Genomic DNA, 57,539 nt, shown 5'->3' with positions numbered 1-57,539 from the left:
TTGTGTATTTCTATAGATTTTCAATTCTGAAAGAAATAGAGAAAATATTAAGTTATTAAAAATACAAGTGAAGGGGTCCTTGGGTGGCTCAGTGGATTAAAGCCTCTGCCTTAGGCTCAGGTCATGATCCCAGGCTCCTGGAATCGAGCCCCACATCGGGCTCTACATCGGGCTCTCTGCTCAGCAGGAAGCCTGCTTCCTCCTCTTTCTCTCTCTGCCTGCCTCTCTGCCTACTTGTGATCTCTGTCTGTCAAATAAATAAATAAAATCTAAAAAAAAAAAAAAACAAAAAGTTGCAGAGTTAGAAGAAATCTCTACGAGCACTAGTAGTGTAGGTGTACTTGAGTTAGTGAGAAGAACTGGCCCACTGTGTGACCCACCAATACGGCCCAGACCAAGGGGAGACGTGAAGTAACATAGGAATATGTCACTGTGACCCACATACTTTGGCTGGAGAGTGGAGTCCCAGCCCTGTAGAGGTGAAGTGGCAGGACCTGGTACATGACCTTCACACCAGCGGCCATAGTATCCAATGTCGCTTTTACCTGTTATGCTTTACAAAACCTTGTTCCTATTCAAAAGGCCTTCCACCTGGAAGTAAAATGTTACTAATAGAGGGGCGCCGGTGTGGCTCAGCCAGTTGGGTATCTGTCTTCAGCTCAGGTCGTGATCCCAGGGTCCCGGGATGGAGTGCTGCATAGGGCTCCCAGCTCACAGGGAGTCTGCTTCTCCTTCTCCCTCTGCCCCTTCCCTCCCGCTTGCGCTCATTATCTCTCTCGAGCTCTCTTGCACTCTCTCTCTCTCAAATAAATAAAGTATTTTAAAAAGATGTTTCTAGGGATGCCTAGGTGGCTCAGTTGTTAAGCGTCTGTCTTCAGCTCAGGTCATGATTCCAGGGTCCTGGGACCGCATTGGACTCCCTGCTCTGCGGGAAAACTGCTTCTCCCTCTCCCACTCCCCCTGCTTGCGTTCCCTCTCTCGCTGTGTCTCTCTCTGTCAAATAGATAAATAAAAGTCTTAAACACAAACAAAAAAAGACTTTTACTGCTAGAAAGAGAAGCCAGAGCAAATGGATTGCCACGCCCCTGTTACCTGAGGGAAGGTAATGTGGTGGGCTGGCTCTCACTGAGGTTTATTCTACCATCTTGGCGGTTTGAGCCCTAAAGGAGGTGTCCTTATAGATGTCCCTGGTCTTCATTCAGGGACCAGTGGGACAAGTCTTCCCAATTGAGTTGACAGTCAGCCGGTAGTGCTGGTTCCCATGAAACTACTCTGACGGTGAGAAAAATAAGAAAAAAATAAAAGGAAGCCAATTGCAAGCACCCAGAGGAGATTTCTGCTCACTTGCGCAGGCTTGAGCTGGGAAATATTACCACGACCTGTTAGGATATGGCCCTAACAAACTTGCAGGAATAGGGGCTACATGCCCACAAAACTGGGTTATCACCCCCTACTGCACAGGCACTTCTTTCTGAGGCAACTAGCCTTACCTTGACACATGTCCTTCCCTGTCCGTTTCTCAGCCCTACCCCCGCTCCTCCCGCTGGCGATCCTGATCTGTTCAGAAACTACAAATCCCAGCATGCAACACAGCCAAGGAGCAGGAGGCCTTCTGGGATATGTAGTGCTCCCAGGTACAGTGATTCAAGTGGTCCAAACTTTACAAGGCGTTTTTTCAAGATAAGTTAGGATGCAAAAAAATCTCAGCACAAGGCTAAAATGCATCCTCAAGAATGTGAAGGGCTAGAGCACCCATCCCCACGGTATTCACGCTAGATCTCACTACCCCTATGTGGCTGTTTGGCTGTGGGTCTGTGGTCAGGCCCTTCACAACCTCATCCAATCTGGGAGGGGCCTTGCTAATGCATACATCTGTCATTATAACTTATCTTTCCAAACATCATCAGTGACTCCCTCTTCCTTATTGGGTTCAAGTTCAACTTCTTTGAGAGGCAGTCAAGAGTTTCAGAACCCAGCCCTTCCTGCAAGAGTTTATATTCTAACCCAATCAAACCCAAAGTAGCTCCCCAAAGTCTCTGCCCCTCTCCTCTTTATCTGCTCCCCACCCCATCCAGAAACTCGCACTGCCCACAGCCACTGGAGCCACTGCCAGCACCCACATGTTTGGATATCCGGGCCCCTGCGCTACCCATCCAACACCATCCCAAACCTACCCCCTCCCAACACCATCCCAAAACTACCATCCCAAACACCAACACCATCCCAAAACTACCCCCTCACCTCTGGAGTCCTGCCCTTCAAATCCTCCCACCTTTCCTCAGAGCCAGGCCCTCACTTGCCCCACAGGAGGCAGAAATCCTGCTGCAAGGAGAGGGCTGTGCTTCTGGCATTCTCTGAGGCAACTTGGCACAGCATTGCTTGTGAAACTGTTGTCTGGGGTTTGTTGGCATTCTAGCTAAGTAGGCTTTTGTGGATTGGCCTGGGACCCAACTGCGGCGTATAAATGTTATTTGAGTGAATGTATGGCATTGTTTCCATGGAGAAAATCCCTCTGAGCTCAGAGCATCTGACCAAAAGTGACCTTTGGGGACACTCCCCTTTGTGCCCTGGAGGCAACATCTGTGGGTTTGGCTCCAATTGCAGAGAGGGCCCGGAGAAGCCTCAGCTCTGGCCCAGCTTGGCTGGGAGTAGGTGTGGGCAAGGATCTATTTAGGTCGGATCTTCCCTTGAGCTGAGGCCCAGGAGGAAGGGGAGGGGGCTGCCCGAAGCCTTCGGGACTTGAAGATGAAGATGGAGGGCGTGAGTGATCCCAAAACCCCATCCACTGCCTGGCCCCGAAAAGACGAGATCAGGGGGGTTCGGCCTCCATTCGGCCTTTTCTTGGGTTAGGAGAGTGGGGGTTCAGGGGGTGACGAAGGAAGGAGCAGCATGTTAAGGATGCCTTATTCCGCTTGCCCTTTGGCGGGCCGAGGTCTTGGCGCCTGCACCAGGGGGCAGCAGAGGCGGAGAGATGCGCGCGGAGGAGGGTTTGTTTTTTGGAGGGATGGGAGTTTGTTTTCACCTGCAAATGGTTTTCCTGCCCACCATCGATGCCAGGCTGGGCTTCTAGATCCCATAAGAAAGCTTCCTTCGATCAACCATGAGCTAGCTCCACCACTCTAGGCTTTCAGAGACAGGAATTCTGTCCTCGGGGGCGGGGCAGGGGGGGTGATGATCAAAGCTGTGCCGTCGGGGATCCAGCGGGGAGGGGCGGGACGCTGCCTCCCGGTCCTCGGGGTCCCTCCCCGGCCCGCCTGGTTGCGGGGGTTGCGGCTGCCCGCACGCGCGCACTGATCCTCTCGCACTCGGACACCCGCAGCCACGCGTCCAGCGAAGAAGGGGTGTCCCGATTAGAAGGAGGCGTGGAGTTAAATTTTATTCTACTGCCAGGACTGGAGGGAGCCAGGAAATGCTGTATGAGGATGGGAAGCCTCAAGAGAGGTGGGGAGGTTAGCTAGGGACGCCTGGCTGAGCTGCTGCCCTGAACAGAAGGCCCTACCCAGACCCAGAGGGCACAGAGCTCCTGAGTAAGCCTTGAGAGGGGCCGCTAGGGAAGAAGTGGGGGCGGCAAAGCACGCGATGGGACGAGGACTGTGCACTTGACACAAAGAGAAGCCTGGATCGGGATAGCGGTAATACTGGCAGGTGCAAGCGGCCTTCGACCACACCCACAGCCGGGGGGAGGGGTGGTGGCGGCAGGAAACATTGTCTCGGACGTGAGCCTCAGTTTCCTCATTTGCAAAGAGTTGAGACTAGACCTTGTGAGGCCCCCTTCCACCCCTGAGGTCCCTAAAGATGGGAAATGGGGGTGCGGAAAGGTCGTGTTTGATCTGGACACAAGGAAGACAAGCACACCCTCACCCAAAAACGATCCAGCACCCATGTCACACGGAACCCTGTCTCCCCACACAACGTCACTGGGAGATCAGCTTGTGAGTCTGGACTTGTCAGCCAGGTTTCATGAACTCTTTCTGGGCCTTGACACCACGAAAGGACAGGCCCTCTGGGGAAAGGGATGAACCCTTCCATTTCTGGGAAAGCCTCAGCCAGCAAAGAGAGGTACAGGTCAGGGTCTGGGGAGAGGGTTGAAATAACAAGCACCAACACACGCACCCCGGAAGGAGATCACATTATTTAACCATCAGTTAGAAAGGACACTGGTCGTAGGGCTAGACAAGGTCCTGGGAGTCCCTTCCATCCAGACGCCACACATTAACCCTTCCATAGGGATCAGTGAAGGTGAGGGGGCACTCAGGGGTGGGACCAGGGTGGCCAGGAAGGCAGTGGGATACTGGGGGGCTCACAGCCATGGGATTGACGAGCTGATAAGGACGAATTTCCATATTTCAACAGTGCTGAATACAGGCCCTGCTCTCACCCCTCACCCTTCCGTTTCCCCCCACCCCCGAGGGGATGTGGCCTGCTCCCCAAGTTGCAGGCAGTTCCTGCAAGCCCCAGACCAAGTGAGAGACAGATGGTGTGTGGGTCAGGGAGCCCAACACCTGGAAGGTGGAGCAGGGGAAGCCCCACCCTGGGCAAAGAGAATCAGACCCTGAGGCAAAGGAGACCATATATTCCAACATTCACAGTGGGTTCTACAGGCGGGCTGTGAGGGAGGTGGGGTTTGGCCTGAAAATGTCCCCCCACAGTCACTGAGGAAAGCCCTGAGGCAAGGAGGAGGGGGCTGGGGCTCACCCTTGGAGAGCCCTGTCTCCAGAGTCCGCTAATTTTTGTTGGCGTTTCTCTCTTTATCTTTTTTTGTTCTTTTGTTCTCCATTCTTTAAATAATTAATATAATTACTTTTAAATACAAAATACACAGTGTCCTTTCTCTTCTCTTCTGCTTGTTTGGGGGTGGTTGGGAGGTGAGTTTTAAATAAGGGTCCCAGCTGTCTAACAGGTCACGGGCTCCAGGTGGAAGGGCCAAGAACCCCAGATGCCCCCCCCCCGGGGCGCCCAGCTCACGCTTTACCCCTCCCCTGGTCTGCCCCTGATTGGGGGCTCTCCGTCCCCTGGCCCAAAGCCCCCTAGATGGTGAGGAGCCCTCTTGGGAGGCGGCACAGAGCTAACGCTGTGGGATTCCAGGTGGGCCTGGTTTCGGTGCATGGGGTTAGACTGAGCAGGTCCTAGCCCATGAAACAGACAGGCCCCAACAGCACCCCTCCCCGCCGAGGGGGGGCCCCCAGGTCTGAGAAGGAGGCATCCAGCACTGGTAGCTGCTCCAGCACGGGCGTCCGCACCTCCAGCACCGTCCGGCCTTGCTGTGTCTTGAGGGGAAGACAGGAGAGAGGGAGCAGTGAGCGTGGTGGAGGGGCGCGTGCACACACACACACCCCAAGATCCCCCAGGCTTGGCACCAGGCTCGCCTCTCCTCTGAGGGCCCTAAGATGCTGTTCCTCCCAATCCTTGTCACGTGGTCAGACTTGATAGATTTTCTTCCTCAAATGTCTTCCAGGGTTGGGGTTGGGAAAGCTAGGGCAATGTGTGTGTGTATGTCTGCACACGTGCACACATGCATGGGTGCACACATCCACGTATGCTCACGAGCCAGTCTGTGTGTTTGTCTTTGAGACTATCCCCCTGGGGTGGTTGTGTGAGTCAGCGTGACTCCACGGGGTGTGTAAACACGTGTCTGCAGTGTAACTGCGTGATAACATCAGACACGATTCCCCGTGTGTGCATGTGTGACCCTGTCCAGGCAGCGCCAGGGGTGTATGCACATTCTGTGGGTATCTGTGTGCTCCTGTGCCTTCACGGGGCGGGGGTGATTTGGACCCCTGCGTGCCTTCATCCGACAGCCTGTGTGAATGTATGCACCAGCCTGCGTGACTCACTCTGGGTGATGTTGATGTGCGCACAGAGGTGAAGCCCATCTTCCATCCTTCCCACCCTCCTTGCCATCAGCACCTCCTCAGGTATATCTGACACCAAGAAGCTAGAGCCTCCTGCTCTTCCTGGGTGCCTCCGCCCAAAGAGTCTTCCTGCAGCCTGACTCGGGAATGCACCCTGATCCAGCTCTTCCTGCTTCCCACCTGACAGCCGTCTCTGAATTCTTTGACATAGGGGCTGGTCTCCAGGCTCAGCTCATCCTCATTGGCCCCCCGGAGCTTCAGGGGACCGCCTTGGGCCATCCCAGAACAGGGGTAGGAGACATCCTGATGGGCTGAGACACTGAGCAGCCGCAGGAAGGTGAGCTGCACCACACCGACTGGGGAGCCTTCTGAGTCGACGTAAGAGAACTGGCGGGAGAGAGGCTGGTGGTGAGGGGTAGATGGAACAGGGCTGGCAGAGCATCTACAGAAGCGGGGTCCCCAGGGCTGGGGTCACGGGCAGGGAATGGGTGGGCAGAAAGAGCGGAGGGAGAAATGGGCCAGAGCAGGAGGCTGGGACTGACTGAGGGTAAACAGAAGGCAAGCTTTGTCTAGGGTTGTCGAGGGAAAAGGCAGTGGGATGGTGGTAAGAAGGGAAGAGCCAAGGAAAGAAGGTGCCCAGGCTCTGTAGTGCCAGGGCGCCTGTCACAGAAACCCAGAAGCCACTGGGACTGTGAGTGGGGCAGGGGAGGGAAGGAGGGCAGCCCTCACTTGCGTGACATCATCTCTGGGTATCACACATGTTTCCCCTCCAGCTGTAAAGTTGCAGAAAACCCGGAAGGCATCCCGAGCACAGCCCTGGTTGGGGTCCACCCAGTACTCTCCTGTTGGGTGAGGGAGAGGAAAGGGTCAGGGTCCCCACAGGCGGGACCCAAGACACTCCTTGCCCCCCTTCCCACTCCCACCCCGCTGCTCCAAACTCCCACCCTCCCCACCATGCCCTCAGTCTCCAGGTCCCACTGTCCCCTGGAATCCCACAACGCTGCCCACCCTACTTCATGCCCCATCACCACCTTACACCCCTGCCCGTCTGTGGTACCCTTCCCCACAGTGGCATGCCCAGGCCCCCGATGGAGGGGGCAGGAGCACTGACACCTCACGTCGGTACAATATGTGGTGGTAGATTCGCACGCGTGCCCGTCTGTGTAAATGCAAGCACGTGTGTACACGTGTGTATGTTTGTCACTTCTTGCAGGCAGCAGGCTGATCGTGAGCCGGTCTGCACCGGGAGGACCAGATCAGTTGTCAAATATTGAAAACTCCCCACCTGGCTGGTGAAGAGCTGCCATTCCAGGCCCCTTGACCCTCACCCCCACCCCACCCCTTCCCCCAAGAAGTCCCTGCATCCACTCTGCTTTTCATCCTGTTGTAACGCCGTCTCCTGAGGCTGGCACTGACCGTCGGGCAGCTCCGGGTGGCAGAGCTTCAGGTCCTGGCATGTGCGAGCGGGGCTGTCCTGGGTCCCTGTCGGCCGCCTCATCTGCTCAATCTCCTCCCGCAAGGAGTCGAGGGAGCCAAAGATCTCCTCCAGCCCCCCAGCACTGCCTGGAGCCCCCCCAGTCGGCATGGCCTCATCCTGCATCAGGCGGCTTCTGTCCACGGAGCGCCGAGTCTTCTTGGGCATCTGGATGGGCAGGGGCTGGATCACCTCACCGGGGGGGCCCTGTGTGGAAGGAAGAATGGAAAAGGTGAGAGACAAATGGATAGGAGGTAGAAGCCAAGAATCTCTGAGAAAGAGAGGCAGAGGCGGAGCAGACAGAGGCAGGCCCTGACTTGCAACTCACCGGGTGTCCTGGAGGACCCTGGATGCCCTTCTCTCCCTTGGGTCCAGCTGGGCCCTGCCAAAGGAGTAAATGAGCTCATGGAGGAATCAAGGGCTCATGCATGCAGTCAAGGCCGCAGAAGGGTCAAGTCAGTCTCTGGGCTGGGAATGAGCAGCTCTGCTGGAGGGAGCATGTTTGCCCTGGAGAGAAAGTGTCAAGTCTGGCTGGGGGAAGGGGGCAGAGCTCAGAGCTGGCTGGGGGTCACTCACTGTGGCTCCTTTGGCTCCTTTGGGGCCAGCAGGTCCCTGGGAAATGAGGAAGAAGAAAGAGATGGTCACCATGGGGGCAGGGTAGGACAAGGAGGAATGGAGAGGCAAAGTCATGAGTCCACAGGACCCTGGCTTTACTATAGGAGGGGCAGGCCTGAGGGAACACGGGGACATTCCAGAGGCCCTGGAAGGATGGGGGAGGAGACACTGTGTAAGGACATATGGAGGACACTGGGGCCTGTTCTGCTTGGCTGGTGGTTGCCATGGATGCCATTGGGGGATTATGGAGGGAGAGCAGTAGGGTTTAGGGGATTTAGTGAGGAACAGATGGGGTACTCACGGGGAGGCCGGGAGGCCCTCCAGGACCAATAGGGCCAGATGCTCCGGGGATACCCTAGGAAGGAAAAGGACATGGTTCAACTGGGTCCCCCTCCACACCCCTCCTGACCCCCCCAACCCCCAGCTGAGTCTCCACCTCCACCCTCCCCACCCCCACCACGAATCCCCACGCTCATCCTCCCAGACCTTCCAGGACCATGTCCTCACCGTCTCTCCCTTTTGTCCAGCAGAGCCCTGAGGGCCAGGAAGTCCCCGATCACCCTTCTCTCCCTGTTCCCCAGGGGGCCCAATCAGCCCGATGAGACCTGGGTGACCCTGGAGAAAGGACAGGTGGCCGGTCGGGGGAGGCAGAAAGGAAGAAACACGCATGCAGAAGGAGGAGTCCACAGGGGTCAGAGCCCAAATGACAGGAGAGACTCGGGCAGGGGGCTGAGGACAGAGCAGGGCCTGTGAACAGCCCTCACTGAGCAAGGACCCCAGAGACTCAGTGTCAGAGCCCTGAAACACAGTGGTAGACACTCGGGGCCCCCACAGTCCTCCGGGCTGAGGGTAAGGGGAGATACCCAGCCGCAGGTCTGCACTCACCTTCTCGCCCTTGGCTCCAATATCACCTCGCAGGCCAGGAAGTCCCGGCGGTCCCTGTGGGGAGACAGAAATCACTCTGTGCATGGAAAAGTGGGACCAAGCTCTCCCCAGAGCCATGTCCCACCTCCTCCAGGGCTTTAGCTGGATGCCCACTGCCCAAGAGCACCACCAGCCTCGCCCCACCCACCCCACCCAATCCAGAGTCACTCACCAGAGGACCTGGAGGTCCTGCCTGGCCTGTGGCCCCAGGACGGCCTTGCTGACCCTGCAGATTCAAGGGGACCACAGAGATCAGGAGAACTGTCCCCACATGGGTACCCTTCCAAAGGCCCCTGACCCCTCCTGCCCTCAGCCAAGCTGCTCCACTCCATGACTCACCACTGAGCCTGGGAGTCCCCTTAGACCATCAGGACCAGGTTTCCCTGCTGGGCCTGCGGGACCCACAGGGCCTGTCTTCCCCGGGGCACCCACAGCACCGGGATCCCCCTGAAACATATACAAGGAATGAGTCTTAAAGGGCAGAGGAAAGGGGTAAGGGTGGAGGTAGGGGGTCCAATGTGGAAAGGATGAGACAGAGAGGAGGGGCCAAACCCCAGGAGCCCCAAAGCAGGAACAGGAATAAGTACAGGGAACCCCCCTAGAGAGAAGAGGCTCAATATGGGGTAGACATCTGGAGAGAGGAATCTGAGGAGCCAGAGGTGCCAGAAGATAGGGGGAATATTCCAGCACCCAGGATGGCCTCTCCCTCACCTTGGCTCCCTTCTCTCCTTGCCGCCCCTCAGGACCAGGGGTGCCGGCAGGACCCTGCAGGTAGAGACAGGAAGGAAAAGTCAGTGAGTCACCAGGCTCAGCTGCTTCCCCGGCCTGTCCTCCTGGCTCCGGGCGCCATGAGCCTGTGCATGTGTGTGCTTGCCTGCACGTGTGAACGTGCGCACGCGCGCACACACACGTGCATGCACCAACAGAGTTGCAGAAGCTGATTCCCAAACAAGCTGGTAGAGCTGTACCAGTTGTTAAAATAACGAGGAGTTCTGTATATTCAGGGAAGAGCCACCTGCCTGCACACAGTCTACTATCCATACACCTTCTATCCCAGCAACTAGAGGGTTAATCCGTGGCTCAGCAGGGACCCTCCAGGAAAGCTAGCCCCTTCCTCCAGGTCCATTCTGACCAGTTGATGAGTACCATCTCCCACACCCCCGCAAGAACATAAATAGCAAAGCCCAGAACAGACATGCTCCCTTACACATGGCATGCTTACAAATACAAATGTCCACACACATGCACGCTACCTCCAGGCACCTCCCTGCCCATCCCATCTCCACTGCCCCCATCTCCTATCCACCCAGCCAAGGACTGCTCCTCAAGGTCCCGGATGTCCACCTCACTTACCCGCTTTCCAAGTGGTCCAGGAGGTCCATTCTCCCCAGTGGGACCAGGGGATCCCTAGGGAGGGACAGGAGTGGATGAGTGTTTAGCCTCCAGCCAATGGAGTGGGGCTTAAAAGGGGGTAATGGGCCTGAAGGCTTGGGCTCTGTAGTGGAGGGATGGGTCACTGGTCACTCACAGGCTGTCCTGGCTCTCCATCCTCTCCTCGGTCACCCTTCGCACCATCCTGGCCCTGCAGGGATGCAGCAAGGTCAGGGATTGCCCAACCTAGCTGGCGTCACCTCCAAAACTGCCAATTTTCCCATCCCTCTGCCTGCCCTGCCTTACCCCCAGCTTCCCACACTCAAGCCAGTCAGCCGCACAAAGGCCCACACAGGAGCCCATCCTCTGTCTCCCTTCCCCTCCCACGAGCAGACTCACCCGAGGGCCACCTTCTCCAGGAGGACCAGGATCACCAGGAAAACCAACAGGACCCTAATGCAGAGAACAGGATCAAAGTCACCACCCCCTAACCCTACCCAGAGCCAGCACAGATGCTCAGAGCACATGCCACACTCTCCCTCTCCAGCTGGTGCCCCCGATGCCCAACGGCACACCCTGGGGAGATGGTCCCTGGCACTCTCTTTTCCCCACCTCATGTGCTGCATGCTTTTTGATGCTTTCAGGGAGTTAATTAGAAGGCATCTCTGACTTTCTTTCTCTGGATTTCACACCCTGCCATGGATTTCATACATCCCTGCCAGGAGACCTCATTCCAGAGCCTTCCACCCAAGTATCCCCCCATTCCTGGGTTCCTCCTACTCCAAGACCCTCCCACTCACAGACACCCCTATACCCAGGTCTCTCATTCACAAAGCCCTCCTCCCAGCCCCTCCCCTAAACTCACAGGGTTCCCTTTGGGGCCATCATCACCGGTGGGGCCTTTAGGCCCTGGTGGTCCTGCCTCTCCCGGTTGCCCCGACTCTCCTTTCTCCCCACGCTCCCCGCGTGGGCCCTGAAGGATGAGTAGAGGGTATGGATGGTCCCAAAGGGGTCTCGAAGATCAAGGATGCAGCCCCTGCTTCCAAGACACCTTCAGCCTCCCCTCTACCCCCTCAGTGACAGCAGGACGCTCACGGAAAGTCAAGCCCATAGGGCATACTCGGGTCCCTCCTTCCCTCTGAAGAGCGAGCATGGGGCTCACTCAGACCCAGGGGTCCAGCCTCACAGAGCGTTAGGAGCACAGGCTCCTGGGCTGTAGAGGAGCTCCAGCTCCAGGAGGTCACAGTAACAGGGGCTGGGGTTGAGGAGGGTGTTGGGGATTAGGGAGCAAGGGCTCAGAGATCTCACTCACCTTGACACCAGGCTCACCCTGGACCCCTGGAGAGCCTGACTCTCCCGGCTCCCCCTGCAAGGAGATTGGGTTCAAAAACCACCTTTCACCCCCAAATCTCGATATTCCCCATACTTCATTCTCTTTTGCCCCAACCCCAACCAAAGCTGGCAGAAGTCCAACCCTCATACCCCACCCCAAGACAAGCCCCTTCATTTACTCCCTTCCCAGTTACCTTCTCTCCAGGGGGACCTAGGTTTCCAACACCTCCCGGGGGACCTTGCGGACCCTGGAAGAGGAGCAGAAGTAGGAGTCATTGCTTAAGGGAGGGGGTAGACCCTGAATGAGCACCCCAAGGTCACAGCGGTGAGACAGCAGGAGGCCTTCCAGGGCCAGCGACTTCTCATGGCAGCTGAGATGAGACTAGAGTTTATAGTCTGGGGAAAGGGAGGCAAGACTGGCCGCAGGGATCTGAGAGGACTCACATCAGCTCCATTGGGTCCAGCTGGGCCTCGAGGTCCTGGGGGGCCGGGTGGTCCCTGGGGAAAACAGAGCAGAGATGGGGAAGGGAAGAGAAAGGAAGAGAAAGGCACACCAGGAATGCCAGAGGGTTGGGTGGGGTTGACATCTCAGGGTAGGAGTGCGGGTCTCAGGGGAGGGGGGCAGCCCCACCAGGAAGCAGCATGCAGGGAGCAGGGAGGCTGGGAGTGCTGGATGGGGGGGGGGCGGGGAGAGACTAGCAGGTGGGGTTGGGGCCAGGGGGTCAGTGGGGTCACTCTTACCATAGGGCCCACATCTCCTGTTTCTCCCTTCTCACCCGAGGGGCCTGGCAAACCCTGTGCGGGGGTACACAGCCCAGACCAGGATGACCGACCCACCAGAGAACAGCTCCAGGTACACTTAGCCTCCAGTGCCCTCCCTCCGATCCCACATGTCCCCCAGTCCTCAGCAGCAGGGGCTGGTCAGCAGACCCATCCTGACCCCACCTCTCAGCCCCTGCCTCTACTTCCCCCAACTCACCTGTAGGCCAATGGGTCCCGGGGGCCCATTGAATCCTCTCGTTCCTTCATCACCTTTGGCTCCAAAGTGTCCCTGGGGTCCCCGAGCTCCGGGCTCCCCATCGGCTCCCTGAGGTGGAGGGAGGGCAGGGACAAGGACACAGAGATGGTCATGGTGTGGGAGTTCTCTCTTCACAAACTCCACACCAAGCTGGGCATCAGGTCCAGAGCCCTTACTCCCACGCTCAACTCCAAGGGTGCAGGGGAACGGAGGGCAGACTAGAAGTTGCCAGCGCCCCTGGAGGGGCAGGGAGGGGAGCAGATGGGGCATCAGTCACTCACCGCGGCTCCAGGCTGCCCCACAGGACCAAGGGGTCCAGGGGGTCCAGGAGGGCCCTGGGGGGAAAAAGGAGAGTCAGAGACACCAAGACAGGGAGAGACCAGGTGGAAACGAGGCTAAAGGCCAGAGATCAGAAGTCAAAAGTCACAGTCACTTACATGTTCACCCTTGTTCCCTTTAGTGCCCTTCTGTCCGGGGTCTCCCACCTCACCCTATGGGGACAAGGCAGATGAGGTATTAGAGAAAAGACCCAGGTGGGGCAAGGAGGGGAAGACAGGGATGGGGATGGGAGGCATGCGCAGATCAGCAGTCTCATCGGGGAAGATTGGGCCCAGGGTCTGTAGGTTCCCACACCTTGTCTCCATCCTCTCCTGCCACACCGGGGGGTCCCGCAGGACCAGGAAGCCCCACAGGACCCTGCACCCCGTCTCGACCAGTTGGACCAATGGGGCCCTTCTCACCCTGGAAGAAAAGAAGAAAGGAGTCATGAGCCGGAGACGATCCCCCCCCCAACACCCTCACAAGGAACTCTCTGTAGCCCAGCAGCTCACAACTCGCAGACCCCTCCCCAGTGTCTCTCCCCAGGGACCCCACACTCACCGGGACACCTTTCTCTCCTGCGGCTCCAGGGGGACCCTGTGGGCCTGGGCGCCCTGGGGGGCCAATGGGTCCCCCCGATCCTGCTGCACCTCGCTCCCCAGGGGAACCCTGAGACAGGAAATGGAGTCAGACCCCCACACCCCACCCACACCAGAGGAGCCCTGAACATGGTTCCCAGGAGAATAGCCCCAAATTGAATACCCAATGGCAGATCCTAGACTCCCTCTGCCTAGTCCCACAGCCCTGCCTAGATCCAGATGCCCCTCTTCATCCATCCTCACCCACTCTTTCCTGGTTCCTCCCTCCCGCCCCTCATGTCCCCCACACTCACTGCAGGGCCAGGGGGACCTGCTGGACCTTCATTTCCCTTCAAGCCGGATCCACCCTGTGAACCAGAGATTGGGAGTCACAGATGTGCGTCGGGAAGGCAGGGAAGGATGGGGGGGGAGGCAGACTTGGAGAAATGGGTGTGGGGGTGACACTGAGCGACTCCAGGATGCCAGGTGACTTGTTGGGGGACTGAGCTCTCACTCACAGCAGTGCCGGGGAGGCCTCTCTCTCCTGGGAAGCCCCTCAGACCCGCAGGTCCATCCTTCCCTGGAGCCCCTGGGGGACCAGGGTCACCCTAAGATGAAATGAAAGGTCATGAGCCACAGCCATGCTCCCGGATTGGACAGAGAGATCTCTGGCTTTTCTCAAATCCCAACTATCTGTTCCATTGAGCACCCCAACCCTGGTCTCCCAAGTTCCCCTCTGCCCGACCCTTTACTGACCTTTGTTCCTTCTTTTCCAGCTGTTCCAGTCAGTCCCTGCTCTCCCGGGGGGCCTGGGGGGCCCGGGTGACCTCTCTCCCCCATGGGCCCAGTTTCTCCTGCTGCTCCCTAAGAAAGAGACAGAAAGACTGATCCTCTGATCCTCTGCCCCACTCCCTGCCCAAAGAGGCCACTCTGCCATCCTAAAATGACCCCTCTGGATGCCCTTTATCCCCACCCCAAAGCTATGGGGAATTCCTGGGGCTCTCCTAGGCCACTGCGCTGGAGTGTAGTTCCCCAGTCTGGGGTAACTGCACCACCCCGCGTCCCCACTGGGGAGCTGCCCCTTTGGGACACGAGATGAGAACTGGCCAGTCGGGATCCTGCTCCAAAGGAGCTGGGGCATGTGATCGGGAAAAGGGAGAAGAGGATCGGACAAACTAACTTCATGGTCTGGGCTCCACTCTCCTCAGGGGGCAGCCATACCTGAGGTCCCACCACCCCTGGAGGGCCAGGGGGGCCAGTCTTCCCTTGGAAACCCTGAGAGAGGAAGAGGAGAGAGCAGTCAAGGCATGTTAAGCACAGACACTGTGGGACGGACCCCAGGTTCCTGGAGGAAGGGCAGAGTCACGACGGAGTCCTTGGCCACAGGTCTGAGCAGCACCAGGACAATCCCTTTGCCAGAAGAATCTCCATGGTGGGCCTACCAGATAGTCCTGGAAGGTCTGGGGGAGCCAGGGGCATTACTTACCACTTCCCCTCTCTGGCCTGGGTGTCCCGGCAGCCCGTCCTTCCCAGGGGGACCCTAGAAAGGGTTCAGGCATCAGGTGAACACTGGGCTGGGAAGGAGGATGGAAAAGGATTCACAGAACCCAAGTGGGTCAGAGGTCAACTTACCGGAGGTCCTTTGGGGCCAGGAAATCCATTGGGGCCTTGAGGTCCAGGGAGACCCTAAAGACAGAGCAAGGTTGAATGAGGAGAATGGGCAGGGGGTGCATATTCCCCGGCCCCCTACCCAGGGAGAGAGGGCAAGGGTTCCACTCAGGCTCCCTGGGGAGCACTGGAGAACAAGAGACTCAAGCCATACTCACCCTTTCTCCGGGGGGGCCATGGGGGCCATCACCACCTGATGTTCCCTGTAGGGGGTAAGAGAGTCAGAGGGGAAGAGGCGCTGCCTTCTAGCTCTGCTGGAGGTCAGAGGAGTCAACCAGGAGCCGGGTTAAAGGGCAGATGGTGGATGGAGTCCTGCCAAGACCACTAACCTTAGCGCCAGACTTCCCCGTGGCACCTCGGGGTCCCCGCTGACCCCGTGGACCCTAGAGAGCAGGGAGGGGAGCTGTCAGAAAAACCCAAATGCACCTCTTGGGATCTTGAGCCACATATCTGCCCCCCGCACTCACCGTGGGGCCCCGCTCTCCCCGAGGCCCTGACTTCCCTGAAAGGCCCTGGTGGGAAGGAAGCGAAAAGAACACATCACCAGAGGCGCGATCCCACTCATAGGGCAGCCCTGCCCTCTGCACCCCTTCCGTTCCCCCAGCTTACCCGGGCTCCCTTCTCTCCACTGGCACCAGGAAAACCAGGAAATCCCAGGGACCCCTGGTGAGGATGGAGAAGGAAAAAACTGAGATGTCATGAAAACAGAGGCCCTAGAAGAGCCAGTGGGTGGGGGTCAGGAGAGGTAATGGAGGCAGCAGGGTGGGAGGCCTGGGCTCTTCCAAGAACTAGGTGGCCTTGGACACTCCACCAGCATCCCCCTGCGGCTGCCTGGCCCTCTGTTTCCTCATCTGTAGAATGGTGTTGAGCTAAGTTCACTCTAGGGTCCCCCACCATTATCAGTCTAAGCTTCCTAGAATCAGTGGTCAGAGAAGGGAAGAAGAGAAGGGGCACAAATGGGGTATAATATCACCTTGGGACCCTGGCGTCCAGGGTAGCCAGGCAGACCAGGAACACCCAGCTTGCCCTGTGGAGAGACAGGGAGCAGTTGGGAAGGAATCAGACACCACACCATCCCTGGAGACCCCAAGCCCCAGAGACAGGAGCCAGCCCCCACCCAGCAAGCCTCCCCAGCAAACCTCCAGGCCCCAGCCCCTCCTCTCCTGCTCAGAAGGCTGCTTGGCTTTTGTCCCCCATCCTTCCTGAAAGTGGATTTTCCCCAGCTCTGGGGCTGGGATCCTGCCTCCTCTGCGCCTTTAAACCCACGGCTCCATGGAGTTCCATGACCTACTCCTGCCTACCCCCCGAACCTCAGCTCTCCTTCCCAGCACACACTCCCTGCACCACTGAGACCAGTCCCCTTGCAGGTTCACACACCACATTCAGGATGGCCTCTGCCCCCCGACCCGTGTCTGCACCACCCCAAGCCCTCCTGACATGCACCCCCTTCCTCCTGGTGCTTCAGGGCCTGCCACGCTCAGCCAGCAGTGAAGCAGAGGTTAGGAGCTGGCAGGCCTGCCTAGGTTCAAATGCAGGCCATGCCCATGACCGGCTGTGGTACGAACAAGCATCTTTACTTGTTGCAATGAACGCTCTCTGTAGCCCGGGGCTTAGGAGAAGCAGGCGCAGGGCTGGCCCTTGGTGAGGGCATGGAGATTAGCTCTGTAAGTCACCTCCTCTGACTGTTTGACTCTCCCTTCTTGTAATTCCTGCTGCTCTAAGTCTGGACACATTTTCCTTCTGCCTTGTACCTACATTCCTTATGCCAGCCTCATGCCTTGTCCCTTCCTCTATGCCATGTAAATTCTCCCAACAGGGACTTTTCCTTGACTTCTTATGTATCCCCGCCTCACTCCAACTGTCAGTGACCAGGGGGTGCCTTCTACAGAGAGGAGCATAATGAACATATCGTGGTCTTCAAATGACTCATTGACTCCAGCTGTGGGTACCGCCAAGCCCATCCTGATCCCAGTGTTCGGCCCTCATCCCCTCCACGTCCCCTGTCACCTTTTCGCCCATGAGCCCAGGGGGGCCAGGGTCTCCAGTGGGTCCAGTGCGTCCCTTCGGCCCCTCGGGACCATCTTCTCCCCTAGAACCAGGAACTCCAACCTCTCCCTGGGTAAGACAGTCAAAGAGGTAAGTGTCAGGGACTAGGGGTGGTGTGGGCTGGGCCTCAAAAGGAGAGGTGGGCCCCGGTGAGGCTGAGTAGGGTCCCAGAGACTACTGCAGGACAGGGAGCCCCACAGGGACAGGGAGAACACTGCGACTATCAGGCTGGTGGGAAGCAGACTGTGCAGGTTGCCATCCTGCCAGGGTCGGGCTCCAAGGGAGAAGAGCACTGGTGATGGGGAGTCTGGGGTTTCAGGAAATAGGCTGGTGATTGGGGGCTCCAACATGGAGGAACATCAGGACTTCGGGTTGGGGGGCCAATGTGTGGGTTTCTACTCACCCTGTCACCTTTCACGCCCATGTCCCCTTTGAACCCGGGAAAGCCGTCCTCGCCCTGAGAAAGATGGGGGTGAGAGGAGGTCACCAGAGATGATAGGGGGTCAGGAGGTCAAATGGAGCATTTCGGAAAACATGGCGGAAGGGTGGATTTCGGAGCTGGAGAGCAGCACAGCGCAGGCTGGAGGGAGAAAAGCGGGGCAAGAGCTGGGCAGAAGGGCTGGTGCGGGGCAGGGTGGAGGTGCCGGGAGGCTGGGGGCGCCTCTCTCACCTTTTCACCCTTATGACCCTTCAGACCACGAATTCCATCCACACCCTGGAATTAGAAGGCAGACAGAGACAGATCAGGGACGGAGGCTGGGGTGGAAGGATCGAGCTCCTGAGACCCCAGCTGGCTCCCCTGACCACAGTCCTTTATCTCCCACCCTGGTTGTCCATTTACCTTGACACCTCGAGGTCCTGGGTATCCTAGGGGACCCTGAGGTCCAGATGGGCCCTGGAAGAAGAAAGAAAGGTATCTAAAAAGGGCTCTTGGTGTGTGACTGTGGAGGCCTCAGGGCATGGAAGAAACAGTACAGACAACAATGGAGTCTGGATAGGGATACAGAGCATGGGACCAAGAATATTTCAGAGCCACATGAATGGTAAGACAGGGAAAACCCAAGGACTTTGGGGCCCCAGAGTCTGGGTGGAAACTCCCTCTGGGTGAAAGCAGGTATGGAAGATCTCACCTGGTTTCCTTTGGTTCCAGGAGGACCTTCCTTTCCAGGGTGACCCTGGGGGCAGGGGAAGGAGAATGTGACCACTGGCCACTGTCACCTTCCCTGCCCCCCTCCCTTCCCCTCTTTAACCCCACTTCCCCTTGTGACCCTAATGAAGCCAATTGACCAGGGGCAGGCACCACCAGTGACCTCCCAGTGAGGGACACACCATGTGGATAGTTACCAAATGCACTTGGAGATCATTCACTGGGATGGAGGGTCAAATGGAATTTGGATTAAGAGGTGCGGACCCACTCACCGGAGGCCCATCGGAGCCAGGCATGCCAGGGAGCCCTGGTTTCCCTCGAGGACCCTGCAGGGAGAGGAGGAGGTAGAGGGTCACGAGAGGGATCAGATCAGACAGTGGCTGAAGTCCTAGCCACACAGTGAAGGCTCTCCCTACAACCAACCTCTCCAGCCCATCCGCTGTCACCCAATCACTTAGTCACTTACCTTCTCTCCATGAGGCCCAATGGCACCCTGGGGCCCGGGGAGACCCTACGCAGAGAGAGAGAGAGAGAGAGAGAAGTCAGAGGGCCCCACAGAGGAGGCTGCTCTCTCCTGTAGCCAGCATCCCCATTCGGAGTATGAGCACTGGAGTTTGAGACCCTTAATTTCCATCCAGGGTCTGACCCTCTGTGGAAGCCCAGGAAGCCCTTGTTAAAGATGGGGAGGGGCTGGGCAGGATAACTCACCTGGGTTCCAGGAGTGCCCTGTTGTCCAGGAGGTCCTGGCTCTCCTTGGGGTCCCTAGAAACAAGCAACCAGGCAGAGGTCAAAAGAAGATGCTGACAGGACAAACTGAGGGCGGAGAGCTGAGTCCTAGCTGGGACAGCAGAGCACAAGAACCAGAAGCAGGCAGGGCGTCAAAATGATCACCAAGGAAACAGGACCTTGGCTAAGGTTCTCCATGCCCTTTACTCACCAAGCTCCCTTTGGGACCATGGGGACCATCCATGCCTCGGACTCCCTGAAACATGAGACGGGCTTGAGCAGGCTGGAAGGCGGGGCCTGGGCCTTGGAAGGACCTGTGGTTTCTGGGAGGCCCGGCCATTCCAGAGGGTGGGACAGGGCAGCCTCATGTTGGTCAGACCTCCAATCCATCCCAAACCTAAGCAAACAAAGCCAGCCCAGATCCACAGGGCGTGGGTCTATGGGTCTGTGGGTTTGCGGGTTTTTGTTTTGTTTTTCTTGAAGATTTTTTTTTTAAGCTATGCTCAGAGCCTTTGGTGGACTGTACCACAGGACCCTGCAAGGGCACCTGGGATTAAAGGCTGGAGCAGAGCGAGGTGGGGCCAGGGAGGGGGAACCGGAGGTGGGGGGAGAGAGGCAGCTAGGAAGGGTGGAGAGTTGGAAGGGTCAGGGGGTGACATCAGGGTCAGAAGTCAGGGACAGTCACATACCGGGGGCCCAGGAATACCAGGTGGGCCTTTAGGGCCAAGGAGACCTCGAGGTCCCTGCAATCAGGTGAGGGGAAGAAATGACATGCATGTGCAAGAAATAATGTGTGCCTTTTGTATCCATATCCCTCCCCTGGCATCCCCAGAGCTCCACCACTAGCCCCCTAGTCACTCACCGATTCTCCAGGCAGTCCCCGAGGCCCAATCTCCCCATCATCTCCCTGGAGGAGGAGGACATGATGAAACAGCCTCACCCTCCACACCTCTCCCATACTGACCCCCTGCCCTGGCCACAATACTTACCCGCTCTCCATCCTCACCAGGGGGTCCAGGAAGGCCCTGGGCACCAGTATCACCCTAGAAAATGGGGACCAGGTAAGAGGGGCCTCAGAGCCCCCAGCACAGACACTGACCCTCTTCAATTAACCAACCAGTTTCATCCATTGAGCTCCTGCTGGGACCCTGAGCCTCCTTCCCTTGCCTTGTGCTCCCTACCCCTCCCACCCCTCCACAGAAGGCCTACACCCTCATCACAATGCACTAACCCCAATATACTCACCCGGTGTCCCTTCTCCCCAGGGAGCCCTGGGAGTCCATCAAAACCTCGGTCACCCTAGGGGAAGAGGGGGCAGCCCAGGTGAGGTCCTTGCTCTTTTCCCTCCTCATCCCTCCCTCCTGTGTCCTGAGTGCGGAGGTGCCACTTCATGGGGAAACTTTGGGAACTTGGTCATCCCCAGAAAACAAATGAGCTTAGATGGGGCTGGAAGTCACAGGCATCAGAGAGGGACCCAGGCCTGTCACCTTCACTCCAGGTTCTCCAGGCATCCCTCGGGCTCCATCAGCACCTGCTCGGCCCTGGGGTGCAAAGGAAGTGTCAGAGCAAACAGAGGCATCGTCCCCTACACTCTGAGTCCCGTCTCCCACCCACCCCCACCACACTCCCACTCACCCTTCGCCCAGCCTTGCCAGGAGGGCCTGTGAGACCTTGAGGTCCTCTGGGGCCCTGGTGAGAGAGAGTCAGGGCAGGGTTAAAGAGCACAGACAGAAAGGGAGGCATTGGATGGGGGATCAGATGGGTGGGGCTTGTCACCTGAGGTCCTAGGTCTCCTGATTCTCCTTTCAGGCCAGGGCTCCCAGGTTGTCCCTGGGACAGAGAAGAGAGAGCGGCTATGTTGAAGGACACACCCAACAACGACTTCAAAGCACTCCCCAAAAGTAGCAAAATATCTTTTTTTTTAAAGATTTTATTTATTTATTTGAGAGAGAGAGTGAGAGAGCATGAGAGGGGAGAAGGTCAGAGGGAGAAGCAGACTTCCCGTGGAACCGGGAGCCTGATGCGGAACTCGATTCCAGGACTCCGGGATCATGACCTGAGCCAAACTGAGCCACCAACTGAGCCACCCAGGCGCCCTGCAAAATAACTTTTAACTTGGTCTCTTTCCAGAATTATCCATACCCACATACAAAAATAAAGAACTCTCTACCCCAATATCAAACAAACTCACCAAGGGTCCAGGGCGGCCTGTGTATCCCATGGGGCCAGGAGGTCCCCGGAGCGCCAGCTAGGGGAGCAAGGGACACGGCAGAGCTGAGGAAGAGGCATCAGGAGAACTTCCAACCCCAGCACACGCTCCAAATTCAGCTTTCCACTCTTTTTTTTTTTTTTTTTTTTTTTTTTTTTTAAGATTTTACTATTTATTTGACAGAGAGATCACAAGTAGACAGAGAGGCAGGCAGAGGGTGGAGGCAGGGGGAAGCAGGCATCCTGCTGAGCAGAGAGCCCTGAGACCATAACCTGAGCCTTTAAAGGCAGAGGCTTAACGCATTGAGCCACCCAGGTGCCCCTCAGCTTTCCACTCTCAATTCTCATTCCATTGCCTCGTATTCTCCCCCAACCTACCTCCCTTTCAGTCCCAGACCAACCAGACCTTACCTGCCCCACATTTACTCCAACCTACCCTTCCAACTCCTCCTAAAGTCCACTTGCCCTCCATACCCATCCCTTCGCCAACATCCCCTCCAGCCTTACATACCCGTGCCTGCTGCAGAATCGCCTGGGCCTGAGCCTCCTGGGCTGCCACCACAGGGCCCTTGTCACCCCCACCACTGCCAAACCGGAACTGAGGGGTAGAGAGAAAGAAAGGTCTATATTCTCTTCCAGGAAGCTCATGTAACCCTCCCAATCAAAGGCTTCACCCCGCACTTCTCCCCTTTTCCCAGGTGCAGAGACACCCCCTGGCCCATGCCCTCCTCCAGTGTCTCCCATGGGAGGTTTTCAGATAATCAAGTATAGATTTTCAGAAACTCTACTTCTGTCTCCCTGCCCCCTGCCCCACTCTCTGTCTTCTTCCTCCAGAAAAACTCTCCTTTGTTTCCAGAGTCCCCGCGGTGTGGATTTTCTGCCAAGTTCTAGACAATCCATGTTTGGTTCTGGGTCCTTTAATGAGGCCCTAGTCCATCCACCTCAAAGATCAATCTCTGTGTTGATGGTTTTTCAAGACTCCTCCTTAGCTTTCCTGGTCTTCTGGTTCTTGGTAACAGAACAGTTTCCCCTGCCCCTCCCATTCCAAAGCCCAGAAGACAACTCACTGGAAGCATGAGAGATGTGCCAGGAGGGCCAGGGGCCCCATCTGATCCAGGGAGCCCTGCTCGGCCAGGGGGGCCCTAGAATAGGGAGAAAATGAGGATAGGTGGACAGTTAGGGAATGTTAGGGTCTTGGCATCAGTGTGAAACCCTCTACAGAATAAATATAAACTTCCCTATATCTTTCCTAAACCGTCCTACCCTCATACAGAAAAATAAGGGTGAGATACCAGATTACACCCCTCCCCAATCAGAGCCTGTCCTCTCTTCTGGGTGTTGAGGAGCACACCAACCCCTTGTTCATTAATCAGCCATTTAATGAGGAATTACTTAGTTTGGCACCCCTGTACCCTTGTTGGGTACTAGAGGCTCCTCTGCAGTTCTCTGCACACACATACACACATGCACACACGCACGCACTACTCCCTTACCCTCTCACCAGGGTCTCCAACTGGGCCTGGGTTGCCCTGGATACCAGGGGGACCAATCAACCCCTGAGGAAAATAAAGGTGTGGGTCAGGTATGGGAATTCAGATAGAAGAGGGGTATGTGACTGAGGAGTGGTCTCTACAAAAGAGATTTGAAAATCTGGGAAGCTTTGGAAGGACTCTCCAGAGTTCTGAGAAGGAGGCCTGGGCATATGTGGGGAAGACATAGGTGAATGTGTAAGAAGGGTCTCTGAGAAAAGAATGGAGAAGAATGGGTCAAAGCTGCACTTACCGCAGGGCCTTCTGGGCCAGGAGGCCCCTCTACTAGCATACCCTGTAGAACCAAAGGTCAGAAGTCAGAGGCTACAGTGCTAGCACCCCTACCTTCTTTTCTTCTTCCCCCTGCCTTCAGCTCAGTGACCAACAGTGACTTACAGGTTCCAGCACAGCAGGCTCCCCCTTCTCTCCCTTCAGCCCCCGGGGTCCATGGGCAGCCTGAAGAAGACACACATGTAACCCCCAGTGGGGCCTGTGAGCAGCCAGGACACCAGGACTATTCCCATCCCAACTCCCACCTTCCTTCACTCTCAGATCCTCTGGAGACCTCCCCAACCCTATGTGACTGCCTCTTCACAGACCTCCTAGGTCTTCCAAGGAGACCTCAGAGCTCTCCACCTCCAATTCCCAGCTCCATCTTAGCAAACAAACTTCCTCATTTCCCTGACGACCTCTTTCAGGAAGATCTTCACACACTTCCCGGAATTCCAAACCACATCCTTAAACTTCCCAAACCTTCTTCTGGAAGACCGTGCCCTATTCCCCAAGCTCCCTTTGACTCCAGGAATTTTTAGAACTTTAAGAAACTATCAGCTACCTCACCCTTACTGCAATCTACCAAATAAGCATCTCTCTAAGATTGTACATTGCTTTTTATCGGGGTTTGAGGAAGAGCATGGATCCATATGAGAGTCTGACATAATCTAAGAAGTCTTTTCTGGGAAAGAGAAAGTATATGCCCTTATGCACAGAAGTTTTCTTAGAATTTCAAAGGGTTCACAAGTTAAAAACTCTACAGAGGTTAAACACCCATACTCTAAGTACAATTGGAAGGCAGTCAGACCTCATAACTGGTTTTTGGAAAGATACAGCTCTTGGGCTATTGCTCAAGCCCCTGAGCAGAACCCCAGTCCCTCTCCCAGCAAGGATACTACATCCCTCCTCTGGCCCTCATTTATACTCCAAGCCCACCAGTTCCTTCTTTTCCACACTTCTCAGATGCCCACCCTCAACACTGAGGCCAGAACCACAATATGGATGGGAAGAATGGAAATCATTCCCCACCCCCCCAACTCTCCCAACAAAGACCTTCAGAATCCACCCCTCTGCCTCCATCCTGACCAAACAGCAATGATGAATTTTCAAACTCTCCCATATCCCATATCAACCCCAAATTTCCAGAAAGCAGCAAAAGGGAAAGGCAGCATAAGGTCAAGGGTGGCAATATTAGAGAAGGAAAGTGTGGGACAAGGCAGCAGGGTAGAGGAGGCAGCTCTAGTTGCAAGGCAAGCAAAAGATGAGTGGAATAAACAGGAAATTTCCCAGCTGAGAGGGAGTGGTTGAAGACATGGGAAACAATTAAGGGAGACATTTCAAAGGGACAAACACTTGGAAGCAAGAATGATGCCAGGGCCAAGAAAAATTAAAGATGGCCAAGATGGCTAGAAAATGAACTGGACAAACAGGAAGTGGTTGGACAGACAGGAAGCAGCCAAGAAAAGAAGATCCAGGAAGTGGACCTTCAACAACAACATGGCTACCATGACCAAGAGAAAGAAGTTGTTTGCAAAACAGACAAAAAGTGACTCCTGGAAAGGGGATTATGACAACAAAAGGTAATTCTTCCAGAAAACACAGACATCAAGGCTAGTACACACAGGAAGTAGCCATGATAAATATCTAGGCCCACAGTGGAAACTTTATTATTTGGATGACCTGAGACACACAGGAAGTGGCTTATTAGCAAAGGAAATTGTTACAAGACAGCATGAAAAACTAAAGCCAATACATAAATAACTTCCTTTCAGTACAAACTGTCACAGTCACTAAGATGGATGCCATGGCCAAGGAAGACAGGAAAGGATAGACAGGGAGTGACCTGTAGGTTAGAAAACATGTCATAGGAAGTTAGATCATTTGGCAGCAACATGGATAGGAAATTGTTTTTACCAAGAAGAAATGATTGAGACAGACTGACAATGGACAAAAAATAGGGGATTATTGGCCAAAAGCTTTATGAAATACAACTTGATTGAGACAGAAAGTGGCCAAGAAAGATAGGAAGTGGTTATAGGATTAAAAAAGGAAAAAAAAAAAAAAAAATCCCAACTGCCCTGGACAGAAGGATCCATGAGTTGTCACAGGGCAAGATATTTGGCAGGGGAAAGCAGAAAGTCATCCTTTCAAGCAACATATACATCTTATGTGAACAGAAAAAGGTGACTCATCAATGGGAGATAGCTTGCAGCCAATAGACAATAATCAGAAACAACAGGAAGCAATTCTTCCAGCTCCCACTGCAGGTCAAGAATGGAAGAGGAGCTCCTTTCACTTACGGCTCCCGAGGGGGCTGTCTCCGCAGACAGGGCAGGGCCAAGTTCCGTCTCCTCACGATAATCGTCCCCATAGCCATAGGTGTAATCGTAGGGCCCTGCTGGGGGGTCTGTGCCACCCTCCCCATATTGCTCTGTCAGGAACCTGTCGGCTGTGGAGGGGACCTGGAGATCTGTCTGCTCCTTCCCGGAGATGGGGAGGGAGAGGGGTAGATGGGGGCATTAGGGCTGAGAGGAGGTTTTCCCTGGGCCCGAAGGGTGTGGGGTCTGGCCCAAAGAATTCTGAGGGTAACTGGGACTGGATTTTTTCTCCCAAAGAAAGCAAGGGAAATGGTTGTATAGAAAGGGGAGGGCCATCGAAGGCCCCAAATGAGGAGGGATGCCCCCAAAATGGGCCTGGTGGGAAGAAAAAATGAATTAAAAGAAGGAAGAAGAGTGGCCGGAGGGCTGGACACAGAGTAGACAGTTTGTGGAGATAATGGTAGACAAAGGAGTCCAGAGAATAATCAAAGAAAAGGATATAAAAACAGAACAGAGAAAGTGACAAGATTGGACAGAAGACTCCTGGGAACAGAAATACGATGAAAACCTTTTGACACCAACATGGGGAAGAAGTTGTTCCAGAATCAAGACTAATGGAAGGAGACATGGACATTGAAAAAAATGGCTGTGCTTAGAAAGACAAGCAGGCCAATAGGTCTGGAGTGACTGGAAGACCACAGATGGATATGACAAAGAGCCCTCCGGCCAGAGGAAGAGTTGATTCACCAAGATGACGTGGGGTAAGGGGAGTGGGTCACAGATGCCCACTGCCCCCAGCTGGCATGAGGGTGGGGGATGGAGTTACCTCCTCAGGGGGTGGCAAGGGGCTCGATTCCAGTATTCCTTCCTCTTCACCTGGGGTGGGGTCCTAACCCCAAGGAGAAGGGGGAGAAGAGTAATATGGGGTGGAAAGGAAGAAGAGAGGTTAGCAGGAGGGGAGGCAAAGCAGCAACTTGTCCCCCGCTGTGGGCAGTGTCTGTACTGGGGCGGTGGGGGTAATCTCAGATCTTGCAGCCCCTTTGGAAGGGGGACAGTTTGGGGAGAGTAAATCTCCGAGGCCATAGAGGTTTGGGGGCACAGATCTGGATGCCCCAGCTCTACCTGCCGGTAACCGCTTCCTCTGGTCCTGGGGGGGGCCTGGGCAGTGGGGGGAGCTGCCCGCCGAGCTGGGCGTCTGAAGGGGGGAGGCAGGCCCCGCGCTGGGCCGGAACCTCCAATTCGAGAAGGCCTCCGGCCTGGTGAGGGGGGCGCCTGCTGGGCTGCTGACCTCTTGGCAGGTGGGGTAGGCTTTCTGGGAGGGGTCCGACGCCCCCTGGGGGGAGGGGGAGCCCTGCGGCTGGGGCTCCGTGGTCTCTGTAGCAGAGAGACATGGGAGGGAGCAGTAAGGACACTCCCATAATCTAAATAAATGATGTCTCTCCCCAAATGTTAAGAGGGGAGGAAGGTGCCCTCTTAACAGGGGCACCTGTTTCCAGGGGTGGTGGGAGGAAGGGAAGAAATAAAGGGGTCCCTCAAGTTTACCTGATAATCAGGGGTCGTCCCTGTAGTCATCACATCGTAATAAGGGGTCTCGTAGTCATAGTAGAAAGACTCAGCAGGCTGGGGTTCGGGAAGGGGCAATGGGAACAGTAGGAAGAGGGAGGGGTATAAGAGTGAGTAGAGGGAGAGGAGGGGGTGGTGTGGGGGTTTGGAAATGGGGTAGGAGTTAGGGATAAAAGGAGAGGTTGGGGAGAGGTTGGGGAGAAGTGGGGCCGTGGGTCCCACATGTGGGACAGAAGTAGACATGATTAAGAGATTGACCCTCCAACCTTCAGACCACTGACCCCAGATCATATCTGTCACCTTAACTATCTGGATGCCACCCAATCCATCGTCTCCTTTCCCTCCCTCCCCTTGCCACCACCCAGGCCTTTATTCTGCACCTCCATATGCAGGGGGACAGAGACTGGGGCAAACACAGAATTCCATAGACCCAGCACTCTTCTGGGATTTTCTCTATCTCCTGCTCCTCCCCACTTCTCCTCCTAGGTCTTACTGTCTCAACTTTTCTCCCTGGTTCTGTCTCTCCCCTACTCTGCTTGCCCATCCTCTGTCCCCGCATCTTATCCCACACACACACTGCCCCCCAATCTCTTAATTCAAGGAAGGGATGTGAAACCCAAGGACACAGTTCCAGGAAGACTGGTGGAGGAAAGGAGACACGAGCAGGGGACACAGCTCCCAGCCATGAAGTCTTTCATAGTGACTCTTTTTATTTTTAATTGAAAATAAAAAGGTTGATGAATGAGGACTGGGAAGAGGGAGTGATGGATGGGAGAGGGAGGCATGATTAGAGTGGCTCTAGTGGAGTGGGGACAGAAGCCCAAAACAGGATGGGGAGCTCTGGAACATTGGGGGAATTCCCCTGGGGAGGTGTCTGGGTACTTCCCTTCCCTGGAGTGTGCTGTGGTTTGGGGTTCACCCAGCTCCCTCACCTGTCGCTGAGGTTCCTGGTTTTGTGGCCTATGAAGTCTTGATGGCTGCTGTTTTGGAGATCTCTGGGCCCTGTGAGACTGTTGTTTCTGAGGTCTCTCCCTCCAAGCTCCTTCACACTCCAGCTCCTTCTGTTCACAGGACTCGTAGGCAGCTTGCACCCCTGGGGCAATGACAAGCTCCTGGATGTCACCCTGCAAAGACATGGAGGATGAACTTCAAGGGAGAGAGAGTTTCGGAGACAGAGGATCGAGTCTGGGATGCAGGGTAAGAGCCAAAACTAGGTAAAAGGACATAATGGGAGAAGGTCATTATCCGCCCTCCCATGTACACAGCCCTTTTCAACTTTCAAAGGACCTTCTCATCTATAATCTCACTGGACCTTCACCACAACTGGAAAATCAGTAGAACAAGGCTATTTATGCCTATTGTTCAAATATTCCATTCAGGAAAGTTCAACGTGGCAATGACTGGCTCAAGGTCACTTGTAATTGTAGACTCAGGGAATTCATACATTCCAACTCTAAATCCAACACTGTTTGTCCACCCCCTACCCTTTGTGGTAATGCATGAACCTTTCCACAAAGTCTTCTGGAAACAGTGGCCAAGTCTTAGTTCTTTGACTTTCCAATAAAAGTAATGATTAGAATTCTCAGGACCTCTAAAAATGGGGGAGAGGGAAGACACTTTTGAATTCGAATGACATTTGTTTGAGCCCACACATGATTCTTTGCATACCCTGCCTTGCATTATTGTTTGGGGTTATTGTCTCATCTTCAAAGAGGAACTGGGAGCTCTGAGAATAATGGAGACCTTATATTACTCTTCCGTGTTCTCCTTGACACTGGGACAGCAGGTGTTCAAAGAATATGGACTGGCTGGGTGGGTGGATGGTTGGATGGATGGATGGATGGATGGATGGATGGATAGGTCAGTGGGTGAATGAATGGGGCTCAAATGCATGACTGATTGAATGGGAGAGTTGGTGGATGGTGAATGAATGAATGGGAGCATTGGTAGGTAGATAAATGGAGATATGGAGTAGAGGAAAGAAACTGGTAGGCAGAGAGATGAATGGAAGTGAAATATGTGAATGAATGAATAGTAGGATGGAGAGTGAGTGGGTGAGGAGATGGGTGGGTGAGTGAGAGGATGGACGAGTACATGCATATGTACATCTCATATGCATGGGTAGTTGAGCTGGGTGGGATGAGTGAATAAATGGATGGGTTAAAGATGATAGAGTGATGGATGAGTGAAGAAAAAAGTGGCTGAGCAGAGAAGATGGACAAGGGATGGATACAAAACCTGAATGCTTGATCGGTGAGTGAGTACGTAAATGGATGGGTGGGTGTTAGATGAGGATATGAATGGGTGGGTGTAGATAAAGAGACTGGTTGAAGGGGTGAACAGATAGGTAGACTCATGAAAACTGATAAAGGCAGCTATCCTGCCATATAAGTGGGCACCTAATTCTTCAACAGAGAAAATTAGCCCCAGGGATAGGAAATGCAAATAGAGATTCACGAGGGCTCGAATGAAGGGCTAGGCTCAAAGAAGATGGAGTACTAGGGCCAGAAGGGCAATGGGCACAAGATACGGGACAAGCAATCACTCTGTTCTCTATGTTCTGCTTACCTCAAACACTTCTTCATCCAGGATGCGGGCACCAAAGATAATCACTCCATGAGTGTCCAACAATGGGCGAGCACTTCGGGGGAGAGGCCGGGTGACCCGCTTCTTGCAGTCAACTATGAGGGTGACAGACTGGCCCTTCACAGCCACAGCCACACGGTGCCACCTGGTCATGGGCGGGGGGAGTGGGTCAAGTGATTGACTGAGGGTGGACGGAGTCAACAGGGCTGGAGAGCAGTTGATGGAAAGGTTGGAGCCAATGATAATAGTAGCAGTAATCCGAGTGGCTATTTACTGACTAAAGTTTACAATGCACCAGGTACCAGGCAATACTTTCCTCATTTGATTGTCATGATTCTATCATCCCTATAGCCATAGAAACTGAGGCTTTAAAAAGTTCACTTGCCCAAGGCATAGACTAGTACTACATACAAGGATTTAAACACTAAAGCCCAAACCCTGGGCCAGAAGTGTAGGAAGTTTGGGCAATAGGTAGGTGAGGTGAGGCCAAAAGGGTCAGTTGGGGTTCCTAGTTCAGGGAGTGGGGGTTCTGGGGTCAGTGTTCAAGGAGATGTCCTGAAGGAACAGTCCAGGCAGACCAGAGGAGCAAAGTGACTTACTTGCCATCTGCTAGGCTGAGGCCTCTGAAGACTGGCTGAGCTGGGGGTCGAGGCCGTCCAGTCTGATCTTCATATAGGAAGCGGAATGGTCGGCCAAGCTCCAGGCCCAGCTGTTGGACACCCTGGGCACTGTAGAGAGTCAGGAGGGGAGCCTGGAGGCCAGGGCGGGTCCGGACAGCAGTCAGCAATGAGAAATCTTTGGGAAAACTTCCTGGTACCCGAGAGAGACACAACCAGGTGGAATGAGAGGCAAAAAGAACCATAAAACCTTTCCCTTACCATGTCTGACTCTAGACCCCGCCCCATGGCCTCCCCCAACTCTCCCTACTCCAGCATGTCACCCATACCTGGGAAGAGCTGGCGGGTGGGTGCACTGAGCTGGGCAGGACGGGATACTCGGTAGGCCACATCAGCTGGACAGATGCCTCTTGCCCTCCGGACGCCATCAGGAAGGGAGGGGAACCTCAGGGCCCGGAGCACATCCACAGGCGGTGTACCTGGGAGAGTCCATGAGGATCAGGAGAAGGGACACACCTTCAGGAGGGCCAAGATATGGGGGCATTTGGGGTCTGGAACTCAGCTTCCTGGAGCTCAAGCTCTCTGAAGGCAAAGGTCACTCCTCCCTTACCTGCCCCCAAATAGACCCTGAACAGATGGGAAACCAGAATCACCTGGAAGAGGGCAGCAATGGCCCTGTGTTCAGCTCCACGTAACCCCTGCCCCTCTTGCTCCCAGGGTGTCTTGCTCAGCCTCTCCTGATCTCTTTCAACCTACGGATCTCTCTCCACCATTTCCCCTTCTCTGTCTCTCTCACTCTTCCTTTCTCTACATCTGTTTATCTTCCTGTCTCCCTGTCTCTTCATTCTTCTTCCACCTCCCTCCCGCTCCTTCTATGTTTTTTTCTCCCCTTATTTGTCCCTCTCTCACTCCCTTTCCATATCTCTGGGTCTCTGGCCTTTTTCCCGTATCTCCAGCACAAACAACATCTGGGCAATCGATCATTCTGGGCACAGGAGGTGCGGGCAGGGGGGGGCAGCACTTGGGAGGGAGCAGAGAGGCAGATCTATGGGGATGGGGCTCCAAGCTGCTTCAGTGCCTGCGTTTGGGGAGGTGCGGACAACTCTGACCATGCTGAGGATGGAGATAGCAGAAAGAGCCACCCCAGGAACCTGTGCCCCTGGCTCGGGAGATGGGCTGTGAAGCCGGGGGTGTGTGTGGGGGGGGAGCTGCCATGAGGAGCGGAGCAGGTCCAGGGCCCAGAGCCACACATCTGTTGATCCCATCAGAGTCCCTGCCCAAAACCCGGGCAAGCTCCCCGCACCTGGAACTTCAACCCTGCCCCACTACCCCCACCTCTTGGATCCAAAGATTTGAGACCCAGGCCATCCCCTCTATCCATCTAGAATTCAGCTTCCTCAGGCTCAAACTCCCTGGAAGACAAAGATCACCTTTCCTTCACTTGCTCCCCAGTACACACACTCCTCATGCCATCAGTTCCAGATTGGAAAAATCCCAAAGAAAGTCCAGCAAAATTTTCATAGAAGCATGGGGCAGGGCAGGGGCCAGAGCGATCAGGAGAGCAGAGCTGGGTGGGGTGGGTGAGGTGGGGTGGACAGGCAGAGAAAAGGCCCTTTGAGTCCAGGAGCCGGGAAACCACGGCCTTGCCCTCCCCTTCACCACCCCCCCTCGCCCGAGCCTGGCCCCTGAGTGTGGCAGCTCCGCAAACACCAACACACAAGGGCCGCTTTGAGAGAGGAAGGTGAGTGAGACAGAGACACAGAGACTCACAGAGACCCCAGGCCAAGGAGACCTCTGAGGCCCCCTACCTTTCACCAAACCCCACAGGAGAATAGTTCCATCCTATAGACAACCTACCCACAGGTCTGCCCACCTCAGGCCACATATGTGCCCACTGACTCTGGCCTCGGTCTGCCCCACAGGCTCCTCTCAGGCAGCCCCATCACCCCACCTACCCTCTACCTTTGGTCCCTGAATACCCCCACTTTTTTTTACTCCTATGAATTCCACACCAGCCCATTTCCCTATAGAGTCCCATCTCTAGCCACTCAGCCCCAAAATAAAAGACAGTCATCTTAACCATCCCCCATCTCCATCCTAGAGGATTCCTTTCCTCCTTGAAAAAGGCTCCAAGAGTCCACAGACATGGCACACTTCCATTTCCTGTCCCTCAGCCTCATGCTCCTCGCATCATGGAAGTTCCTCTTTCTGTGATCTAATCTAAATCCTTTATGCTGCTCTTCTGACCATTTTCTCTCCAGAACGAAGAAGAAATGAATAGTAGAGTTATATGCAAATCAGCCTTCAGTGTTGCCAGGAGTGGGAGGCTTGTTCCTGCCTGGCCCAGAACCCAGGTACTCCCAGCCCCCTCCTCTCCGGCATCAAATCCCTTTCCTAGGCGCCAGGACTTCTGGATCCTGGGAAAAAGAAGGAAAAGATTGGGGTTGTGGACACCAGGGTCCCAGGGGAGCCCCGCTGGCCAGAGGGGGAGGGGTGGGGCAGGAATGCAAAGAGTTGGCTCCTGCCTCAGACACCTGATCCCAGCCTGTCCAGCGGCCGTCCTGTTGGCAGCCAGCCCCAGTGCTCCCCAGAGCCAGCCGCGTGGCAGCATCGAGGGCACAGGGAGGGGGAAGGGGATGCTGTCCGGGAAGCCAGTGGGACAAATAGTCCAGGGGTCCCTTCTTTCTCTACCTACTAAGCTCTGCACTGACCCACAGATGCTCCCCTCTCACCCCAGACATATAGATAGAAAAGCCTAGAAGACATACACACAATGCTCACCCATCAATACTGACATCTGCCTCCCCACCCCAGCATCTGCGGGACCTGGGCACACCTTCGGCTCTCCCTGGAGAACCCCCAGCACCCAGTCCCATTCCTTAAGGTGAGACTTCATCTTTCAGCCTTACCTGCCCTCTCCCAGTCCCTACAAGGAGGCAAAGAGATTCCCCCTACCTTGGTTCCCAGGGACCCAGGTGACCTGCCCTCCACCCAGGGCCCTTAGCCACCCAAATCCCCTTCTTGGATTTAGAAGCTCTGCCCTAGGCATCAGCTGTCCCCTACCCAGGGAGATACTGAGAGCTGGAGCCTGACTCCGAGGACGCAGGCGTCAGGGACTCCTCTTACCTGCCCTGGCGGGGACCGCGCTAAGCCCCAGCACTAGCGGTACCAGCAGGAGGAGGCGATGGCAGCGGCTGCATCGCTCCATGGCTGGCGACCCGAACACTGGGTCCCAGGGACCTACGGGCGGCCAGAGGCGCAGAACGCCCCAAAGCTGACAAGAGAGAATAAGCAGGCTCTGAGCCTCGGACGCTGGGGTCCCGCGGAGGTCAGGGGCTGTCGGGTAGCGACAGCTCTCAGCGGCCCACCTCCATGCAACCGGGCGCCCGTCGGGGCTCTGGCGCCACTCCTTCCTCGGTGGCCGCCGCTCCTCTGTGTCCCCGGCCACCCCGCGGCCCAGAGCCCCCACCCCGCCCCCGCCCCCGTCCCAGCCCAGCCCCCGCCTCCAGCCGCCCGCCCACAGCCACCGAGGGGAAACCCCACCCTCGGTCTCCACCTGGTTGGGGGTGGGAGGACGGGAGCCCTCCTTCGCTGATCCTCGACTGCTCTCCCCTGCTCCTTGCAGACTGAATGGCCTGTACCCAAGACTACCTTTTCGGGAATCCCGGTATCTCTTCCCTTGCCGCTTCCTTTTCTAGGCCTCAGGGGTCCAGTCAAAGCCCCCACCCCAACTCCCTCCCACCTGGGGGCCCAGAGCCCCTTTTCAGCTGTCCTGGGAGGGACTTAGGGCACAGTGGGAGGGAAGAGGCGGGCCTGGGGGGGGGGGGTCTCTACCTCCCCCCCATCAGGTCTCCATAATTACTTCCCCTCGCCCCGCCCAGTGTAATTACAGAGCCGGCCTGGGGCGGGGGTATTTATAGACTAGGCTATAGATAGCGACTGGGAACCTGCTACCCGACGGCTGCAAGGGGCGGGGCAGGTGGTTACACCGCAGGCAGAGGGACCTGGCGTGGGGGCAGATACTGCCAGAGACTGGACAGCCCGACACACGCAGGCTAATCAGGTCCAAGGAGATGAAAACGGGGGCGGGGGGAGGTCAGGGAATCCGGAAGCCCAGGTGGCAAGGGACCCAGCGGGGAGATGAGGGGGCCGTCGAAGCCCGTTGGAAGAGCGCAGGGAAACAGGGTTACTCAAGGACGAGAGGCCGCCTCTGGGCGAGCAAGGACGGAGGCGGCCAGGGCGCTCAGCGCCCAGTGAGCCCCCACGGACGGGCACGGCGCCCGGTCTGCCCGGAGCCCGCAGTGCCACGGCGCCCGGTCTGCCCGGAGCCCGCAGTGCGGCGGGAGAAGACAGAAGCGAGCCCAGGCGCCGCCGCCCACTGGCGCTAGGAGGGCGCAAGCGAACAAGGCGCCTTTGAAAATCAGCCGCCCCCGTCTTCCTCCTCCAGCCGGCCCCGCCCCCAGGCTGGCACACCCTCTTCCCCCCTCCCCGACAAAGCGCGCCTTGTGTCCCCCACCCTGTGCCCGCCTCTCGGGGGCCCTCTCGGCGGCGGCGTCAAGGGAGCTCCACCGAAGCTCCCGACCGGATAACCCCCCACACGCACGGCCAATACAGTTACCTCAGTCCAGAAAACAGCGATTTAATTTGAAAGCTATTTTATGTGTGAGTGAAAGAGAAGGGAAAGGAACCCCAGAGAGAAGAGCTGCAGGGCAAAAGTCATGCAGCCCCAGCAGGCCATCTCTGCAGGCTGACCATCCCCCTTCAATTCTCAGGCCAGGGTCTTGTGTCCCCCAGGCCACACTGTGTGTGCCCAGGTCTGGGGGAGGGCTGTGAAGGGAAGGGCCTGAGGACTACTCACCAAACCATCCCCACCCCACCCTGCCAGCACACCCCAGGCTCCTTCCCCTAGTTAGACAAGAAACTGTGGGGGAAGGGGTTGGGAAGGCCAGTGCTTGAAGGGCCCTGGGGACAGACCATCTCCAGGGCCCACCCTTTCCCAAACACCACCTCCACCACTGGCATTTCTTAGTCAACCTGGGAAAGTACAGTACTTCTTTGAGTCTAACTGCAAGTCTCTATCCTCAGAGGAAATTAAAAATAGCAGATGGGTTCCTACATCTCCACCCACCCCTTAACCACCACCATCTTTTTATTTTTCAGTCTGATTGCAGCAGGAGGTGAAGTGTAAGAGGGACTCTGGACAGGAGACAGTGACAGGGACCCTCCCTCTTCCAGAGTAGCCCCCAACTGCCAGAGCACTACTCCCATGTCCACCAGTTTGGGGGGCCTGCCCCCCGATATCCATCTCTGAACGAATTCCCATTTTCTCTCTTCGCTTGAGTAGCTAAGTGAGGCAAGATGAGAAGGAAGCAAGGTCCTGTGAGCAAGGCCAGTGCTTTGTGCTGGGGGAAGGAGAGATCGTTCCAGGCAGGGGATGAGAAATCACCCCAAATCATGGCAGACCCAGACAAATTCAGAGACTCAAGGCCACTGAAGAGAGAGGTCCAGCCCTCACAAGGATCTGGAGTCCCCTCTGACTTGGGATATCACGCAAACCCCCTGGAGAGTTTATGGATCCTCTTGGAGGTCTCAGCTGTGCCCTCTACACCTCACCCCACCAAGATTCTAGGGCATGGCCCCTCCCCACCATGCCCCAAGGCCAGAGTCCCCCTCGGATGCGTACTCCTCAGGTGAGGAGCACCACATTTGGGTCTGGGCTCAGGCCAGCTGGTGGGGAGCCTCAAGCATCTCCATGAGGAAGGTGTCAATGGGGGTGTCTCCAATGAGCTTGAAGAAAAACAGATGCTCTAGACACTTAAGGCCGATGGACCTGAGGGCAGGAAGACGTAGCAGGAGCTTGGCAAACCTGAGGGAGAGGCAGGAGAAGATAGCTGGAACCACATGTGCCCTGAACACACCCTCATGGCACCCAACCCCTCACCCCCACAGCTCTTTCTCACCGTCCCTGCTGCTCAGGGTACTTCTGCTTGCAATAGGTCTCCAGTGATGCGTACACTTTCTCCCGCAGAACCTCCACCTCGCTAGGATTGGAGAGGCCCTTGGCATCTGGGATGGCAGGGAAAAGAGGGGGAAGAAGAAGGAAAACAAATCAAGTCAGAACAAATGTGGAGATGCAGCCCACACAATGTCCCTTCTGGGCCCCACCTACTGGCCCTTTACCAGATGCCTGGCAAGGGAAGCAGGGCAAGTTATGGAATGGGGTCAAATGGGAGCGTATCAGTGGATGTGGGTTTTTCTTGGTCAGCTGGGAGATTGCCGGGTTGAGGGGAATAGCTGGGTAACTTAGGAGTCTCTGGAGTAGAGGAGGCTCCAAGGTTGCCTTGGTCTTGAGAGATAGGGGTGATCCTCCTCTTACCTGGATTGAACAGAATGATTGCCCTCAGGCAGCCAAGCTCTGTCTTGTCCATCCTCATGTCACGCATTTTGGACACTAGCTCTGTCAGCACCCTGGAGAGGGACCTGCAGGTCACTCAAAGGTCACAGCTCAGCCAGCCTTGGACACGGACCAGCCTATAGCCCCACCCCCTCTACCTACAGGCCAGCCCAGCCGAGGGCCACTGACCGATCGAAGATGGCTCCCACGCCTGCAGAATGGGCAGAGTTGCGGTGCACATGAAGACCTGTGGCGAGGAGGATGCCATCTCGGACATCAATGGATCGGTGGGAGAAGGAAGCAATGAGGAGCTCATTCCAGCCTGGGTTGGGGCAGCAAGGGTCAGGAGCCAGAGATCAGACCATGGGATTCAAAGCATATCAGGGGAAGAGAAGAAGTGGTGAGGTCAATGAACTTGGGCCCCGTGGTATATAAGTATGCACTGGGGTCACTGAAGGTCAGAAGTTGAAGTAGGGGTCATATGTCAAGAGCTCAGGGGAATCCAAGGTCACTGACCTGCCCGGAGCAATATGACCTGGTCATCCAGAGGCAAGGAGGAAAAGTGTGGGATCCTCTTCGCCCACTCAACAAGCGTGAATAGCTGTTTGTCAGCTGCCTGACAGATGTTAGTCACAGGGTCATTTGGCTGCGGGGGATGGGGGGTAAGAGTTATGGAAGGTCTGGAGGTACAGTGGAAGCCCCCCTTGTAAGAGGTTTCTGACAACACCTCCTTAAAGGAGTCTCCCTTCAAAACCATCTGAACCAATCCTTGTAAGTCAGGCTTCTCCTCTGGCATTCGTGAAAACAATTATGCATTTAGAACTTGCCTGTGGTTCCACCACTGGGTTGTTTTGGGATGGGGACAGAGAAAACTATCACACCCACCTCGGATGTTTGAGAGACCTTGTTTGGCAGCACTTCCAGTCCCAGGCAGTTTTGGAGGGGAGGGTTGGGAGGGAAAGGGAGAGGAGAGGGAAACAGAACCAACCCAGACTCCCACCCCACCCCCCATCAGGAAAGAGACTGGATTGACCCCATCACTCACGCTGCTGCCGCTACCCCCGGTTCCCCCAGGACCCTCAACGCCCTGGTCACTCTTCTGCTCCACAGCAAGCTCTGCCTCCAGGATCCTGTCCACAGGCATCTCCTCGGGGGCTCCCCCAGCCCCCTCCCCATCCCCGTCCTTGTCCTTCCCCCGCTGACGCTCCTCCTGTACCGCTGGGGGTGGGAAGAGGAGGAAAAGAAAAAGGGGAAAGTCAATAGTCAGCGGTAAGGGGTTCTGAAATGTCCTTAGGGCCTTATCAAGGTTCTCATGGCCCTTAGAAAATATTTATAGGAATTGGGGAAGTCACTAGCAACAGGGGACCAGAGGCAGTCTGGAAGCAGGGGTTATAAAAGGGCAGATAAATAAACCAAGGAGGAGGACGGGAAGGGATGGTAAAGGATTAGGGAGAAAGTTAACATTTAACCTGAGGACCAACTACATGCTAAAAAATATGAAAACACATTTTAATATTCCCCCAATTATTGTGAGAATCCTGTGAGCTCTTATCCCTGTTATTAAAGATGAAGATTGTAGGGCTTGGAGAGTTAGATAGCTTGTCTAAGTTCACATAATACACAGTAAGTCATCCATCTAAATCCATGTGTACCTGACTGCAAATCTGACTCTCTTCTGATTCAACTAAGAGGCAGTGAAAGGATCACTGGCCTGGGTCTTCAAGGATGGGTTCTGATCCCCACTTTGTTACATGACCTTAGGAAAACCAGGCCTCAGGCTCATCTTCTCTAAAAGGAGGGATTTGACCAAGATACTCCAAAGTGTCTGAAAATTCCAGAATCACACTTAAGAAGATAAAGAAAAGAAAGGCAGCCCTGAAGTCTTCAGTAAAGTCTATAACTTAAGAGAGTAGAGTCCCAGACTTTGGAGGAAGAACCATAGATAAGCAACCACTGTATCAAGGAGGAGGGACTATTCAGGTAACTGAAGAGGAGACAGAGAAGCCCATTGTGGCTCAGGAAATGTTAGCCTACCCTAGCAGGAGGGAGGGGAGGGGTCAAAGGAGCAGGCAACAGAGGAGTACCCCCTTTAAGAAGGAAACTCAGGGACTAGAGCTGATGAGGGGAGAGAGAAATCAAATATCGCCCTCTAGAGGAGGAGAGAGAACAGTCCAGTCCTCCTGAGAAGTACAGTCTCCGGTTTTCTGCAGCCTCCCTCCACCTCCTCCCTCCTTTCCCATAAGGTAGCCCAGAAAGCTTGGCTGATGCAGGCCCTTACCCTCTCTCTTCATGCCGGTGGCCAGGCACTTCTGATAGCGGCAGTACTGACAGCGGTTTCGCTGGCGCTTGTCCACCGTGCAGTCCTTGTTGTCCCGGCACGAGTAGGTCAGGTCCTTACGGATGGTGCGCTTGAAGAAGCCTTTGCAGCCCTCACAGCTGTAAACCCCATAGTGTTTGCCTAGAAGGCAAGGGGAATAGCACTAACAAGGCTGCACGTAGATCCCTCTCCATTAAGTCTCTTGCCAACTTCCCCCCAGCGAACTTAGCTTAAATCTATTGTGTGTTTACCAAATCTAGAGAAGGAGGACCCAGACATGAGGGTTCTCCTCATTGTTCACTGTTCAAAACCCTATACCAACATCTTCTTTCCTCTGACCATCCCCCATCCCATATTTGAGCTTCAGGTCCCTTACCTATCACCAGGCTTCCCCCCACCCACCTGCTGCAGTGCAACCCCATGAGCCCCTGGGAATCCCACAAGTGATGGTAAATGTCAGACACTCTCTTCCTCTCTGGTCATCCTCTGAGCCCCATACCTGAGCTTCGGTCCCCGCAGATTGCACATAGCCGTTTGCCAGCCCCAGGGCCACCTGGAGGGGGTGGACAGTGCAGGCCCCGAACCCCTAAGACTGGTGGCTTCACATCTTCAGGTGGGCCAGACCCACCCCCAGGGAGCGACACTGTTGAGTTAATCTGGGATAGGGGGAAATAGGGAAGTCACAGGGAGACTCATTGGGAAGGAGAATCTCTCAGAGGTCATGGAAATCATCCCTTACCATCTAGGCAGGGCCCTGCATTGCACATTACAGAGGACATTATTTACACTGCAGTCTACGTGAAGGGGAACCCCTGGAGCACAACCCCAAAGACATTAGGCATACAATTCTCCCTGAAATTGTGCAATACAGGGGCCCTGAAGGGCAAGTATCTCAGGATGGCAGATGGGACAAAAAGGGCAAAAAACCCTGATAAATCAAAGGGACATCAGAATATCAAGGTTCTTTTACAGGGCTGGGGAGGAAGCATGCACTGAAAGATAAGTCACCTCAGGAAGGGCAAGGGGTCTCACAAGGACCACAGGCCTGCCAGGATTAGAGGACTGGAAGGTCAGTGGGCCATGGGGAAGTTCACACAAGGATCTGGGGTCACAAGGAAAACAAGGAAATGAAAGTGGAGAGGCAGTCAGTGAGCCATGACCTCTCACCTGGGGACTGCTGACAGGCCCGGAGAATCCTGGGGGAGCTGGAGGGGGCAGACCAGGGGACCCCATGGAAGAGCTGATGACAGGGAAAGGGGAGCCCAGTGGGGGAGGTGGCATCGGGGGCGGGGGTGGGGCCCCAGAGCCTCCAAGGGAGGAGGCTGCTGAAGGGGGTAGGGGTAGCCCAGGAGGAGAAGAGGGAGGGGCCCCCTGGGGAAGGGGATTTGGGGAGGAACTGTCTGGGCTTCGGGAGTCTGAGGGAGGGGTACACACAGGCACAGAGACAGACAGACAGAAAGACAAAAAAGAGAAAATGAGTCTTAGATCATCCAGTTGGAGACTTTAATTCTCTAGTCCCCTACCGCACCCCACCCCAACCCATTCCACTCATCCTCATGTCCAGAAACACACTGTTGTCAAACAACAGTTTAACTCCTAATTATGATGAGAGGAGGGGGTTGACAAAAGACAGGCTAGATCAAGCGAGGGAGAATTCCACGCAATGCATTTGGTCACCCCAAGCCAGACATGTCTTATGTGGGTGGGGCAGCACGTGGGGTGGAACTGACGGCCCCTCCATTCCCAGCTTGTAGCCGGACTGTACAAGGAAAAGAGGCGGAAGAGACCCCTCCTAGGACGCAGGATCTGCCTTCAAACGTCCAGAGTCCCCAAACTCAAGGACTCGTGTCCCCGCCCCGGACCTCCAGATTGCAGGGCCTCAAACAACCAAAGCTGGGAGGGCGGAAGCTTCCCCCTCCCCGCCCCGCCCCGGGGGGGAGGGCGCTAAGGCCCCCGGGAGGGAGGGGACGCATGTTTACAAACAAGGGGGCGGGAGCGCCAGGGAAAGCGCGCCAGGGGACTGGGGGGAGGGGTCGCAGATAACGCGGTCACTGGTTCGCCTGTCCGTCCGCTAGGACACTCACCCCGCCCGCTGTCGCCCATCCCGTCCCGTCCAGCCTCCCCCGGCTCCGGCTCCGGGGTTTGTTGTTCTCCGGCTGCTGTCGCCGCCGCCGCCGCTGCGGGATCCAGCCAGGGCCGTCGCCGCCGCCACCGGGAGGCGACCCCACAATGCATTTCTTTTCGCACCCCCACCGGCCCACACTGCCCTGCGGCATGCCGCTCGGGGAGGAAGGGCGGGCGAGCAGCCCAAGACATGATTCTTGGCTGAGTGCAAGGATACCAAAGAGGTACCAGGGATTCCCAAGTATTGACCAGGGGACTAGCTGAGCACGAGGAAGCCCCAGAGGAAAAGACTCTGGGCTAAACCGGGTCAAATTAAGCGCTTCGCTCTGCTCTGTACCAAAATGACAGCACCGACATGGCAGCCATCTTGGTATAGACGGGAAGTCTCCGCGCTAGTTCCCGCCCCCTCGTCTAGTTGGAAACGGAGGAGGCGGTCTCCTCGGCCCTGTTAGCCGGCCTCGCCCAGCCTTCCCTCAAATAACCTCCACGCCCGCGCATGCGCGCCAGAGCAGGCGACTGGGCCGCCACCCGAGTGCCGCCATATTGGTAAAGGTATTGGGACCGAGGTGGGACGGAACTTCCTGTTCTCGCGGGAGCTAGAGGCGGGACTGCCACGTCCGAGCAAACCGGGAAAGGAGAGGATTCCCGAAGCCGGTGAGAATTCCCTGCTTTACCCTACCGTCCTTTCCAGACCTTTTCCACTACCTGGTGGATCATAGAGACTAGGGCCCAGAGAGTCCGTAAAGTAGAGAATCAAAGCCTAGAGCGGTGTCCCGGGGGCCCTATATCCGGGAGGGGGGTTGAGATAAAGAGACCGAGTCTTGGGAACACTGTGGGTGGGAACAGCGGAATGTGGTAGCGGTCCTTAGAAGTGGACGGAGGGCACGAACGGAGTAAAACTGGCACCTCATAGGTGTAGAGTTGAGGGTCAAGTGGAGTCACTGTCTCTGTCCCTCTGGTCAGCGTGATGGCCAGAGGCCAGGGGGCCCCCCACTGGGTGTCCGTGGGACTGCTGACCTGGGCGGCCTTGGGGCTGCTAGTGGCCGGACACGGGGGTCATGGCGACCTGCACGAGGACCTGCACGAGGACTTCCATGGCCACAGCCACAGGCGCTCACATGAGGATTTCCACCATGGCCACAGTCATGCCCATGGCCATGGCCACACTCACGAGAGCATCTGGCACGGGCATACCCACGGTCACGAACATGGACATTCACATGAGGATTTGCACCATGGCCATAGCCATGGCCAATCACATGAGAGCCTCTACCACAGAGGACATGGACATGACCATGAGCACAGCCATGGAGGCCATGGGGAGTCTGGGGCTCCAGGCATCAAGCAGGACCTGGACACTGTCACTCTCTGGGCCTATGTGAGTCCCCAGGGGATGGGGGAGAGAGGGGCCGGCTCTGGATTTTTGGGAAACCCCGCACCACTTGACCCCTGACTCTCTCCCTCACCAGGCACTGGGGGCCACCGTTCTGATCTCTGCAGCTCCATTTTTTGTCCTCTTCCTTATCCCTGTGGAATCAAACTCCCCCCGGCACCGCTCTCTGCTCCAGATCTTGCTCAGTTTTGCTTCGGGTGGGCTCTTAGGAGATGCCTTTCTGCACCTCATCCCTCATGCACTGGGTAAGTGATCTTTGGCCACTATTGTAAATCTTAATATTTTATTCTTTAGGCAGAAGGGTTCTTTGCCCTTTTTTCATCTCTTACTATCCAATATTCCCCCAAATGCATGCCACTTGGCCAGGGTATTCTCTCATTTGACATCTCCTCTCCCTTTCTCCAGAACCTCATTCTCACCACTCTCTGGAGCAGCCTGGACATGGACACTCTCATAGTGGTGAGGAAGGAGTGGATGAAGATGTGTTGGGATGTTGGGGAAGGTCTTTCCCTCCCTCTTCTCCTCCTGCACTTGGGGGAGAGGAGTCTGGAATCTACATCATCTCCCTTAATGTCTCAATGCCTCTATTTCCAGGCCAGGGCCCCATTCTGTCTGTGGGACTGTGGGTCCTCAGTGGAATTGTTGCCTTTCTTGTGGTGGAGAAATTTGTGAGACATGTGAAAGGAGGACATGGACACAGTCATGGACATGGACATGCTCATGGTCACACACAGGGAAGTCATGGGCATGGAAAACAGGGTAAGTCCCTTTCCTTAAAAAGCATTTTGCCTGCCTTAGAATCCCCTTATTCTATGGCTCTTAGGTGGGAGGGAACTTCCTTTCTGAGGACATTTTTGGAGGTCTCTGTTCTCCACTTTTACCAACTCCTTCCTGCAGAGTGTCCTTCAAAGGAGAAACAGAGTTCAGAGGAAGAAGAAAAGGAAGCAGCTGGGTCTCGGAAGAGGAGAGGAGGGAGCACAGGGCTCAAAGATGGGCCAGTGAGACCTCAGAATTCTGGAGAAGAAAAAAGAGGTTCAGGTGAGGGACAGAGTTATTGATAAACTTGGGCCAGGGATATTGTGTTTCACATGGAATGTGCATTGTGGGTAATGGCAAGTGTCCGGGAAACGTGAAGGGGCTGGGTGGTGAAGTGATCTCTGGGGGGAGATGTGATAATGGCTGACCAGAGCTGAAATTAGGAGTGATAGATGTCTCTAATTATTTTATCTTTCTTTCCGCTTGTACAAGACCTACGTGTATCAGGGTACCTGAATCTGGCTGCTGACTTGGCACACAACTTCACAGATGGTCTGGCCATTGGTGCTTCATTTAGAGGAGGTCGGGGGCTTGGGATCCTGACTACAATGACCGTCCTGCTACACGAAGTGCCCCATGAAGTCGGGGACTTTGCCATCCTGGTCCAGTCTGGATGCAGCAAAAAGCAGGTTGGTGATTTGTGCATCAGACATGATTGCCTCAAACTCTTTACCTCCTGCTCACCCACCCAGAATCCACGATCAACACTCATTAGTTCCAAACAAGCTGTACTGTGAGGAACAACAGAAATGAGGGGGAAGAAATTCTGTCTCTTCATTTGTGGTCTACAAACCATCTCAGTGGTTTATGAGGGTCTTTCACCTTGACCTGTTCACTCAGAGTGTGTCTATAGGTAGGACCTCTTTGATATTTTAAGATTTTTCAGAAAGTGTCTATTCTAGATCCTCCTCTTTTTGCCTCAGTCTTTAGTTCTCCAAGACATGCACCCTGCCCATATGTACCTATATCCCACCACACATGCCTAACCGCTGATCATCTTTAGATGCTGCTGAGTACCTTTCTGTCTTTTCTGCCCACCAGGCGATGCGTCTGCAACTACTGACGGCAATAGGGGCGCTGGCAGGCACAGCCTGTGCCCTCCTAACTGAAGGAGGGGCAGTGGGCAGTGAAGTTGCTGGTGGTGCAGGTCCTGGCTGGATTCTGCCATTCACTGCAGGTGGCTTTATCTACGTAGCAACAGTGTCCGTGTTGCCTGAGCTGTTGAGGGAGGCGTCACCATTGCAGTCACTTCTGGAGGTGCTGGGGCTCCTGGGGGGAGTTGCCATGATGGTGCTGATAGCCCACCTCGAGTGAGAGGTGGGGTAAACCGTCCCCACTGCAGTCCCAAACCTCTAGCCTCTAAGTCCTCCAGGTCAGGGGTCTGTGGAGGTTGGGGGCCCTCACCAGGGACATCTGGCAAAGGAAATTGTATCCTAGAGAAGTGGTGACTTTGGCATTAGGGCCATCAGGATTTTGCAGTGTTACAGGAGCTGCAGAAGTGAGAGTGAGAAGTCGGAGGGACCATAGTGTAAGTCATGTGCTGACCATGTTGTTGGGTTTGGGGGCTAAAGGGGGCCATGAAGAAGGCTGGAAAACAGAGGGGGTGATGACAGCCTATGCTGTGTGCCCCACCCAACCTGTTTTCCGAGGACCAAGCTACTACACACAGTCTTCTTCCAAGGTCTGCCTCCCCCTCCCACCTGTTGGTGGAAGCTTCAGGGAAGACCAGAGCCCTGGACAGGGCGGGTAGCAGGAAGAGCCGGGGATGTACATCAGTTAAACATCAATCGTGTGTCCTGATTTGGGAGTGATTGAGGGGGTAGGTGGGTTGCTAATCTCCTGGCCCGATTTTTTTTTTTTTTCTATTCTTTTGATATCACTGTTTGAATCAAGAGGTAGGGGTGGTGACCGGAAATAAAGTCCTCGGATCTTCCGCCCCACACGCGGTCTTTTGTCTTTTTTGGAATAAGGGACCCTCGTCTCCCCAGGCCCCCAAGTGGTGGCAACTGGCCACGCCCCCGCGATGGGAGGTCAGCCTGCGCTGGTGGCCCCAGATGGCCCAACGCTGGCCTGGCTTAGATTGGCGCGTCTTTGCTCTTGCCACGCCCCCTCTGCGCTAGGATTGGCTCCGTACTGGGTGCCCGCCCACCAGCCGCCGGACATGGCGTCTCAGCTCAGGCTCCGCTCCGCGCTGGCCCTGGTCACAGGTTGAGGGGAATGTCCTCCCAGGCGGGTTGGGGTGCTGGAGTGTTGTCGGGGCGCCCCCTCGGCGTCTACAGGCGCTGTGACCTCTAGCCCCCGGCCCAAATTTTACTAACTTTGCGCCCTGTCGACCTCTGACCCCTGCCCACTCCCCTTTTCCCCCCTCCCGCGTGTTCTTTCCCACCTCAGGCGCGGGTAGCGGAATCGGCCGGGCCGTCAGTGTGCGCCTGGCCAGAGAGGGGGCCACTGTAGCCGCTTGCGACCTGGACAGGGCGGCGGCCTGCGAGACGGTGTGGCTGCTGGGCGGGCAGGGGAGCGAGGAGGTGGCGCCCGGCGGCACCCACGCCGCCTTCCAGGCTGACGTGTCTGAGGCCGGGTCAGTCAGGCGCCTGCTGGAACAAGTGCAGGTGAACGCGACAGGACCTCGCCCTCTTTTAAAAAGCCGACGTTGCCTCCATTCCCCCGGCTGTACTTGGGTTTTGGTGTGTAACCGCCCCCTTCCATAGGCCTGCTTTTCTCGCCCGCCATCTGTCGTCGTGTCCTGTGCGGGGATCACCAGGGATGAGGTTCTGCTCCGCATGTCTGAGGATGACTGGGACAAAGTCATTGCTGTCAATCTCAAGGTGGCGACCTCTGAACCTGTGGCTTCTAGCTCCTCCAGCCTGGGGGAGGGAGCTGGAAGAAGACTGTCACTCCAGCTGCCTTGTTACTGGAAGGACTGTCACTCCTTTCTGCCTTGTTACTCTCCTCACCAGGGCATCTTTCTAGTCACTCAGGCTGCAGCCCAAGCCCTGGTGTCCAGTGGTTGCCATGGGTCCATCATCAACATCAGTAGCATCGTAGGGAAGGTCAGATTGAGTTGGGATGAGGTCAGCCAGCTAGTTGGGCATAGAGAGGAGAGCCCCTCCTTGGGACTCTTGACTCATCCCAAATCTCTGACTCACCTATAGGTGGGGAACATGGGACAGACAAACTACGCAGCATCCAAGGCCGGAGTGATTGGGCTGACCCAGACTGCAGCTCGGGAGCTTGGACGGTTGGTCAGACAGCCCTGGGGGTACAGAGGGATTTGCTGAGGTGTGTGGGAGGTATGGGAGGCAGGTCAGTACTCAGTCCTCTTCCAGAATCAGCAGCCACTCTCCCTTCCACAGACATGGGATCCGCTGTAACTCTGTCCTCCCAGGGTTCATTACAACACCCATGACACAGAAAGTGCCACAGAAAGTGCTGGACAAGGTAGGAGGCTGTGGACCGAGGGCAGAATCCTTCCAGATACCCAACAACATCTCTGGGCTTCAGAGAGAATCTGGGCACAGGGCCTGGCAAATAGTAGATATTTAATAAGTGTACAAGGAATGAAGACAAAAGAAAAAAGGGTCATAGATTCAGCCTACAAAAAAAGTCTGTAAAAGAAACTTTCACCCACTTATGAGTATTTTCTTACAGGTGATTGGAATAATCCCGGTGGGACATATGGGGGATCCTGAGGGTGAGCACTGAATGAGGAGGAGGCCCTAGGGAAAGGGCCTGAATGAAGAGATCCCAGAATTTGTGGAATCTGAGAGGATATCACTAGGATTGGTGGTTGGAGTTTGTGTGTTGGTGGGGAGGGGTTCCGGTGGGAGGTGATGACTTTGGGTCCATGAGAGTGAGTAGGATTCTGCCTTCTTCCCACCATTCCTGTAGATGTGGCAGATGTGGTCGCATTCTTGGCATCTGAAGACAGTGGATACATCACAGGGGCCTCAGTGGAAGTCACTGGTATGAAGCCATCATGGGGAGGGAGAGGGAAGAGTAGTGGAACCCAGATGATAAGAGAAAGCAAGTAAAGGGAGTCTGGAGCCACTGAGGGAACAGCAGAAGTTCCCATAGGCATGGGACCGAAGTGGGCGCCACCCAGCCCATTTGTCTCCACCTGTGCATCTGTCCAAATGTTTCTGCCCCTCCCAGGAGGTCTTTTCATGTAACTGCCTCACGGACCCTGGACTCTGCTTACTCCCCCACCACTCTACCCGGCCTCCTGCTGATGAGGACTCTGAGTTCCCAGGCTACAAAAGGGGTGGCAGTGTATGGCTCTGAAATGCTGAATATGGGAGGCAGGGGTGCTTGTGACCCTAATAAATTCCAAATCCTCTTCCCTGCCACCTCCGGTTCTTCTTGTGTCTAAGCCCTCAGACCCTTCCCCACCTCCCCCTCCTTTCCCTTTCCCGAAGGATTGTTCCCTTTCACTGCCTGGTCTCCCAGGGCAACCCCCGCCGCCGGGTGTGAGAGGAGAGAGTGTGTGTCACTGTGTATGCCTGACACTCGGTCTTTTTAGAGGGAGGGTGTCTCTGCCCCACCCCCTCCCACTGGTCCTGCAGTCCCAATCCCCTCCCCCCAGTTCCCCAGGTCTTTATGGTCCCCAAGGGTGATTTGTTCATGGCCCCATCCTGGTGTCCAGTCTGGCCTTGGGAGGGGTCTTGGAACAGGTGGCCCTCCCCCACCCCTCTCCCTTCTCTGAGTCCCCCCTCCCCTTTCTCTCCACCTTACAATAGCTGCAGCCGGCCTGGGGTCGGGTGGGGGGGATTAGGGGAGGGGGCCAGGATTAGGGGAATGGACCAGCCGATGAAAGGGGCTGGAGGAGAGCAGAAGGGAGGGGGCTGGGAGGAGGAGGAGGAAGGGGAGGGGGTCTGCGCTAATCGACTCTGGAGCCCACATAAGGACTGGCCACGGACTGAAGGAGAGGACAGGGAAGTAGGGGGGAACTGGGGGAGGGGGCGAGGGGACCCACTGTTGCCTTGTCCCAGAAACAGGCTACCCCCCCTGGCAGCTGCAGCCCAAGTCCGGGAACCCCAGCTCAGGCTGAAGGAGACAGGACGCCCACCACGGTCTCTTTCCACCACCCGCACCCCCCCCTCCCGCCCCGTATCTCATCCCCTGCCCTCAATGGGGATCGCTCTGCCCCTTCCTCTTCTCTTTCCTCCCCGTCCCCTTCCTTTACTGCAAAGTCCTGGAGGAGGCTCCTGCCCGCTTCCCACTCCAGACATTCTGCCCCTTGTGCCCCCAGCCACCCACACGCGCACGCCCCCTCCCCTATAGGGGCCCCATCTTGTGTCTGTGTCCCTGCTTCCGCGTGGTGTCTCCATTCCCCCGTTCCTCTCGTGCGCCTCCCTCCCCCGCCCCGGGCCGCGGCTCTTGATTGTCCAAACGCAATTCTCGAGTCTCTGGCTCTGGCCGAGAGTTGAGTCTGGACGTCCCGAGCCGCCGCCCCCAAACCTCGAGGGGAGAGCGGGTCGGAGGGTCTAGTGAGAGCCAAAGCGGAGGGTGGAGCAAGTCCCCAGGGTGGTAAGGGGAATCCCGGGTTCATCCGGATTTAGTTGCATTCACAGGACTGGAGGACTGAAGCGGCCGAGGATCCTTTGCAGCCTTCCCCCTACCCTCCCCGGAATGCCGGGCTGGGGTTACAGAGAAGTTGTGGGGAGGCGGGCAGCTGTACCCCAGAGCCGCTAGGGGACGCGGAGTGGGGGAGGTGGCCCCTTTTCCAACCTACTGTCCCCTCCCGGGGTTCAAGAGATCTCAGGCCCCGCCCTCCGGAGTGGAGGCCTCGGGTGGGGACCTCGGGAAGGGAACGGTGGCTAAGGTTGGCAGCACGACGGTGCCGGCCGGGCTACTGAGACCGGGGTCCCTACGTAACTCGGGACTCCGGGGACGCCGGCTCTATACGCGAAGCGGGCGCTTCCCGAGGGCGGGGTGCCCGGGCGCCCACGTCGCGTCCCACCCGAGCCCCGAGTGGCGGTGACGTCTCTGCTGACGGGTGTGGGGGGTGTAGTGGAGGGACAGGCGGAAGTGACGTAGGGCCCCAGCGCCCGGGCCATGGCGGCGGCGGCGGCGGGAGCTGCTGTCTGAGCCGCGGCTGCGGACCGAGGGATTTGGGGCTGGGATCCCGGGCCCTGGGAGAGGCGCTGCGGCAACCGGGGCGCGGACGGCTGGATCCGGGTGAGGGGCAGCGCGGCGCCGGGCGGAGGGGGGTGGGGGGAGCCACCGGAGGGGCGGGGTCTGCGCGAGGGCGGCCCCCCTAACACCCCTTCCCCCTTCCCCCCCATCCCAGCCTACCTCTCCTCCTCCTCCACCGCGGCGGAGCCCTAGTGGGGGGGGTCTGTGCCCGGTCACCATGACGACGCCGGCGAATGCCCAGAATGCCAGCAAAACGTGGGAACTGAGTCTGTATGAGCTCCACCGGACCCCGCAGGTGACAGGGACTCTCCCTTCACAGCTTACTCCCTTTCCCAAACCTTTGAATCCACAGACCCCATCCCACAGCCTCTTTAACGTTTCCCTGCCCCATGTCACAGACTCCCTTGGTCCTACCTTTGAGTCATCTTAATCTTTTCCAAGCACTTCACGTTTACCTCATTTAATGCTCACATCAGCTAGTGCCACAGACATAAAGCAAATATGACTTCCTTCATCTGAAAGATAGTAAACAGACAGAAATTACCTTCACTGTTCCTCGGCTCCAGTTAGTGCCTGTAAGACTCACCCCTCAAGTTTATTAAAAATGGAGCCTCTCGGCTGTCCCCCACCGACCAACGTTCTGATATGGTAATGAGATGAGGCCCCAGAGTCTGCGTTTTAAGCACGTACTCTAGGGGATTCTGATATAGGTTGAACCTGGACCCACTTAGAAATTCTGTGGAAAAAGCCCTCTCCAAATTCCAAATCTGTGCCACCCCCACCCCCACACCTCTTGCCAAACCTCCGATCCTTCTGTTGCGAAGCTCCTACTTTTAGTTCATGGACACTAATCCTTTCTGTTTTCCATTCTCTCCAAGTCAAAGCTCCTCTCTCTCAGAATTACCATCTTCAAGTGGCCAACATGGGGTACCCAGATTCTGCTATTTCACTGTATTTCTCAAAATTCCCATTCCATGGACCACTTACTTCTAAAACCCCTTTCCCCCCCAACCCACCATCGTTTCCACTCACTGATGCCTCCAGGAAGCCATCATGGATGGCACAGAGATTGCGGTTTCCCCTCGGTCACTGCATTCAGAACTCATGTGCCCCATCTGCCTGGACATGCTGAAGAATACAATGACCACCAAGGAGTGCCTCCACCGATTCTGCTCAGACTGTATCGTCACGGCCCTTCGGAGCGGGTAACAGGAGGGATGTGTTTGAGATGGGATGAAGGGTACAGAGTTGGGGCCTCAATGCCCCGGCAGCTGACTGTTCAGAGCCTCCTCTCTTCCATGCCAGGAACAAGGAGTGCCCTACCTGCCGCAAGAAGCTGGTATCCAAGCGGTCTCTGCGGCCGGACCCCAACTTTGATGCCCTGATCTCTAAGATCTACCCCAGCCGGGAGGAATACGAGGCCCACCAAGACCGGGTGCTCATCCGCCTCAGCCGCCTGCACAACCAGCAGGCACTGAGCTCCAGCATCGAGGAGGGGCTGCGCATGCAGGCCATGCACAGGTTCGGGCTGGGAGAGAAGCAGTAGCAGGGCTGGTGGGACAGATGTGTGGGTCTGACTCCTGGTGCTGTCTTTGCTGCCTGCCAGCTTCTGTGCCTTAGCATCCTTATAGTTAGCCCCAGCATGATTGTTGAAGCTTGGAAGTCAGGAACGTAAATTGCAGCTTCTTAGTAGCTGGCACTGCTATCCTTAAGAAGAAAACAGCTCACCCTTTAACTTTCTAGAAGTTAGAGTAGTGGAGTGATTTTGAGCATAGACTCTGGAGTCACACCGCTGGGAATTAAATGACCTTCTAGGCCAGCATTGCTCAGTCTTCAGTAGGAATCCAGATTACCCAAGGGTCTTGTTAAAAATGCAAATTCTAATTCAATGGGTCTGGAGTTGGGCCTGAAATTCCACATTTCTACAAACCTGTGCTTCTGGTTCTTGGGAGTCCATGAGGAGAGTCAAGGGGCTGTGATCGCAGACAAGTTATTTAACCTCTGTAAGCCTCCGTTTCCTCAACTATAAAGAGAATATAATTCCTTGCTTCTAGGATTTGTACTGTGTGGGCGATCAGTGCAAAATACTTAGCAGTGTGCTTAAGCATATAGTTAGTATTTCGTAAATATTAGGTGTCATCAGTAATATCTCCCTGATCTCTTGTTCTCTCGTAAGTTTAAAATCTAAACCCCTTATCCTTGGTGCTTTCTAACTTCAACCACTTGCTTCTACAGGGCCCAGCGTGTGAGGCGGCCGATGCCCGGGTCAGATCAGACCACCACGATGAGTGGGGGGGAAGGAGAGCCTGGGGAGGGAGAGGGGGATGGAGAGGATGTGAGCTCAGACTCCGCCCCTGACTCTGCCCCAGGCCCTGCTCCCAAGCGACCCCGTGGTGGGGGCGCAGGGGGGAGCAGTGTAGGGACTGGGGGAGGTGGCACTGGTGGGGTTGGTGGGGGTGCCGGTTCTGAAGACTCTGGTGACCGGGGAGGGACCTTGGGAGGGGGCACCCTAGGCCCCCCAAGCCCTCCTGGGGCCCCCAGTCCCCCGGAGCCAGGTGGAGAAATTGAGCTCGTGTTCCGGCCCCACCCCCTGCTCGTGGAGAAGGGAGAATACTGCCAGACTAGGTGAGAGCCCTGTCTTTCCCCTGACCTCTGAGAAACCAGAGATCACATAGACTTCCATCAGAAGTGGGCTTCACCCAAACCCAGCAAGAAACCCTAACCCAGAGGCCCTGTTGGAAAGTTCCATACTTCCCTTGTCCATTGAAGGTTTTCTGTGCCCTAAACCTACCCTCTTTCCCACTTCAGGTATGTGAAGACAACTGGGAATGCCACAGTGGACCATCTTTCCAAGTACTTGGCCCTGCGCATTGCCCTAGAGCGGAGGCAGCAGCAAGAGGCTGGGGAGCCAGGAGGGCCTGGAGGGGGCGCCTCTGATGCCGGGGGACCTGATGGGGGTGGCGGAGAGGGTGGGGGTGCCGGAGGTGGTGACGGCCCTGAGGAGCCTGCCTTGCCCAGTCTGGAAGGTGTCAGCGAAAAGCAGTACACCATCTACATCGCCCCTGGGGGCGGAGCCTTCACGGTGAGAGCCTCTGAGGGCAGTGCTGTAAGAGGGAGTGCTGGGGAGGGTGGTCTGGGGCCACACAGAACCATGGATCCCACCCTAACTGGCCCACCCTCCTTTCTCTGGGCATCCAGAGATCTGTGTCTCCTCCCCCATCACTCCCTGTGCCCCTGCTTTGCCTTGCCCCAGCTCTTTTATTACTCTTTTTTTCTTTCTTCCTCCCTAGGTCACTTCCTGCCTTACTCGTATCCTTTACTACCTTCTCCAATTTTCTTTTTTCTTACCCTGCCTCTCTCTCTCTTCCACCCTTTCTGTAGACACTGAATGGCTCCCTGACCCTGGAACTGGTGAATGAGAAGTTCTGGAAGGTGTCCCGGCCACTGGAGCTCTGCTATGCCCCCACCAAGGATCCAAAGTGACCCCACAAGGGGACAGCCAGAGGATGGGGACCATGGGGTGTCCCTGTGTCCTGGCCTACCACCCCCAGCTTCTTTGTCCCCCAGTGCCCCCCCCCAACCCAGCCAGCCAGCAAGAGGACACAAATGAGGACAAGTGGCTTTTATACAAAGTATCTATATCAGATTCTTCTATATTGTACAGAGCGGGGCATGCACCCCCATCTACTGCCTTTTCTATTGCTCCTCCCCCCCCCCCGCAGCCTCCCATCTACACAAGATGTTGGGGAAGGTGAAAAGCCTTCCCCTTCATGCCCTCCTACCAACAACAACAAATTTGCTTCTTCTCCTCTTTGAAACCTGCAGTTCTGTGTCTCTGTTTATTAGGGGTGTACTAGAAGGGGAAAACCAAAACAAAACAAAAAGACTGGGGAGACAAGCCTGGAAATCATGTGGAAATCAGCCTTGGAAATGGGGAGGAAATGCCAACGGTTCTTCTCGGTGTGTAAATCCCAATTTTCTGAACCCCAAGTCAACAGATATGTATGAAAATAGTGGGGCACAGTCTGTGAAGCTGAAAGAGACAGGGTGAAGAGCTGAGCGGTGTCTCGTCAGATCTCACAGCTGCCCCCTAAAAGCTGGATCGCCCAGCCTGGAATCCAAGGTTTCAATACCAAAGGGAATGTAGGAAAGTGACTCGAGAGTAAGGCACGTTTGTAGCCGCCAGTGGGACCGTGATGTTCAGAAGCAGAGTAATTCCTCATCACTACAAGAAGCTGGTGTCTATAGCTGGAAAGACAAGAGGGAGGGGTCGTGGAGAGGGCTGCGAGGACCTCCCTGCTGGACATCCCGGCCGCCTCCCAAAGAAGGCGGCCAGGGCCAGGGACTACAATTCCCAGGATGCGCAAGCCAGTGCCAGCCTAGCCGCGGGCTGAGTGGAGGAAGGGCCGCAGGGGAGGTGTAGTTCTGTTCCTGCCGGGCTGTGGCCAAGAGCAGAGCGGTGGGGACCTCAAGTGAGGCAGTTGCTGGCTCCCGGCCTCGAGTTGCACGGGCGGACTGGGCCCCAACCCGCGTTCGGAGGTACAGTGGTGCTCCGCTGCGCTCCGCATCAGGTGTAGTGCGGGGTTCGGACTCGCCTCCCCCGGAGTAACTGATTGTCCCTCTGCCTCCACCTTCAGACTCTCTGCCCCTCACTTCCTGTTTCCGTTGCCCTTCGCATCCCCACCCCGATCCGCCCCAAATTCCTGCAGCTCGCTCAGTTATCTGCCCCACTGGCAGAGAAGTTAGGCTTTCGGTGTGATCCACAGACCCGAGGGCACACCACCCCACGCTTGGGATTTCTCGTTTTTTCCCTCTGATCCCTAGTACCTTCAATACCTACCGACTAAGGGGCACCTTTCCGCCCAGGCAAGTCCTACAGACCTGCTGGCCTGAACTCACCGCCTGAGCCCTCTTGCCCTGCAGAAATAAACCAGACCCACTTAACACTTGAAGGAGCCCCTTTCTATACCCGCTCCCCAGAACCCTTGATCCTGGCTCGCCTCCTTTCCAACCCCAGGTATCCAGCAGCTGCGGCGCTGCCGGGGCTTTGGGGCTGAAGGAAATTGGGCGTCGCTCCCGGAGTTTCAGAGAGGGAGAGGCAGGCGTGGAGGAGTCGGGAAGGATACAGAGGTGGAGGCTGGAGAGTACGCAACGAACACGGCTTTTCTTCTAGTTCTCGCGCCTGCCAGGAGCGCCACCCCCTCACTTTTCTCATTCTCTCCAGGAAAGTGACCGACCCGCAGCTTCTTCTGTCTCTCTTCCCCGCCCTCTCCCTTAACCCTGTAACAGCCCCTGGTCCCCGTATCGCCCCCCCCCGCCCCCCGCCCCGGCCCATCTCTCTCTTCAGCTTCGCGGTCAACACCACCCCACCCTCCCCTTCTCTCCACTTCTCACATTTCTGCTGCTGTCCCCTCTCTGCTGCCTCCATGACTGAATTTCGAAGATGCGCCTGTTTATTTCCGTGACATCATGTGGGAAACAGACCAAACTGTGGCCCTAGGCGTCTGTCTAGGGGAGGGGAAAATAACTACCTCCTTGACCGGGTGTTCTCCTTCCCTATTGCTGGGAGAAGGAGGTGTTGTGGGGTGGCGGGAGCAGGTCAGATCCTGTTGCCCTGGGAGCTTCCCTGGGTTCCTTCCCCAAATCCTTCAGTCTTGGTGTAAATTAAGCCCTAAGAAATAGGTTAGGCAAAGCCAGAGATACAAAGTATACAAAAAAGAACTTGACTATTCTGTTGAGGAACTAGATACATGCAGGAGAATAACTAACTATGCAAAGGAGGGAGGCAGGGAAAGAAAGGTTACTAGAGGCAGGGAGACCTGGGAATAAATCTTCATCTTGCCCCTTAAAGGGAGAGTTCTTTACACAGGAAACTCTGGGGGCGGAGCATCGGGTTTTTACAAACCCTTTGGGTGATTCTGATGGGCACTGAGGCAGAGGAGCAGTCCAGTAGATGTTCCATGAGATGTTAGCTCCCTCGGGATGGGTCCTCATCGGGTGAATGGTAAGTGCCCCATGCAGAAGGGGCTCCAACCTCTGGAGCAGGGGGTCACTGGGAACCTGTAGGGCAATTGGAAAGGGCCTCCCAGAGGAGGTGACGCTGTGCCAGGATGCTTGAGAAGGGAAGAAGAAAGTCTTGCTGGAGGGGTGAAGAGAAAAGGAGCCTCTCTCTCCCATACCCATCCATCTCCCACTTTTCCCTGGCTCAGGCTTCTCAGTCCCCAAACCATAGCAGATCATGCATCTGAGCACAGGAGTGAGAGCAGCGTGTAAGACAATACACACAAGAGACATCTCAGAAAAACCTAGGACCGCTATCAGGTACAAACATCACCAGAGAGACCACTCATCTCTTCTTCAGTTTGGGGTTTTCCCCCTGTGTTGTCAAGCTCCGAGACAAGTACTTCGTGTCTGGCTATTTGCACTTCTTCCACAAAATTGTTTGCTTAATATCCTGGACAGTTGGTTTTGAACAGTCATCCAGGGGGTCCCACAGAAGCGTCCCCTCTAGATAGCGCCTCTGGCTCCAGCCTGGCACTGAGGAGGGTGGTGTTACCATTCACCCTTTTAATTTTTTTAAAAGATTTTTTATTTGTTTATCTGACAGAGAGAGAGATCACAAGTGGACAGAGAGGCAGGCAGAGAGAGGGGCGGAAGCAGGCTCCCCACCAAGCAGAGAGCCCGATGTGGGGCTTGATCCCAAGATCCTGAGATCCTGACCTGAGCCAAAGGCAGATGCTTAACCCACTGAGCCACCCAGGTGCCCCACCATTCACCCTTTTAGAAGGTTCTGTTGGGGGAATGCCTCACTTGGGCAACACTCACAGTAAGATTATTGTTACTATACATGTTAAAGGATAAGGTAGACCTTAGTTCTGCATTAACTCCCCCCAAAGTATATGCTTTAGAATTTGGCAGCATTCTCCCTATGGATGTACCAGAGAGGCTGACTACGGACATATGCCAGAAGGAATGAAAGAAGCTTAGAGGTAAAAGGATCACTTGGGAGACCCCTAGTCAGTTTCACCTTTTCAGGAAGTACCTGTTGAGTCCGCCACCTAACAGGGACACTGTTCCGTGACCTCAGTATTACAAACAGGTGTATGGTGTAGCCCCTTGCCTTTGAAGGATGTGATGTAGAGGTGTTTGTGGCGAGCATCTCAGTACTGAATCCACCTTTATTCTGATCAGTTGTATCTACTATAATATCTCTCGAGTCTGTCCCTCTTCTCCATCCCTCCACCTCCCTGGTCCAGCCACCATCTGGACCATCTGGCTCTCCTCTGAATCACTGCAGTAGCTGGAGACCTTGAGAATGGTCTTCTCTACTATGCGCCACCGCACACCTGAGTTAGAAGCCTTTTTGAAATGCAGATCTGATTGTTTCAGGCACCCTGCTTATTCATTCAATGGTTTCCCATTGATTTTAGGCTAAAGATACAAGTCCTTAACCTGCTAAGGCCCTGCCAGGTGTGGCTCTGTCCGCCCCTCCAGATTCTTCACCCACCACTCTCCCAGTGGGAGGGCTCCTCTTCTTCCTGCAAAGAGCCTTTGTGCAGGCTGGACCCTCAGCCTGAAAGGCTTTTTCTCCCATCTCTCTTTTAGCTAGCTTCTCTTCATTCTTCAGATCTCAGCGTCTCTGCCACATCCTCAGGAAAGGTACCCTGCCCTTCCTTCATGGGTCAGATTCCACTCTTCTGAGCTCCCACACACCAAGGTGTGCCTTTCCTCAGAGGCACTGGGCACAGTTGCAGTTCAACATTTGTTATTTGACCCCCTGGAGGATGTAAGCTCCCTGAGGGCAGGGATCACGACAGCAGATGCTCACTGTTGTCATACACAGGGGACCTCGAACTCCATAAATATTGAGTCGAAATATTGGTTCAATAGAAGCATGCGTGCCAGGATCTGGGGTAGAGGGCTACATATTTCAGGATCTCAGAGAGGATGGTTCGAGGACATGATTCTCCCTCCAACAGCTGCGGCCCAGGCATATGCCATTTTCTTAATACAATTACTTCCTCTGTATTTCCTATCTTGTCCATCTCCACAGTTCTGCCTTCATCTCAGGCCCCCTCCGTTTTGCCTATGAGACCCTCTTTCCCTTTAACTTTGCAATGCCCCTTTCTGGTCTTGCCTCATTGGCTTCAGAAGGCAGCATGGAATAATGTGGCAACAGCACAGAATCTAGAACCAT

General features: G+C 55.6%; 5 protein-coding genes and 1 long non-coding RNA gene across 20 annotated transcripts; 3 read left to right on the top strand and 3 right to left on the bottom strand.

Moving 5' to 3' along the window:
- Window positions 1-4,553: 4,553 nt before the first annotated feature.
- COL11A2 (collagen type XI alpha 2 chain) lies at window positions 4,554-34,022 on the bottom strand. Of its 7 annotated transcripts, none has more exons than XM_059178693.1 (67): window positions 33,720-34,022; window positions 33,290-33,437; window positions 30,493-30,642; window positions 30,146-30,356; window positions 29,529-29,691; window positions 27,893-28,084; window positions 26,940-27,017; window positions 26,224-26,286; window positions 25,380-25,559; window positions 23,203-23,262; window positions 23,060-23,101; window positions 22,771-22,833; window positions 22,345-22,419; window positions 21,789-21,875; window positions 21,261-21,317; window positions 20,846-20,899; window positions 20,705-20,758; window positions 20,557-20,610; window positions 20,315-20,368; window positions 20,059-20,112; window positions 19,932-19,976; window positions 19,759-19,812; window positions 19,281-19,325; window positions 19,052-19,105; window positions 18,810-18,854; window positions 18,616-18,669; window positions 18,327-18,371; window positions 18,038-18,091; window positions 17,867-17,911; window positions 17,600-17,653; window positions 17,158-17,265; window positions 16,124-16,177; window positions 15,760-15,813; window positions 15,618-15,662; window positions 15,480-15,533; window positions 15,309-15,353; window positions 15,115-15,168; window positions 14,969-15,022; window positions 14,704-14,757; window positions 14,239-14,346; window positions 14,001-14,090; window positions 13,797-13,850; window positions 13,466-13,573; window positions 13,220-13,327; window positions 13,024-13,077; window positions 12,868-12,921; window positions 12,548-12,655; window positions 12,310-12,363; window positions 12,013-12,066; window positions 11,763-11,816; window positions 11,549-11,602; window positions 11,102-11,209; window positions 10,636-10,689; window positions 10,394-10,447; window positions 10,219-10,272; window positions 9,577-9,630; window positions 9,205-9,312; window positions 9,038-9,091; window positions 8,827-8,880; window positions 8,449-8,556; window positions 8,243-8,296; window positions 7,903-7,938; window positions 7,655-7,708; window positions 7,269-7,533; window positions 6,582-6,694; window positions 6,033-6,239; window positions 4,554-5,267 (listed from the first exon to the last, which is right to left on the bottom strand). In XM_059178693.1, exons 2-67 carry the CDS (start codon window positions 33,369-33,371, stop codon window positions 5,127-5,129), a joined length of 5,208 nt encoding a protein of 1,735 aa, XP_059034676.1. In that variant the 5' UTR covers window positions 33,372-33,437; window positions 33,720-34,022; the 3' UTR covers window positions 4,554-5,126. The 7 variants fall into 7 exon arrangements, with proteins under 7 accessions (XP_059034676.1, XP_059034675.1, XP_059034678.1 ...); XM_059178692.1 differs by lacking the exon at window positions 33,720-34,022 and adding an exon at window positions 33,532-33,546; XM_059178695.1 differs by lacking the exons at window positions 25,380-25,559; window positions 33,720-34,022 and adding an exon at window positions 33,532-33,546.
- A 764-nt stretch (window positions 34,023-34,786) lies between these two features.
- RXRB (retinoid X receptor beta) lies at window positions 34,787-41,360 on the bottom strand. 3 transcript variants are annotated; one of them, XM_059178681.1, is made up of 10 exons: window positions 40,959-41,360; window positions 40,042-40,289; window positions 39,374-39,530; window positions 38,836-39,015; window positions 37,603-37,775; window positions 37,074-37,203; window positions 36,747-36,879; window positions 36,540-36,643; window positions 36,124-36,229; window positions 34,787-36,029 (listed from the first exon to the last, which is right to left on the bottom strand). In XM_059178681.1, exons 1-10 carry the CDS (start codon window positions 41,188-41,190, stop codon window positions 35,882-35,884), a joined length of 1,611 nt encoding a protein of 536 aa, XP_059034664.1. In that variant the 5' UTR covers window positions 41,191-41,360; the 3' UTR covers window positions 34,787-35,881. The 3 variants fall into 3 exon arrangements, with proteins under 3 accessions (XP_059034664.1, XP_059034665.1, XP_059034666.1); XM_059178682.1 differs by having other exon boundaries at window positions 36,540-36,631; XM_059178683.1 differs by lacking the exon at window positions 40,042-40,289.
- Window positions 41,361-41,510: 150 nt separating this feature from the next.
- On the top strand, window positions 41,511-45,149 carry SLC39A7 (solute carrier family 39 member 7). The gene is made up of 8 exons (XM_059178684.1): window positions 41,511-41,652; window positions 41,962-42,376; window positions 42,468-42,636; window positions 42,797-42,850; window positions 42,986-43,150; window positions 43,289-43,429; window positions 43,640-43,836; window positions 44,249-45,149. Exons 2-8 carry the CDS (start codon window positions 41,966-41,968, stop codon window positions 44,519-44,521), a joined length of 1,410 nt encoding a protein of 469 aa, XP_059034667.1. The 5' UTR covers window positions 41,511-41,652; window positions 41,962-41,965; the 3' UTR covers window positions 44,522-45,149.
- Window positions 45,150-45,180: 31 nt separating this feature from the next.
- HSD17B8 (hydroxysteroid 17-beta dehydrogenase 8) lies at window positions 45,181-47,553 on the top strand. Of its 6 annotated transcripts, none has more exons than XM_059178689.1 (9): window positions 45,197-45,414; window positions 45,599-45,816; window positions 45,916-46,032; window positions 46,165-46,257; window positions 46,360-46,445; window positions 46,561-46,645; window positions 46,856-46,898; window positions 47,096-47,170; window positions 47,360-47,553. In XM_059178689.1, the coding sequence occupies exons 1-9, from the start codon at window positions 45,231-45,233 to the stop codon at window positions 47,374-47,376; spliced, it is 918 nt and encodes a 305-aa protein (XP_059034672.1). In that variant the 5' UTR covers window positions 45,197-45,230; the 3' UTR covers window positions 47,377-47,553. The 6 variants fall into 6 exon arrangements, with proteins under 6 accessions (XP_059034671.1, XP_059034672.1, XP_059034669.1 ...); XM_059178686.1 differs by having other exon boundaries at window positions 45,231-45,414; window positions 45,916-46,111; window positions 46,145-46,257; XM_059178688.1 differs by lacking the exon at window positions 46,856-46,898 and having other exon boundaries at window positions 45,181-45,414.
- Window positions 47,554-48,674: 1,121 nt separating this feature from the next.
- On the top strand, window positions 48,675-53,160 carry RING1 (ring finger protein 1). 2 transcript variants are annotated; one of them, XM_059178679.1, is made up of 7 exons: window positions 48,698-49,384; window positions 49,497-49,637; window positions 50,387-50,547; window positions 50,648-50,863; window positions 51,578-51,967; window positions 52,151-52,424; window positions 52,724-53,160. In XM_059178679.1, the coding sequence occupies exons 2-7, from the start codon at window positions 49,560-49,562 to the stop codon at window positions 52,823-52,825; spliced, it is 1,221 nt and encodes a 406-aa protein (XP_059034662.1). In that variant the 5' UTR covers window positions 48,698-49,384; window positions 49,497-49,559; the 3' UTR covers window positions 52,826-53,160. The 2 variants fall into 2 exon arrangements, with proteins under 2 accessions (XP_059034663.1, XP_059034662.1); XM_059178680.1 differs by lacking the exon at window positions 49,497-49,637 and having other exon boundaries at window positions 48,675-49,384.
- On the bottom strand, window positions 53,154-54,911 carry LOC131834259 (uncharacterized). Its single transcript, XR_009354803.1, has 3 exons — window positions 54,737-54,911; window positions 54,183-54,259; window positions 53,154-53,590 (listed from the first exon to the last, which is right to left on the bottom strand). It is a non-coding gene; the product is annotated as an uncharacterized LOC131834259 (long non-coding RNA).
- Between the last annotated feature and the right edge of the window lie 2,628 nt (window positions 54,912-57,539).

This window comes from Mustela lutreola, chromosome 6, assembly GCF_030435805.1.
Source record: "Mustela lutreola isolate mMusLut2 chromosome 6, mMusLut2.pri, whole genome shotgun sequence".
NCBI classification, from domain to species: Eukaryota; Metazoa; Chordata; class Mammalia; order Carnivora; family Mustelidae; genus Mustela; species Mustela lutreola.
This window is presented reverse-complemented; position numbering and strand designations above follow the sequence as displayed.

Bases quoted from the DNA above. Each gene is read 5' to 3' on its own strand.
- SLC39A7 (XM_059178684.1), top strand. From the start codon at position 41,966: ATGGCCAGAGGCCAGGGGGCCCCCCACTGGGTGTCCGTGGGACTGCTG. The intron at 42,851-42,985 runs GTGAGGAAGGAG...CTCTATTTCCAG, and splicing joins ACATGGACACTCTCATAGTG to GCCAGGGCCCCATTCTGTCT. The intron at 43,430-43,639 runs GTGAGGGACAGA...CGCTTGTACAAG, and splicing joins AGAAGAAAAAAGAGGTTCAG to ACCTACGTGTATCAGGGTAC.
- RING1 (XM_059178679.1), top strand. From the start codon at position 49,560: ATGACGACGCCGGCGAATGCCCAGAATGCCAGCAAAACGTGGGAACTG. The intron at 50,548-50,647 runs GTAACAGGAGGG...CTTCCATGCCAG, and splicing joins GTCACGGCCCTTCGGAGCGG to GAACAAGGAGTGCCCTACCT. The intron at 51,968-52,150 runs GTGAGAGCCCTG...TTCCCACTTCAG, and splicing joins GGAGAATACTGCCAGACTAG to GTATGTGAAGACAACTGGGA.
- RXRB (XM_059178681.1), bottom strand. From the start codon at position 41,190: ATGTCTTGGGCTGCTCGCCCGCCCTTCCTCCCCGAGCGGCATGCCGCA. The intron at 39,531-40,041 runs GTGAGAGGTCAT...CCCCTATCCCAG, and splicing joins GGCCTGTCAGCAGTCCCCAG to ATTAACTCAACAGTGTCGCT. The intron at 36,230-36,539 runs GTAAGAGGAGGA...CTGCCATCCCAG, and splicing joins AATCATTCTGTTCAATCCAG to ATGCCAAGGGCCTCTCCAAT.
- HSD17B8 (XM_059178685.1), top strand. From the start codon at position 45,231: ATGGGAGGTCAGCCTGCGCTGGTGGCCCCAGATGGCCCAACGCTGGCC. The intron at 46,446-46,560 runs GTTGGTCAGACA...TCCCTTCCACAG, and splicing joins GCAGCTCGGGAGCTTGGACG to ACATGGGATCCGCTGTAACT. The intron at 47,171-47,359 runs GTATGAAGCCAT...TGCCCCTCCCAG, and splicing joins GGCCTCAGTGGAAGTCACTG to GAGGTCTTTTCATGTAACTG.
- COL11A2 (XM_059178692.1), bottom strand. The intron at 9,631-10,218 runs GTAAGTGAGGTG...CTCTACCTGCAG, and splicing joins CTGGACCACTTGGAAAGCGG to GGTCCTGCCGGCACCCCTGG. The intron at 7,709-7,902 runs GTGAGTGACCCC...CTCCTTTGGCAG, and splicing joins AAGGAGCCAAAGGAGCCACA to GGCCCAGCTGGACCCAAGGG.